Source organism: Spermophilus citellus (assembly GCF_964194105.1).
Source record: "Spermophilus citellus genome assembly, chromosome: X".
Classification (NCBI taxonomy): domain Eukaryota; kingdom Metazoa; phylum Chordata; class Mammalia; order Rodentia; family Sciuridae; genus Spermophilus; species Spermophilus citellus.
Genome location: NC_138190.1, coordinates 79178380 through 79250468, shown reverse-complemented (window position 1 = coordinate 79250468; position 72089 = coordinate 79178380). Strand labels below are relative to the sequence as shown.

Here is a 72089-nt window from a genome sequence, read left to right as displayed (position 1 = left end):
TCTAGCTGCGAATTCTTTTAACTTTTGTTTATCGTGAAAGGTTTTAATTTCATCTTCCATCCTGAAGCTTAATTTCGCCGGATACACGATTCTTGGTTGGAGCCCATTTTCTTTCAGTGTTTGAAATATGTTATTCCAGGATCTTCTAGCTTTCAGAGTCTGTGTTGAGAGATCAGCTGTTATCCTGATTGGTTTGCCCCTAAATGTAATCTGCTTTCTTTCTCTTGTAGCTTTTAAAATTCTCTCCTTATTCTGTATGTTGGGCATCTTCATTATAATGTGTCTAGGTGTGGATCTCTTATGATTTTGCACTTTTGGCGTCCTGTAGGCTTCTAGGATATGGGATTCTGTTTCATTCTTCAAGTCTGGGAAGTTTTCTCGTATTATTTCATTGAATAGATTGTTCATTCCTCTGGTTTGGAGCTCTGTGCCCTCCTGTATCCCAATGACTCTTAAGTTTGGCCTTTTAATGTTATCCCATATCTCTTGGATGTTCTGCTCATGGTTTCTTAGCAGTCTTGCTGAACTGTCTATGTTCTTCTCAAGTTGAAATACTTTGTCTTCATTGTCTGATGTTCTATCTTCTAAGTGATCTATTCTGCTGGTAGTATTGTCAATTGAGGTTTTAAGTTGGTTTATTGCTTCCTGCATTTCTAGGATTTCTATTTGTTTGTTCTTTATTACTTCTAGCTCCCTGTGAAATTGATTTTTTACTTCCTGGATTTGTTTCTGTAGTTCCTTGTCAATGTGATCTTTCATTGTCTGATTTTGCTGTCTCATGTCTTCCTTGAGAGTCCAGATCATCTGAAGCATGTATATCCTGAACTCTTTATCTGACATTCCATCTGTTGCAGCTATTACCTCTTCTAGGGTTGAGTTGACCTGCATTGCTTGTGGTCCTTTCTTTCCTTGTCTTTTCATGTTGCTTGCGTTTCTTTCTGCTTCGTGAAACTGTTGTGTTTTTGAAATTTTTCCCCCTGTTTATTTTTGTTGCTCTTGTATATTTGGGATATCTCTCTTGTAGGGCGGGTAGTGGCTGTGATCCTCCTCTAATCAGGGTGATCTATATACTACGCTGGTTGGTCGTAGGTCTGCCCGCCCTGCGGGCACGGGTGGCTGCTCTACTCTGGCCCCACTCCAATTGCGGTGACGTTCCTACCATGTCCTCGGATCGTTGGTCCTGATCTGGACGTGGGCAGCAGCTCTTCTCCACCCCTACTCCAATTGATGTGACGTGTCTACCACGCTGGTCGGCCTCCATGCCTGTTCCGCCGGTGGGTCTCAGATCTGCCCACCCTGCGGGCCTGGGCTGCAGTTCTGCTCAACCCCCACTCCCAGTGGGGGTACCTAACTGCCTCTCCAACGGGTCTCTGGGCTCCTTCCGGATGCTGGCAGCGGCTCTGTTCAACCCCCACTCCAACCAGTGTGACGTGACTGCCTCGATGCTACTCGTCCACTACACTGGCCGGCTGCCGAGCCTGTCCTGCCAGTGGGACGCAGGACTGCCTACCTTGCAGACGGCAGCTCTTCACGGCCTCTACTCCAAGTGGGTTGACTTGGCTACCCTGCCGTCGGGTCGCTGGTCCTGTTCCAGGCGTGGGCGGCTACTCTCCTCGGCCCCAGCTGCAGTTGGGGTGTCGCGATACCACACCAGCGGGACCCTTAGCCTGCTCTGGGCACAGGAGGCAGCTCCACTCTGCCCTCCAGGCCCCCGCAGTATCCAGCAGGACCCGGACCAAGAAGCAGTCCCTGTAGGATCCCCAACCCTGAGCCAGAGCCGCTTCGGGAGCCAGAAGCCGGTCTCTCCGATCCCCGCCACTTTCTGCTAGGAGCAGGCTCCTCAGGGCAACCGCCATGGGTTCCCCAAACCCAGGCCAGAGCCGCCCCGGGAGCCCAAGCCTGGCCGCACCAGACTCTCCCTGCTAGGTGCCCAAGCCTGGCCGCACCAAACTCTCCCTGCTCGGTGTACGCTCCCCTTGGAGCAGAGTCTAAGATGCACTTCCCGCGGGCTCTCCAGCTCCGGGTCAAAACTGTTCCAGGAGACAGAGTCCCGCTGCCCCTCGTCGCAAGTTTCACTTGTGGCTGGCCTCAGCTCGCAGTCCCCGCAGGCTCCGCGGCCCTGGGCTCAAGCAGCCACGAGGGCCAGAACCCAGCCTCTCTGATCCCTGCCACACTCTGCTCGGAGCAGGGTCCACAGAGGTACCCCAGCCTCAGGCCCAGGCGGCCCCCGCCCGGGCCTGGCAGCTCCAACCTCTCCCAGCTCAGTGTTCGCTCAGACAGGGGCAGGGTCAAAGACACAGTCGCCGCGGGTTCCGTAGCCCCGGGCCAAGAAGGATCTCCCGCCCTGGGCCAAAGCAACCCGGGGAACTAGAATCTGGCCGCTCAAAGCCCGGCGCCCGCCTTGCCAGGGGTGAGGCCTGAAGAGTATTCTCCTCAGAGTTTCCAATCCCGAGCCTGAGCGATCTGTCTGTGCGACGCAGGCAAATACCAGCCTGGAATCACCTGTTCTGTAGTTGAATGAGCTGAGATCAGTAGAAAACAGGGATGATTGCGTCAGCTCTCCATGATGGCGGCTACAGTTCTCCTGCGTGTTCCGACCGGTGTCGGGAAACGAACTGGACCGATTCTCTCCTGTATTTCAAAGCTGGAATTCAGCACTCAGCGCGGCTAGTGTGCCACTGGCAGGAGCCTGCAGAATCCGCTTCGCTGTAATCCCTCTCTGGTAACTCGCGGCTAATTAACTCGGGCGCGTCCCAGACTCCATCCACGGGGCGGTCCGCCGACCAAGTACTGCTTCGCTCCGTGCGGAGAAATCGCCCGCTACCAAGCCCCTGCAGCCGAATTCCGCGCGCTGGAATTTTGACCTCTAGATTCTGGAGCACTTCAATTTCACTGGGGATTCCCACCAAGGTAGCCTTCAGCCATTTCACCTCATGTTTCTCCCACACAGTGGCGCAGCGTACTGGTGTGCTGCACTCCCTTGGCCGCCATCTTCTGGTCTCCTGAATTAAAATTTTTTTTAAAAAACAACAACAACAGCAACAACAACAACAACAACAAAATTTAATAAATGCAGTCTTAGAGTTCGATTCACTATTCTTCCAGTAGGCGGAGCTGTGCCCACCGGGCTAAGCTTCTCCTCTCAGTAGGTGGGAGCCTGTCACTGTGCAGCAGTTCTTCCTCCCGGACTGGGCAGGTTTCCAATCCTGAGTGCCTAGGGCCTTCTCTTCTGTCTAGTCACTTCCCCACTTTTCCTCGAGCTAGGCCCCGCTCACCGGTGATGCTCACCACAATACTGGCTACACGCCAGGTCTGCTGCTCCTGTGAGCCCTGTATTCATGAACGCCTGGGCACACTCTCCCTGTTTGCCATTCCCTCGGACCCTAAGTTTGTAGAGCTTGGGGCTGAGAACCCCCAGCGAATTTGCTTGCCCTCTGGTAGCCACGCCCCTGGAAGCTGGTGCAAGAGACCTCAGTTGTCAGCACTGGTGGGAGCGGTAGCCGGGAGTTCCGCGCCGCAGGTCCCGTGCCACTCCTGATTCCCCCGTGCGGGCCCGGGCTGTTCGAAGAGCCATGCGGGTGGGGCCCATTTGCCGTGTGGGCAGGGCCTTTTGCAGAGCCCGGCGGGCGGGAGTTGTTCACTCAAGCATGGGGGAGGGGTGGTCGTTTGCACCGCCGAACCAGCGGGGGGGGGGGTGGTCGTTTGCAGCACCAAACCGCCAGAGCCAGTTCAGAGAGCCAGGCCGGCGGGGGCCCAGGCAGGCAGCGGCCGTTCCAGGCAGGCAGCGGCCGTTCCAGGCAGGCAGCGGCCGTTCGTACGTGCGCTGCAAGCGTGGGCAGCGGCAGTTCGACGGCGGCCGACGGGATTGTGCCCCTGCTCCGCGTTGCTGAGATTCACTCATCTGGGACAAACTGACCCCTCCAATAGACTTACTAATTCCCGGCAGGTCTCCTTTCAGTGGAATTTTGCTAGAAGTTTCGCATGTAGGTGTATTAATGGGTCTCTCTGATCCCGTTACTGCGGAGGCATTGAAAGTACTGCCTCCTTGCCGGCCGCCATGTTGGGTCTCCAATGCTAGTATTTTTTACACAACCTTAGAGTTATTCATAAAGTCATATTTAGAAATAATTCAGCTCCCTTTAGTGGTGAGGAAAATATTGTCTTAAAAGAGCTATCTTTTTAAAAAAGAAAGATCAGTTCCCCTTTTTAAAAGTTTAATCAAAAACAGAAACCTTACAAAAAGCAAACCTTACAAAGTGAAAATACAAGTTCTCTAAACAAACATTTTTCAAAAGAAGAAATACAAATGGCCAATAAATGTATGAAGAAAATATTCAAAATCTCTAGCTGTCTCAGGGAAACACACATCAAAACTACACTGAGATTTCATCTCCAGTCAGAATGGCAGTTATTAATAATTAAAATAATGTTTACAAATATGTAGAGGAAAATGTACACCAATATTGTTGGTGGGACTGCAAATTATTGCAACCACTCTAGAAAGCAGTATGGAAAGTCCTCCAAAAAACTAGGAATTGAACCACTATATGACCCAGCTCTTCCCCGCCTCAGTATACATCCCAAAGATCTAAAATCAGCATGCTGTAGTTATGCAGCTGTATTCATGTTTATAGCAGCACAATTCACAATAGCCAAGCTATTAAACCAACCTAGGTGCCCAGCAACAGATGAATGAATAAAGAAAATTATATATATATATATATATATATATATATATATATATATATATATATTCATTCCTGTATTACCTAGCCATAAAGAAATTATGGCATTTGTTGGTAAACAGATGGAACTGGATACAATAGCACAATAGCACTAAGTGAAATAAGCCAGACTCAGAAACACAAAGGTTGAATGTTTACTCTGATATAGGAAAGCTAAATCAAAATAAGAAACAAAAACAGGGGTGAATCCCATGAAAATAGAGGAGATATTATTAGAGTAGTAAATGGTGGTGGAAAGACTACCGTGGGAAGTCAAGCCCTGTGGCCCAGATCCACCCACACCAACTTGCACAAGACCCAGATCTAGGTTGCAGTAGCATTCATTGAGGGACACCAGCAGGGTCTGAAAACCCAACATTAAGGAGAGATACAGACAATCTGCACAGGTGCTACAAGACTATAGGGAAGAAACTATAATACCTCAGATCCACACTGCAAGAAAATAAGACACATAGACAACATAAAAAATAAGGGAGGAATGTACCCCCAAACAAACCAGGTTACTGTAATAACAGAACACATGAACAGCGAAGTTGATGAAATGTCAGAGAAGCAGTACAGAAGGTTCATAATTAAAATGATCTGTTAATTAAAGAATGACCTAAATGAGCAAATAAAGGCAAACATTGATCACTTCAACAATGAGATAAGAGAGCAAATACAGGTGCAAAAGATTACTTCGAGAGAGAGAGAGACACTGAAAAAAAAAAGAAAGAAATCCTTGAAATGAAGGATACAATAAATCAAATAAAAGCTCAATAGAAAGCATAACCAACAGACTAGATCACTTGGAAGAAAGAACAGTAGATAATGAAGATAAAGTATACCACCAGGAAAATAAAGTGGATAACACAGTGAAGATAGTTAGAAACCATGAACAGAACACCCAAGAATTATGGGACAGCATCAAAACACCAAATCTAAGAGTTATTGGGATAGAGGAAGGCACAGAGTTTCAAACCAAAAGAATTCACAATCTCTTCAATCAGATAATATCAAAAAATTTCCCAAGCATGAAGAATGAATTGTAAAACCAAATACAAGAGGCATACAGGACACCAAAAGTACAGAATTACAACAGATCCACATCAAGGCACATTCCTTAAAAGAAGAAAAAGTCTACAAGTAAATGACTTAAAATTACATCTCAAAGCCCTAGAAAAAGAAGAACAAATCAACACCAAAAGCAGAAGACAGGAAATAATTAAAATCAGAGATGAAATTGAAATAAAAGAAACAATTGAAAAAATTGACAGAACAAAAAGTTGGTTCTTTGAAAAAATAAATAAAATTGATATACCCTTAGGCATGCTAACAAAGATAAGGATAAAGAAAACTTAAAACATTAAAATACATGATGATAAAAGAAATATCACAACAGACACTATAGAAATACAGAAGATAATTTGAAATTATTTTGAAAACTTATATGCCAAAAAAATTAGAAAATATTGAAGGCATCGACAAATTTCTAGAGTCATATAATTTGCCCAAATTCAATCAGGATGATACTCACAATTTAAAGAGATCAATTTCAAGTGATGAAATATCAGATGCCATCAAAAGTCTACCACCAAGAAAAGCCCAGGACAGGATGGATACACAGCCAAGTTCTCAAGACCTTTAAAGAAGAACTAATATCAATACTCCCCAATTTATTTTAGAAAATAGAAAAAGAGGCAGCACTTCCAAACTCATTCTATGAGGCCAATATCACCCTGATTCCAAAATCAGGCAAAGACACATCAAAAAGAGAAAACTTCAGACCAATATCTCTAATGAATATAGATGCAAAAATTCTCAATAAAATTCTGGCAAATTGAATACAATAACATATCGAAAAGATTGTCCAATATGATCAAGTGGGATTTATCCCAGGGATGCAAGATTTGTCCAACATATGGAAATCAATAAATGTAAATCATCATATCAATAGACTTCAAGATAATAATAATATGATCATCTCAATAGACAGAGAAAAAACATTTAAAAAAATACAGCACCCCTTTATGTTCAAAAAACTAGAAAGACTAGGGATAACAGGAACATATCTCAACATCATAAAGGCTATCTATGCTAAGCCCCAGGACAACATCATTCTAAATGGAGAAAAATCAAAGGCATTCCCTCTAAAAACTGAGAATGCCTTCTTTCACCACTTATATTTAACATAGTTCTTGAAGCACTGGACAGAGCATTTAGACAGACAAAGGAAATTAAATGGATACACATAGGAAAAGAAGAACTCAAATTGACACTACTTGCTGATGATATGATTCTATTCCTGGAAGACCCTAAAAGTTCCACCAGAAAACTTCTAGAACTAGTAAATGAATTCAGTAAAGTAGTGGGATATAAAATCAACACCCCCTTTCTGTATATCAGTGACAAATCCTCAGAAAGGGAAATGAGGAAAACTACCCCATTTTCAATAGTCTAAAAAAAATCAAGCTTGGGAATCAACTTAATGAAAGAGGTGAAAGATCTATATAATCAAAATTACAGAAGCCTAAATAAAGAAGTCAAAGAAGACCTTAGGAGATGGAAAGATCTACCTTGCTCTTGGATAGGCAGAATTAATATTATCAAATGACCATACTTCCAAAAGTACTACACAAATTTAATGCAATTCCAATCAAAATTCCAATGACATTCCTTGTAGAAATAGAAAAAGCAATCATGAAATTTATCTGGAAAAATAAGAGACCCAGAATAGCTAAAGCAATCCTTAGCAGAAATAGTGAAGCAGGTGGCATCACTATACCAGACCTTAAACTATACTTCAGAGCAATAGTAACAAAAACAGCATGGTATTGGCATCAAAACAGACTGGTAGACCAATGGTACAGAATAGAGGACACAGAGACTAACCCACAAATTATCTTATATTAGACAAAGGTGCCAAAAAACATGCACTGAAGAAAAGATAGTCTCTTCAACAAACGGTGCTGAGAAAACTGGAAATCTATTTGCATAAAATGAAATTAAACCCCTATCTCTCACCATGCACAAAGCTCAACTCAAAATGGATCAAGGACTTAGGAATAAAACCAGAGCCCCTGCATCTAATAGAAGAAAAAGTAGGCCCTAATCTCCATCATGTAGGATTAGGCCCCAAAGTCCTCAAAAAGACTCCTGTGGAGCAAGAATTAAAATCAAGAATTAATAAAAGGGATGGACTCAAACTAAAAAGTTTCTTCTTGGCAAAAGAAACAATCTGTGAGGTGAATAGAGAGCATCTTTGGAGTAAATCTTTACCCCTCACACATCAGATAGAGCATTAATCTCTAGGGTATATGAAGAACTCAAAAAGCAAAACACCAAAAAAATCAAATAATCCAATCAATAAATGGGCATGTACCTGAACAGACACCTCTCAGAAGATGATATACAAGCAATCAAGAAATATATGACAAAATGTTCATTATCACTAGTAATTAGAGAAATGCAATTCAAAACTACTCTAAGATACCATCTCACTTCAGTCAGAATGGCAGCTATTATGAAGATAAATAATAATTAGTGTTGGTGAGAATTTGGGGAAAAAGGTACACTCATACACTGCTGGTGGGACTGCAAATTGGTGCAGCCAATATGGAAAGCAGTATGGAGATTTCTTGGAAAATTGGGAATTGAACCACCATTTGACCCAGCTATCCCTCTCCTCGGTCTATACCCAAGACTTCAAAACAGCATACTCAGGGATACAGCCACATCAATGTTTATACCAGCATAATTCACAATTGATAAACTGTGGAAGCAATCTAGATGCCCTTCAGTAGATGAATGGATAAAATGAGGCATATATACACAATGGAATGTTACTCAGCAATTAAAGGGAATAAAATCATGGCATTTGCAGGTAAATGTATGGCGTTAGACAAGATAATGCTAAGTGAAGTTAACCAATCCCAAATAACCAAATGCCAAATGTTTTCTTTGATATAAGGAGGCTGATTCCTAGTGGGATAGGGAGAGGGAGAATGGGAGGAATAGACTAACTCTAGATAGGGCAGAGGGGTTGGAGAGGAAGGGAGGGGCATGGGTTATTAATGATGGTGAAATGTGATGATCATTATTATCCAAAGTACAGGTATGAAGACACAAATTGGTGTGAATATACTTTGTATACAACCAGAGATATGAAAAATTGTGCTGTATATGTGTAATAAGAATTGTAATGCATTTTTCTGTCATATATAAATAAAAGCAACAAACAAAAATGGTGGTGGAGGCAGTAGGGATGGGAAAAGGGAAGATGATTGGAATGAATCTGACCTAGCCTTCCTATGTACATATATGAATACAACCCAGATCCCAGTGAATCTCACCTTCATGTATATCTACAAGAACTTAATTTTAAAAACTATAAATAAATAGAAGAAGGATCAGTAGAGGGAAGGGAACAGGAAGAGGGAGGAGGGAAGGGGAGGTACTGGTGACTGAATTAGAGAAAATTACATTTCATGCTTATATAATTAATGTGAAAATGAACCCTAACATTATGTAAAACTAAAACAAGCTAATGAAAAATGATAAAATAAAACAACAACATCAAAATATATAAGTTATCATTTGCTTATTCTAGAACCAAGTAGATATCTTGCTTCAAGAAATGGCAGATGAAGTTGGGTAAGAAGTTATTCAGATGCTTTTAGATAATCTTGATTTAATATCTAGAAATTCTAAAATTCTTTAATATAAATGAAAATGTTTTGTGTTTACCACCATCGGTAAGAATTAGGTATTTTTCCTTTAGAGTAATGTTTCATGGGCCTTTTGGTTTCTTGCCATGCTCATAGAAATGCAACTTTCTTCATATCATCCAGTATTTCTTAAAAATTTTTGAAGACATACTCATTTAGTGTGTGATGATAGAAAAAAGGAAGGAGATCAAAGGAGGTTGCATGGTTCTTCAAGGATTTTGCAAAAAATTTTGTGATCAGGCTAGTAAGTCATTAGTCCAGTTTGAGTCCGGCAAAGTTAACAAACAGTATGTGTAAAATCTCCTTGGGATTCAAAAGACAGCATCATTGCAGATGGTTACTACTGGAAATGGGAAATCTGATGTGGGCTGATTATTTCAGGCCTTTCATATTTGAGGGAAATTATTTGACTATAATACATATGCTACAAGTATCAGGTCATATTTATTTCAAAATCACAGTTGCAAAGAATAAATATATTTTTCTAAGATAAAAGATTAACACTGAGTGATGTTAATATTTTAGAATTTCTCTTCAAAAGTAGATAAGTAGATTAAAATGAAGTTTATGTACTCTTGTTGAGAGCCACAGCCAAAGGGGCCCCAGCAAACTTCCAGCTGCCAGCAAACTTCCAGCTGCCAGCTGATGATTGGCTCACAGCAGCCCCAGCAACATCTAGCTGATTGGCTCCTCTGTGGTGATGTTCATTGGGCTGTTTCCCTGCCCTTCAGACTGCCAGCTGATGATTGGCTCACAGGCCCCAGCAACATCTAGCTGATTGCCTCCTCCACGGAGCTGCTCATTGGGGGACTTCTTTGGCTCCGCCCACACGACCCAGCCAATCAGCCTCAAGAGCAGGAGGATTGTGGGAGGTGGTGAGGGTTGTGTGGGGGTGAGAGGCTTGTGGTGGTGGCAGTTGGGCTCTGAGGGTTTTTTCCTGAGGAGCTGTTTTGTTTGGCATTTGTAGCTCTAAAAATAAAGTTAGTTTCTTTTGACAAGTGGCTCCTGAATTGTGCCCAGCCAGACAGCGGCATTCTCTATTTTTATGGGAAGAGAAGATTCAAAGATACCTAGAAAATAGAATTGATGAATACTAATGTCTAAGGTAATATCTGATTAAAATGTAATTATGTTTAACAACTCTTTCAATCACTAATGTATCATTAGTAAAGTAGAACCAAAGTTAATAAATTTAAAGTATGGTTTGTAAGATTTGAGAATAGGGATGAAGTTTAGACTTTGTGCTTTTTTGCTTTGTTAGTATCCTGATGCTACCCACATGCCAACACAGAGAAATAACATGAAAGGTGATTAAAAAAAAAAGGCATTGTGTGTCAGAAGTCTCCATCTCTAGACCTAAGAACTTGATTATCTTTCTACTAAAGACTAAATGAGAGGCTTGAGCTTGACAATAAAGCAAGGGAGGTCATATAAAATGAATGTTACCACATTACAGCCTCACTGACTCTCAGCGATAAGTTAAAATCAGAAGGCAACATTTTGTAAAGCTTTAAAAGCAGGATTCCTCAACCTCAACAGTGTTGACATTTTAGGCTGAATAATCCTGAGGATTATCCCGTGCATTGTAGCACGTTTAATAGCATCCTGGACTCTATCCATACTACTTGCACCATTTCCTTCAGTTTTGACACTCAAAACTGTCTTTAGACATTGCCATGGAAGAGTGAGGGCCAAAGTTTAGAGATTAGTTGTGTCAATAATGAATGTTGAATAGAGCCAACAGTAATAGGTGAAACTGTTGATGTAGAAACACCATCCTTAAATATTCACTGTTTGAGTTTATGATTATTGCATCAAAAATTTAATATAGTATATATTTACCTTTCCAAAAAATATCTGTCTATAGCATCTCATAATGACTATCAAAACTAAAAAGAACCTATAATTTTAGCAGCACAATTCACAATAGCTAAACTCTGGAGCCAACCTAGATGCCCTTCAGTGGATGAATGGATAAAAAAATGTGGCATATATACACAATGGAATTTTACTCAGCAATAAAAGAGAATAAAATCATGGCATTTGCAGGTAAATGGATGGTGCTGGAGAAGATAATGCTAAGTGAAGTTAGCCAATCCCCACCCCCCAAAAAAAACCCAAAAAAACAAATGCTGAATGTTTTCTCTGATATAAGGATGCTGACTCATATTGGGGTAGGGAGGGGGAGCATGGGAGGAATAGATGAATTCTAGAGAGGGAAGTGGGGTGGGAGGGAAAGGGAGGGGGAAGGGGACTAGCAAGGATGATAAAATGTGATAGACATCATTATCCAAAGTACATGTATGAAGACATGAATTGGTGTCAACATACTTTATATACAATCAGAGATATGAAAAATTGTGCTGTATATGTGTAATAAGAATTGTAATGCATTCCACTGTCATTTACTTTCTAAAAAATCAATTAAAAATAGAAATAAAATAATAGCATGGTACTTGCATATAAAAAGTTCCTATATTTCCTATAGTGTTTTCAAACTAGAGTTGGCATACACTGGTTTAGAGAAAGCAGAAATGATAGCTTGTGTCCTAGAGGAATAAATCAATGGAGATCAAAATAATGGGCCTTAGAGGCAAAGACATCTAGTTTCAAATACTATCTATATCACTATAGTGATCTGAGACAAATGTCCTTAACTTTCTGAACTTTGATTGTACAACAGGATGCAACTAATGATTCCTATTAAGCTTAGTCAGAATATAAACACTGAAATTGAAATTATTTCAAATATTAGATATAGCTCCTGAAACTAGCACATTTTATATTTTTATTTGTGTATTAATTTTTCTTCACTGTGAATGAGATATATAGATTGCTCTAGTAAGTCTGATACATCACATGGCTATATTTTGGTCTTTTATTTAGAAGATCAGACCATTTCTCAGTATTTATTAGCTTCTCTATCATAAGAATACCATCCACATGGATCACTGTTAGGGCTTAACAAAAATACTTTAAAATTAGTAAATTCATTTACCCTTAAGTGAACATTCAGAAGATATCTAAGCTCTACTTACATTTATAAAATTGAAACTTTTATTTTTGTTTAAATTAAGATAAAATGTAATATGCAGTATTCAAGTTTGCAATACTTATTTTACTATTTATTTTGAAAATACATATAACATGTATTTACTTTTAAATTAAATTTTAGCCTTGCTCTCAATATGGAACTACCACAAGTTCAGACCAGTTCTGTCAGCATAAGTGTTGCTTCAATAAAACAGGTAGATGTTGAATTGTATTTTGATTGGGATGTCCTTGATATATATTTAAGTAAATAACTTGGGAAATACATTTTATGTAAATTAAACATGCTTACATTTGTATGTAAATGAATGCATATTGACATTTTCTTCTTTTATAAAGAGTATTTTCTATTATATTATTACATTATTGTAAATTGTCAAAATGTAAGTAGCTTTTAGCTTTATAAAGATGAGTATTTTCTATTTGCATATATGTTTCATTTACAGATTGTTGTTGTTTCCCTTCATAGCTTCTGCTTTTTTCTGTTTCTTTTAAAATGTTTCAAAAATTATACTCCTAGTGTTGATTTATATGCAAACTTTTAAGATAAGATTTTTTATAAATGAAGCAAAGAACTAGTTTAATTTTTAAAAAGACATTAGACTGGATTCATTACCCTTACATATTGGCATTGTACCCATCCTTTATTAAATCCTATTTAAAACATGAGAGATTTAAAATATCAGTGATTTGTATTTGTTACAGTCTTGATAATTTGTAATTTATTTTTCTCCAGGATGAACTATCAAAGAGGCTTGTTTGTCTTCATGATCAAGTGTAATTTAAAGAACTGTACTATATTCTTCATTTGTTTCTGAAACCTTTTTGTGTGCACGTAGAGATAAGTTGCACTCCCTTACACTAAAACACTGTTATGCCAGAATGTTTATACAGTATTTGTATATAATGCTTTCTTTTACCTTTCTGTACTTTCTAGTACATTAAGAAATGTGAAGAGGTTTCCACGTTGGCAATTTTATAATTCTGTATATTCTGTGTAAAAGTGTAAGGGACATTTTTTTAGATGTATTTATCAAAGTCGTATAATTTTATTGTACATTAAATATCTTACTCAAATGTTAGATCCAAAATCTATCACCTTCTGATTAAAGTCCTTTTTGCAGAATAAAGTATAGGATGCTATATTTTGATTCGTTTTTAATTTAAAGTAAGTTTTAGTCTCTGATGATGTGATTCATAAAAATAAAATCAGGGAAAGCATGTTTACTTAATACATTTACATGTCCCAAAATACCTCATTTAGTGTCACACAATGGAAAATCCATTTTCTCTTTTATGTTTTTTTTAAATCTAAGTAGAAATGTAATTGACTTTTAATCTGTGTTAATCAGCTCTTAAATATAAATAATTAGATTTTTACCCTTTAATGACTACTATTTGAATTCCTTAAATTTAATAAAAGTATATTTTTAGATAATTTTCTTATACAATTATAAAAATTCTGTAACACTAACAAAGAAGTGTTTTCCTCATTTTAAAGTGTTCTTTATGTTAAATGTAAGACTCCAGAAGAATCTAAATTTTCGTAGTTTCAAATGAAATTCTAAAACACATTTTTAATGATTCTCCTATTAATACTCAATGCTTGTTATGCTGTATTTTAAAAGGAGGTCAATTTGTGTGGTATTAATGCCATTTACATTTTTTCATATGATTGGTTTCCCAAAATCTGAGCTTGTCTTTTTAACCCAACCAAGCAAAATAACAAAATGAACCAACCCAAGTTTTGGGGTTTTTTTTAAAGTACTATAAGTTCTGCTTAAAATGTTTTCATTCTTTTCTCTTAAAACACCCTTTAATAACTGGAAGAAATTAAGTGAAAATAGATAAGTTAAAATGTTTTGTTTAGTCATGCAAAAAACTTTTAGGTCAGTGAGAGTTGAGAGCATAACATATGGTGTGGGGGACACCAAAGTCATAAGGTTGTAAAGAACAGATTCTGGTAGGCCAGGATCATTGGGAGAAAGCATTTGATGACCAACTGTACTACTTGTTACTCCCCAGGAATATAATTTTATTTTTCCCAACAAATTAGCACATACCTGTAATTCTCTGATATAATGTCAAATGTAAAGTGACTAAATTATATTAGCAAGACTACTACTATTCTAGGTTGAATAGTATTTTTTCCTTATTGCAAGATTTATTCTGTGAAAGAACTCCTATATTTCATGAAGTTCTGTTAAGAGCTGATCTGTTTAGAAAATCTTTCAGTTCTAAGTCATGACTGCATTCAAAGTGCAATTTTAGAGACATTCTTCACTTAGTATTCACTATTTATGGTGTTTCCTACCATGAATGAGAGTATACATGAGTGAAGAATATATTCACTGGTTAATGAAATGAGAAATTACTCATGCTGAATCTAAGTAAAACCCATTTAAATTCCTTGGTACTTGTTTGTGACCTTACTTTGTGAATCTTCTATTTTGTTTATAATTAATGCTTTGTCCTTTCTACTTAGAGTATAAGTTTGTATTGGAATGCTCTCATGCACAATGAGCATGGAAAATACCCTAAATATCCTGTCTTGTGTATTGTCTGACCCCTAATCCTGTATATCATTATCATGTCCAGTGCTGCCTCTTTTATTATGGTGTGTTAATATATCTTTTGGTGGTACTGGGATTGAACTCAGGTAAACTTGACCACAGAGCTACATCCCCAGTTCTATTTTGTATTTTATTTAGGGAGAGGGTCTCACTGAGTTGCTTAGCACCTTGCTTTTGCAGAGGTTGGCTTTGAACTGCCATCCTCCTGCCTTGGCCTGTGGTGCCTCTGAGATTATAGGTGTGAGCCACTGCACCTGGCTATAGTGTGTCAATATTTTTATGGCATGGGGTCTGTATGCTTTGTCCATTATCTCTATTGTAGAGTATCCACATCCCATTTCAGGCCCAGAAAGCATAAGTTTGTCTCCACTGTTCCAGCTTTTTCTTTTAATATCCATTGACCTACTTTTTTTTTTTTTGGGGGGGGGTACCAGGATTGAACTCAGGGGCACTAGACCACTGAGTCACATCTCTAGCCCTATTTTGTATTTTATTAGAGACAGGGTCTCACTGAGTTGCTTAGCTCCTCACTAAATTGCTGAGGCTGGCTTTGAACTCATGATCCTCTTGCCTCTGCCTCCTGAGCTGCTGCAATTACAGGCATGCTCATGTGTCAGTGTTCATGCTATTCCAAAAACAGAGTAACACTTGCTGAGTGCTTACTGTATGTATACCAGACATGTCACAGACATAAATTTCACAAAAATTTTTAATGAAGGTACCATTCTTAAATTTTTTTTACAGAAGAGAAAACTGAATTTAGAGAAATTAAACAACGTGGCTGTGATAAAGAATTAGTAAATGGCCTAGTCCCTACTGGAACCTTGGCTTTTAATCACTAGATGTATTGCTTCTTATTTGGAGACCTTAAGAAGTGAACAGGGCTTATGATAAGCACTGAAGTATAATAAGAGGCATAATTGCAAGGATTATAAGAATTTTTTAATTAGGAAATTGGAATGGTTCTATATATATAAGCTGATTCCTGTCTGTAGCATCCCTCTTTTTAGTAGTGATATAATCATTTTAGAAACACTGTTAACCACAAGTGTTATCTATCTCATTTCCTAAATTAACCCCCAAAGCAACAATGGAATGACTTTTGTTGCTTACCTTTTACAGGATGGTCATTTGATATTTCTCCTGGAGCAAGTTGTGCTAGAGCAGTCTGACCAACTAGAAGTCACTGCTCTTCTGAGGATAGCAGGCTGTTAATTAAGGCCTTTGGGGTTGAACATGCAAGTTTCATTGTCTTAAGCCTTCTTCAGATGAACAAGCTCTACTCATTTAATTTGTACTGGGAGGTAGGGGCTGAGCTGTTAATACTATAGTAAATATAAGACTACTGAAATCTTCTTCTCCTCACCTGTGGGATGAATCAAAGTGAAGCAATCCTGCATCATTTTACATCCTTGGAATAGTTGATATGAACTGAGCAGTAAGTTCCTACTTACTGCCAGTAACTGAGCTGATGTAGTACAGGATCTCATTGTCCTAGAGGGTCTCTAAAACTTGAAATCTTCCATTGAAATCTCATTTGGAGCTAGGCAACAGGCCACTCAGGATTCTCCAATAGCCTTCTAAGTACAGAATCCCCCCACCAAAGAGTTGCTGTTTCTTCTCTGGCTCTTAGACTATACCTTCTGGAAAGAAAATGAAGCTGTTGCAGCTGTCAGCTTCACCTTGAGCTTCTTTGTTTCCTATGAATTCTCAGAAAAATTGAGCTAACTGTGAATGTCTGGGCCTCCTGCCCTCTCATAGAACAGATGGGGATATTAACACCCGTAAAAGAACATGCCTGTTAACTATGCTCTGTCCACATCAAATCAGTGGGCTTTTATGGCTCTAAGATATGAGGAATAATAATAATATTATATTTAATTTGACTGCATCTAAATAGCACATTTTAGCAATTCAATATAACTTTCTCAGAGTGTAAGAATTTATTAATCCTCAATCTATTTCTCATATGGCACTATTATATGGCACTATTATTTTACCATTATTATCATTATTTAGTAATTCAAAAAGCTTGAATTTCTCCAGTGCCTACTACTTTATTGTATGCTTTCAGATGTGTCATGAAAATTCATTTTTGAAAGTGTAAAGAGGGAATCAAGGCAGGATATTGTTAACATTTTTTTACAGATGGCCATCGAGAAGTGAAGCTATTGAGTGATCTCTCCAAGGTCAAAGCCAATCATCAAGGAAGTAAGCTTCTAAGAGTCACCCCATTTTCTCTGTTCTCTTAGAGAATTTTGTCACCCTTTTCCCACACTACCTACAACCAAATTTTCTTATCAATTCTCAGAGATGGAAATAGTATGATGTAAAGAATGGTTCTAACACCACCACCATAACCATCATGTCACACATCAAAAATAAAGCAAATTGGCTGGGCGTGGTGGCACATGCCTGTAATCCCAGAGGCTCAGGAGGCTGAGGCAGGAGGATCTCGAGTTCAAAGCCAGTCTCAGAAAAAGCGAGGCACTAAGCAACTCAGGGAGACCCTGTATCTAAATAAAATACAAAATAGGGCTGGGGATGTGGCTCAGTGGTCAAGTGCCCCTGAGTTCAATCCCCAGTACCCCCCAAATAAACAAACAAATAAGTAAATAAATAAAACAAATTAAACATTATTTGCCACCAGCCCCCATGTCTACCTTTCCTCTATTTTATGTTTCATTCCTTTAGGTTGTTTATTTCCATAAAAATTCCTTGCAGTAAAGACCTCATTAAGTAGTAAACATTCAGTGTGTATTTATCCATACAAATTCAACAAGTCCACTGCATTTCCATAGCCAGGTACAGGAGAAATAAAAATTAAGTGGATTCTGACTGGGCTAGCATGGATAAGGCCAACTGCCCAGAAATCATGCTGATTGGAGTTGGAAGGACAGGGCTGGGTGGGAGGAGTATACTGCAAACAAGCTTTCCAACCAAGCCTATCTTAGCCTTCCTAAAAGTGAGGACCTCAGCAGCTCTCAGGGATGGACACAAATCTGCCTATTTTGGCCCATTTGTAATTACTTAGCTAGTTAGACTGGGGAATATCTTAATTTTTCTAACTCTTTTCAGTGGGAAATAATCAGATCCCAACCATCCTAATGTGTTTTACAAGCCTTATCATCCATTTAGACATGAATTCATCCCATCTTTGAACATGTGCCACTTTAATGGCATCTTTTTCAAATTGGAGGAGAGTATGAAGGAGGGAGGGAAATGGACAACTCTCATGAAATAGTACTGGAAAAAATTCCCTGAAACTGCCTCTACTCTGTAAATGAATCCAATTCACAACAGTCTCTGATCTGTCTCCTTCTTTGAAAAATACCCCCAAAGAAGCTGACAAGCATTGACCTTAAAACTAAATGACATATTTAGTTTCCTATAAGGATATCTCCTGACCCAAAATCTCTCTCTATTATTATCAACTGTAGTATCTTAAGCACCATCATTATAACATCCTTGGGGCATTTTAAAGTATCAATACTCTTTCAGAGGGGAACCTGAAACTATTAAAGCTGATAATGAGTTACAATGTTACTCAAAGTATAATGCCCAAACCAGCAGCAGCATAAGGATCACCTGGGAACTAGTTACAAATACACATTGTTGGTCCCATCAGAGACCTAAATAATAAGTGGAGAGAGGCAATCTATATTTTAACAATCCTACAGGGGATTCTGTGATTCTGTTGCATGCTAAAATTTGAGAACATTGTCTTAGTAAGATTTGGTTTATTAGATACTTTTTATACTGCATAGTAGCTTCTCGTAGCTATTTTTACACTTAATAGGCCAAATATTAGCCCTTTTCAAGTTTTATCTCATTTAATTCCAAGATAACCCCACAAAGTATTATTTTATATATTTTTAAGATGTAGAAACTATGTCTAAGACTGTTATTTACAAAATGTTATTAAGCCTAGGTAAGGAAGTGGTGAAGCCTATAGTAGATCTTAGGCCTTATGACTAGATCCATGATTTCCTATCCTGGATTAACAGTAACATCAAGTGGGAGTTTGTAGAAATCTCAAGGTCGAAATTATACTCCAGACCAATTACATCAGAATTTCTGAAGGTGGATCCCTTGCTAAATTTTAAAAGCTCTCCAGATGATGTCAATGTATAGCCAAAACTAAGAACAATCTTTGTTTTGTGAACCTTGGCTGCACATTAGAATCAGCACCTGGGAAGCTTAAGAAGTCTAAGTTACATCACTTCAATTTAATGCTCTGAGGTGAAGTTATTTAAAAATCCCACCTGGCCAGTGAGGATTGAAACTCTGATACTCTGCTCTAAAACCTCTTTACTACTTCCTCGAACTTGAGAGAATAAAACCCATAGAAATACATGTATGAAGACATGAATTGGTGTGAATATATAGTGTATAAAACCAGAGATATGAAAAATTGTGCTCTATATATGTAATAAGAATTGTAATGCATTCTGCTGTCATATAGAAATTTTTAAAAAATAAGTCTTGCTTGATTGATGCAGGGAACCTGGAGGAGATGAAGATGTCAGAAGGCAATGAAGATAAATTATATTCACAGTTTTGCCAAGGGTTTGCCTGCCCAAAGCAGGTTTATACCTTTCCTAATTCTTGGTGTTTTTCCTCCTATCCTTAACTACTATACCCAAAGGCAAAATTCCATTTGAGTTCTTATGAAAAGCATTATATGACATACTTGTTAAATGCAAGGCTCTAAAACTTAGGCACTATCACCAAGGTGATCATGGACAAACCAGTGAACCTCTTTGTGTCTTAGTGTCTTCATCTATAAAGTGTAAATTATATTACCTATCATAAATGTCCTCAGAGGCTTATTGTGAAGACTAAAGGAGATGATCCATGTAACATACTTAGCACATTGACAATGAGTAAATGATCAGTAGACTTAGTTTCTGAACCTCAGTTTTTTTTTTATCTATCAACTGGGAATAAATATACCCACTCTATCACAGAAGGACACTACTAGTATCAAAGAACATTATATAATTGAAAGTTGCCTCATAAACTGAAGTGGGACATATATCTATAAAAGGGTATGAGTTCTCATACTTTTGAAGGTAGAAATAGAGTTATTGTCAGAAAGGGCTAATGTAATATCTAAAGAATCATTGAAGCATGTGGCTAGAAAGGCCTTCAGAAACCTTTTGTCTAACACCTTCATTGTTAATGGTACAAATTGAAGCCAGAATGGAAATGGACATCTTCTAGGTCACCAGAAATTACTGGCACAGCAAACAGCACATCCCAGGATTATTGATTCTCTGTCCTAGTCTTTTGCCACCATCTCACATCCTCTGCCTTTTCTGTCCCCAAATACCTTGTTCACCCAAGATTCCCAGCTCTTTCTGTTCTGAACTGTAAACACAAAGGCTGAGCTTTCATGCACTATTAAACAGCTAGACTGCTGCATTTTTAGAGGCCATAGAATTAATGTAATCAATTAAGATTCCCCCTCACAGACTGTGTACAGCACATACTGAGTCAGGAACTTAAGGATCCTTCTGAAGTGAGGAGTCAGGGTGGCATATTTCTAACAGTCTGTACTTTTGGACATCTCTCAGCTGGTACACACTTCTCTTGACTCCCTAACACACTAAATGCAACACTTGCAGGCTGAGAGTAAGACTTAGCTCTCCTGTTTATCTTGCTTCTAAACAAAGCATGGCATTTTTTGTTTCTGGTAAAATTGTAGTTTTAAAAATTCATTCTATGGAGATTAAGAATGAGCTGAGGGGAAAATGATATATTTTTTCCCCTAAAGTTAAGGCTGCCTTATGCCAAACAGGGCAGACAAATTGACTGCACATTCAGTTATGTGTGGTCACTTTAAAGTTACACTTATAAGAAAAATATCTCCTTGATTTTCAAGGTACCATGCCTGAAATTCCACCATTGTCTTTTTGTTAGCAATACATAATTTCATACGTGAGATAAATAATTCTAAAAGAGCAAAAATCAAATCAACCTGCATCCCCTTTCTCCTTTCTTGCGCCCACATTAAAAAATAACAAATAGTAAATGAATAATGAAAAAGTCAGCATCCTTCAAGATTTCCTTTAAAATTCATCATGAGAAACCTTAGTTTGCCCTCCATCAGTATTACACATTAGTTCCAGTCTGTTAGAAAAGACTGAGATGAACTGATATGACCTGAAAGTTGATAATATCCATGACACTTACACTAACTTTTCTTTCTAGAATTTAACAAATAAAATCACTTTGAATACCCCAAAAGGACTGCCCTATCATTTTCTGCAGGCAATCCCTGTTTCTAAGATGAAATGTTAATAACCTATAAGAGTCTAGGGAAACCTTTGATTTGGGAAGCAATTATTGAGATTTACTATATTTAGGCCAAAAAAGGGCTAAATTATTTAATAAGGAAAAAGGGAGTGTATAAAGCTGCTAGAAATTCTATCTCAAAGTGTCTTAAGATATGTATTACTTGTAATTACAACAAGTGAATCTTAAAACCTCAAGTGTTTAGTTTTATTTTTTAGGAACTTGACTTAGATTTTTTTAAAAAAATATCTTTCATGTCCACTTATCTTCTTGAATAGTTATAAATTTTTTTGACATCCTAATCTGCTATCACTAAGTAATTCGGGATCACTTTTGATTGATAGTTCTCCTTATGACATATGCTTCCCGGCCTCTTTTTATGACTGTTAATTTTGCATTAGATATCTTACATGAATTTTGATTTTTTGGATGTTGGATATTTTTATACTACTATGAATATCCTAGGCCACAGTCGAGTTTCTTGGAAAGAGTTTTATCTTTCCAATTCTTCAATGCAAGATTTTTTTTAGGAAGGGTAAGGGCAGCATTTAATCTGGAGTCTAGACTCAGTGTTTATCATTCTCTATCACTGATGCAAGCCTCTTCAAAGTACCTTATCAAATATGAATTATGAGGTTTTTCAGTCTGAGAGAAATAGGCACTAATTCTAGCACTGTGTGAGCATTATTTTTTTGTAAAGCTATCAGATAGATTGCTCTTCAGTAGTTTCCTTATATGCATGCACTGATCACTACTCTGTGGAGTACTCAAAGGGGACACTCTGCATCTCCCCAGAGTTCTATCTCTATAGCTATCACCTCTTTAATATTTTATCTTATGAACTTTAGCCTTTGTTTTTCTCGTTGCCTTCTCAGCTCCCTTTCTTTAATACAGGGTCTTTGCTCTTCCTCATATCTCTCTCCTCATTGTATGGCTTGGCAACTCTTAAGAAAGTAATTTCCACTATTAAGGGTCATGGTATATGTTTCTCATTTCTCAGGGATCACATTCTTTGTTATGCAATAAATATCCAGCATTTCTATTTTGCCATATTTAAGAACTGGATCTATTTAGATTTTTTGTTGTTATTGATAAAGCTAGTGTGAGTAAGGTTTCTATCAATTTCAGATAAAATGTTCTGATTTATTTCTATGCCATTATTGTCCTTATGGACTCCTGGTCAGGGAGACAAGTTATTTCACCAATAATTATAATACACGGTGCAAAGTTTTCAGTAGTAAGCACACAAATAGATGATTTTACAGGGTAGGAGAAATTGTAATAAAATATAGAACTACCATTTATGATACAATTATGCTAAGTATACATATCATCTCATTTATATATCATCTCACTTAATGCCCATACAAACCTGATTGAGTAGATATTTATTCATATTTACCTGATGAAGAAACTGAACTTCAGAGAAATAAGGTAGCGCCCTTAAGATCATGCAGTTAAAAAATGATGGAAGAAAAGTTATAAAGTGTCTCACTTTGGTGTTTCTAAAATTTCATTATACTTGGGTGTGGCTTTGCGAAATCTGAGAGGGCTTTGTGAAGACAATGGACCTTGGAGGAAGGACTTTGGAGGAAAGGGAGGATCTTCCAGTTAGCATGAAGGCCAAGAACAATAGGAGATACCTGGCTTTGGAGAGCAAGCTTCTTGAATTGCATGATCGGCATCCACTCCAGATCCTCCATGGCTGATAGATTTTTTGTTCATTTATTCTTTCCATTCTAGTCTCTCCACATCAACTTGGTTTCTTGATCACTTCATTATGGTTTTTGTATTGATTTTCATCCAGGCAGTGGAAAGGCCCACACCACTGATTGACTAAGGACTTGACACAGAAAGCAGATGCTACCTTTTACTAACTTCTTTACATGTGTTAGTCTATTGCTATTTTTTGGCTTTCACTGTTGTTTTTTCATAATATTTCTAACAACTATCAAACTGACATTTACCTTGAATTCTGTTCTAAGAACATCAGTTTCATTTTTCATTAAAAAGCACTTACACCAGAGTATGGTGATGTACAAATAATCCCAGTAATTTAGAAGGCTAAGGCAGGATGATTTCAAGTTCAAGGCCAGCCTCAGCAATTTGGTGAGGCCCTAAACAACTTAGCAAGACCCTGTCCCCCCCCCACACACACACACACAAAAATAAAAAAACATAAAAAGGGCTGGGGATGTAAAGCTCAGTGGTAAAGCACCCATATGTTCAGTTGCCAGTAACCCCCCACAAATGGAAGTACTTACATATTGCTGTCCATACTTGGCAGTCATCATTTTACAAATATTAGTTTATTTAATTCTCATCATAATCTTATGAAATAAGGATATATTATATTCTCATTTTGTAGGCAAGGAAAATGGCCACAGACATGTCAATAATTGCTCAATATTAAATAGTTAGGAAAGTGTGGAACTGGAATTTGTACCTAGGCAATCTTGGCTTCACAGTTTACATGTTTAATCATTATACAGCAGAAGGTGCTAATCTGCTATCTATATCCTCTTGAATAAGGATACTTATGTTACCAGGCTAAAGTTTTCCCCTTCTTTAGCTTAGAAGCAATCCCAGAGATACTTCATAGTCATTCCCAATATAGCTAGAAGTTAGAGATGTATGCTGGCAGTCTATCCCCCAAATCTCATCCATTCTAATCTTTGGGATAGGATCTATAGAGTGTTGACCTTTGGAGACTTAAAATATTAGGAGGCAAAGTTAATATCTAAATATTCCTATTACTCATTTTCCTTTTTAGTCAGTTACATTTATAGGATATTTGAAGCAGTGATAAATACTAGCCCCCTTTGGATATCAGTGCATTATGCAAACACATTGGACATCTGCTAGCATTGTTTAGGTCCTTCCCTCCCAATGACAGGACTTAGTGTGTGCGTCTCACAAAAGGGGGAAAAACATGGAAGGAATTGAAAAGGCATTTATGTACATTGGATTTGAAGCATTCATTTATTTTTGTTGATCCAATTAGGAATCTCCATTTTTCATTTGCTTTTATATGAAATTAATTTGTTCTGTTCCATCATTGTTACCTTTAAAATTAAGCTTTTAACAATAATGGTTTTATTTGATATCTTTATCAGCAGTTATTCCTTTCCTCACTGTAGAAACTCACTCTGGCTTGAAGGACAAAAGAAGAAAGAAAGGAAAACAAAACCAGAAACAGTTGTACAGGGCATCTACTGTGGAGATTATTTTAAACGAGGGTTAACTGAGACAAACTGAAGACTCTGAAGTTCATAAAATTCTTACAATATTATCTCCCCACTGCATAATAATACTATTCCTTCCCTCTATTTAGGTAATTTTAAAAGTCCACCTTCCCTGCAATTTGAATATTTGAAAATGAATTTTTGTACATAGGATAATAGAATTGCATCAATGTTAAATGTACAGAATTTAATAATTGTACCATTGTCTTTATTCTGTACTTGTTCTTTGGAAATAAACACTGAAATATTTAGAGGTGAAGGGTCATTATTTTTGCAACTTACTCTCAAATGCTTCAGAATGTAAAACAAAGGAGAGATATAATTAAATTTTAAAAGACTTTTTTAAAAATCTGAAAGAGAAAAAAATAGTGTCAGGATTTCAGCTGACTGTAGAAACAAGACATTTTTTTTTTTTTGTCCCACAGCCATATAGCTAGAAACAATGCCGGAAAAGAAATTTGTGGCTTCTGCTTCTGATTCTGTCTTCTAAAAGTGGGTGTGATGGCATATAAACATAATAAATTTCTTTGTGGAAAATAAATCCTAAAATTGACATGAAAATATTATTGGTGTCTTTATTTTTTAACAAAAACTTTGTTGGCAGAATACCTCAGATGAAGGCTGTGATAAATGTCTCAAGGAAGTAAATGCAATTTTCTCCTTAAACTAGTTCATACTGTATCTTACTACTTGTGTATTCCTCAGATGCCATATAATGCCAGACAGAAACTATCAAAACACAGTGTGTCTGATTTAAGGAGCTCAGTGAATGACAACTTATTTGTTTGATGTTTCTCTTTTGTTTTTTAAATTTTTTAGGTGTTAATATACTTTTATTATGTTCATTCATTTGTATGAAGTGCTGAGAATCAAACCTAGTGCCTCACACATGTAAGGCAAGCACTATACCACTGAGCCACAACCCTAGTCCCTCCCTTTTCTTTTAAGAACCATTCCATTCACCCTCACATAAAATGCATATACTATTTCAACAATGTCCAATAAAGGAGCATTGAGAATTGTTTAATTTGGAAAGTTTTCCAAGTACAGTATTATTTGCAAATCCAATTCAACAAATTGCAAATGTATATCACCTTAATTCTTATAAATAAATTTAGGAATAAGGAAAATACACATTTATAAAATGCTTTTTTTTTTTTTTTTTTTTTTTGAGAACAGGGCATTGAACTCAGGGGCACTCGACCACTGAGCCACATCCCCAGCCCTATTTTGTATTTTATTTAGAGACAAGGTCTCACTGAGTTGCCTAGCATCTCACCATTGCTGAGTCTGGCTTTGAACCCAAGGTCCTCCTGTCAGACACACTGTTTAGTCCATAATTTGATAATAATGCATATTCATTAAATTATTTTCAGGGTTTCTTCTTGCTTTAAATAGGAAGTAACTCAGTATTTTCTCCCTTTTATCATATTACCATGTACCTCTCAGATGCACACATTAAATAATTTTCCTTCTGGCTGGAAAAAAAGAAAATTGAGAAAGTGAAGGAAAAGTGTAACAACTTGGAAATATCCTCCCTTTATTCTTGGGGTTGGTTGGTGGTTAAGCAAGGACTGGATGGTCTAGAAACTTCAAGACAGCTGGTAACTATATTGAACACTGGAGGGTTTCTCACACTTGTTGTGTGTTAATTGAATTCTCTTTGACAGTGAACAGCAAAGCTGGGAGGTGACTTAAATCAAACCAAAGACAGAGTTCCTGCAAATCAATTACAATCTCATTGTTGATGAACAGAAACACATCTTGCAGGTCTATGGGGATAGGCAGTGGTTTGGACTGACAACAACAAATGGGAAATGGAGGAGAGTATTCACAGTTCCTAGGGTGACTGACCTTTGCTACACCACATGAAAGCCAAACAAGACGAAAACAGGAGCTGAAAGAATTGGACAGTAAATCATAGAGTTGGATTACACACTACTGATATAGGATGCTTCCAAATGATGATTAATGTTGAGTAGTAGATTAAAGTAAGACACAAAAAAGTAGAAGGACAGTCATGAAATCTGTCTAGCACAGATCTATGAAGGCCAACATCTGCTTGCTTTCATTCCATTGATGTAGGGGGGAAGTGAGGGGAAGAAAATGATCATATACTTTCTATTCCTATCCCTCAAGATAATTGATCATTCAAAAGTTTTTTTCTCTGGCTGGCTATTTCCTATGTGAATTACTTATTACCACCCCATGACCTCAGCCTCCAAAAATTAAAAAAAGAAGGAAGGAAAAAAGATCGTGTTGTGACCTTTGTTTCATTGCAATATGATTCCATGTGCCAGAGAGGAAAACCATGTAACAAGGCCCAGATGCTATCAATAGAACAATTGAATATACCAAATAGTGTCTAGAATAATGCTTAAGAATTTTCAGGCTGTGCTTTAAATGACAAAAGTCAGGAAACACAAGTATGGGATGAACAGTTGGAGAGTAAAAAGAACAAAGAAAACAAAATGAAAAAAGGTGACAAAAAGCAGAAAAAAATAAGTAGACCATGGAAAATTTTAATTATTGGTTTCTGCTTCTGCTACTCAATTTTATCTACTGTGTGTTACAAATGTTTTTTGTACTGGACAATCTTATTTTTCCATACTGCTGAGAGATACTTTCATATGTATAATGTACCGGCAATTTCTCAAAGACTTAAAACTGATAAAGAAATAGATATAAAAGTTAATATTAAATTTATCACCTATGTTTTGTTGAAAGGGCAACTGAGAAAGCCATTGTAGAGAATGACAGCTACATATAAGAGACAAATAGAGCAAGCTGAAGAACCAGAAATCTATGAGAATTCAAATCTCAATTCTTTAGTGTTAATTTAGTTATGAGAAAAAAACATTAGCCAAGAGACTTGCAGATAGCCTGCTCCAGTACTAAATGTATCACTTCATATAAGTGACTGAACCTTTTGCAAGGGTAATACAGTATGTATAATAATCTGTCTATTACAATTGTGTAGAACCTCCAAATATTACAAATCTTTAAGCCATACAATTGTTAGTGCTATTATAATGATGATTTTTTTTTAAACTGCAGTGGTAAGTCTCCCTTTGTAGAGGCAGGAAGCTCCCCACAATGGACTCAACAGAACTTGCTATGTGCCAAGAACTGTGCTAAGCCCCTGTGTGTATCAAGTCATTTAGTCACTACAACTTTTATTTCTAGTTTTAAAAAAAACTTGACATATTATATTTGTATATATTTATGAGGTACAATGTGATGTTTTGATTTATACACACATTGGCTAGTGATCAAAGAGGAAAAAAAATAGAAATATTGTTCGCTCCATTTCACAGATAAGAAAATAGTCTCAATGATTTGCCCAAGCTCATACAGCTAGGAAATGATAAAGCTGGAATTTGAATATGGGACCTATCATGATTACTCCAAAATTGCTGCTTCCAAATTCAGATAAACCCAAGTTTGATCAGGTTCTTTGAATGAGTGCAGTATATAAACTTTTGCCTAAGGAAAATGGTTCCCATTTGAGGATTTCACTTTCAAACATTCCTATTGGTATTAATGAATGTGATAAACTCATTTATGCTGGAGTGTTATTTCTTCCAGGAATCTGTGGCAATGCCTACCCCATATAATGAAGTAATGATAGTGATATTACTTGTAGCATTGAAGGAAGTAGAAGAATTTTTGTGGCAGGGCCTCCTTTACACCTTACCTATGGACAATGTCTTCTTTTGTCTACATTTACAAAAATTCTTAGCTCTCCAGAATACTAACAAGAATGCTTCCCTAGATTTCTAGGGAGCACCAAACCCACCTGGATTTGCATTCAGTCCTGGCTTTTATTAGCTGTACAGCCTTAGGACAATATTTAATTTTATTGACCTTTGTTCTACCCATCTGCAAAAAAAATTTATTATAGTTACTTCAAAGAGTTATTGGAAGGATTAAATGAGACATGTATGTCAAAATGCCTGTTTTGTAATATTGCTCAATACCAATAATAACCACAATATCTAACAATTTTATAATATGTACTATGTTTGAAAAATTGTTATAAGTACTTACTCTCATTAACTTATATAATGACCCTGAATCAGATACTACTATTGTGCCCACTTTATAGATGAGGAAAATTAAGCACTGAAGAATTGGTGTGCCCAAGGTCACATCTGTGAATTAACAAAGCTAGAATTTAAACAAGGAGAATGACTGATTGTTGCTGCCTCCAACAACTTTTCATAAGAAAAGTCCATGAAAAAGGAAAAGAAACAAAAGTTTTGAGTTACAATAGCACAGTTGGACTCAGGACTTCTAAAGCTACATAGTTTTGAAAGAATAGTGGATACGTTTGGGGGTATTTCTTTTAAAAGGAGCAACAACAATAATAATGTTACTGATAGCTAACACTTAGCCATTGCTACGTACTGTATCCTATATTACCTTTAATCAACTCTGACCTATAAGTAATCAGTACATATTAATATTTGCTATCATGATTATAGTTTTCACAATCTAAGAGTAAGAATACAACACACACATGGATTACTAGATTTAAAAAAAAGTAGAAATGCAAAGGGACAAGAAACATTAATAGAAAGTGATCCTGGAGTTCAGAAGCAAGAGAGGACACTTTAAGGGTAGCAATTTGTATGTTGTTGACAATCAAAACAGGTTTTGAAGAGATGGCAGTTTACAAGACAAAATTTGAAAAAGGATATAGATTGCAAAATGTAGAGCAGGAAGGGGAATTAAATTTTTAATAGGAAGTACACATATGTTGAGATAAATAGAATGGGGACTTATACATAATTTGTTTTGTTTAGAAAGAGTTCTGTAGATGATGAAATGAGCAAATTAGGATGAGGTCAGATTTGAGAGGTGGGAGACATAAAATTCAGACACATTATTCTGAACCTCATTCTGTGGCAAAAAGGGAGTCAATAGAGACTTTACAAATGTTTTTGGTATCCACAAAAATTCAAATTCAGAAAAATTAAAATAGCAACCAATGTGACAGGTTAGAAGAGAAGGTAATAAAGGCAGGGAATCTAGTTAGGTAGTTATTGTTATAGCCAGCTCGCAGAAAGAGAGCCTTTAATTTTCTGTGTCAAGGGAGAAGTTCAACAAATATTTGTCCAAAATGCACTTAACTTCTCACTATACACCAAATGCTTAGTGAGTTAAGCAGAATCCCTCTCCTGGAGAGGTTTAATAAATTATAATTTAAAAGGTATAGTTTAAAAATCACTTAGATGCACGTTCAATTAAAAAGTAACTTTGGCAAACAGCAGTTTCATATTTTTTTCAGGAATGCAGTCAAAGAGTGAAATAATCACCTCACTGAGATAGAATAATCAAGCAGGTTCATACACAGTCACAGCCTGTACTTAAATCTTACAACCAGTAGATGGCGATTATAAGCTTTTGCCTAGGCAAGGAAAAGTTTTCCACTCTTCCATGATAGAGAAAAGGAGAAAGAGGGATAAGAGAGAAGAGGAAAGGGGGGAAACTGAGACAGTGAGTGAAGGGAAGAAGGGAAAGATTGTGGAAGAGAGTGAGGGATAGAAGAGTGACAGATGCTGGATTTGCAGCTCAAAACACTCCATGAGACTTGCATAGTTCAGAACTGTATAGCAGTTAAGTTTGCAGCCATCCTTGTTGGTGAGGAAGAAATTCCTATTGGTTTCCAGGCAGATACGGAAATAAAAGATAATTTTCCTGTTCCATAATCCCTTCAAATTAGCTTAGTAAAAGTAAGGTATATCTGTGTTTGAAAGATGCTGCATAGTCATTTTGACCTTGTATTACAAAAAAAATGTGATTGAATAATCACTTAACTATTCTGATCCTTTGGTGTGTCTTTCTAGCACAGCTGAAAATCCTTCAAGAAGAAGAATAGAATTGCAACAGAATATCCCCAATAAATTACTGGAGGTGTACACCAAAAGTAGAACAAAAAAAGAAATTATAGTCAAGCTGACCTTTTGAGATGTGGATAGACTGTCTTCAAAGGGAGAATCAGGCATGAAAAACCCCAATTTATATGTTGGCTGTGGTACATTAATGTATTGTGAATTATAGGACTAAAAGTGAGTAAAGGAAGGATAAAGTAGAAGATAATCCTGCCTCTTTCTTTGAGAATATGAATCTATTCTATGTTCTTTTGGTGCAGTCAGAGTATTTTGAGGTAGCCATTTGATCTATTCTACTAAAAAGGGATAGGAAAATCTTGAGTTCAGAGCAATTGAGGGCAATTTGCCCAAATATTTTTAGACTGAAACTCCCAAATTCAGAAGTCTGACATGAGTCTCATCAGGCTAAAATCAAGAGCTGCCTTCCCTTCTGGACATTATAGGGGGAATTCTGTTTCTTGCCTTCATCATCTAGAGACTACCTTCATTTCTTGGCCCATGGCCCCCTTCTCTTACCTTCAAGGCCACAAATCCTGCATCTGTCTGACCATTCTACCTTAGTCATCTCCTGACCACAGTCCCCAAATTTCTCCCAATTTTAAGGATGCATGGGATATATCTGGACCTACACAGATAATCAAGGATAATCTCACCATATCAAGGTCCACACCATTAATCAAAACTATAACAAAGTCCTTTTGCCACATGGGATAGCATATTCACACATTATATAAATTATGACAGAGAGAGAGAGAGAGAGAGAGAGAGAGAGAGAGCAGTTGAGAGAGAGAGAATACCATATTAACATAATAAATGCCCAACTCTTAGGGCTGGGGATGTGGCTCAAGCAGTAACGTGCTCGCCTGGCATGCGCGGGGCCTGGGTTCAATCCTCACCACCACATAAAAAAAATAAAGATGTTCTGTCCACCAAAAACTACAAAATAAGTATTAAAGGGGCTGGGGATGTGGCTCAAGCGGTAGCGCGCTCGCCTGGCATGCGTGCGTCCCAGGTTCGATCCTCAGCACCACATACCAACAAAGATGTTGTGTCCACCGAGAACTAAAAAATAAAAATATTAAAAATTCTCTCTCTCTCTCTCTCTCTCTCTCCTCTCTCACTCTCTTTAAAAAAATAAGTATTAAAAAATTCTCTCTCTCTCTCTTTAAAAAATTATAAATGCCCAACTCTTACTGTTTAGGAGTCTAGGATTATTCACCTAAACTTCTCTGAGATGGTTATATTATGCCAATCAGTCAGTAAGACAAATACTTTGAATGTTTAATTAGAACACTATTTTTGATAGAATGAATTTGGCTGTGACAGTGAAAGTTTAAGGTTGAATAAAATGTAAATAAAAAGTATACTTGTCTTATCTCTATACCAAGTGGGATGAAAATAATATCTGTTCATCTCTTGCCAGGTGTCAGGCATTATTCTAAGAATGTTACATGGATTCTTGCTTGGTCCTCCAAGCAACCTCATGCCCATTTTATAGATGAGGAAAATTAAACAAAGACAAGTTATTTGCCCAAGGTCACTCACTTATAATTAGTAGAATCCAGAACCCACCTAACTGAATCTGGAACTCGAGTGTATAATTACTGTACTCCAATGTTTCTATGTTTGTTGGTTTTCATGAAGAACTCAAGAAAAATATATAAACATTTCTAAGTACCAAATAAACACATAGCCCAGATTAGTTCTCTGATTATTGAAGGTCAGAACTTCTTATGTTTTACCTTCAAAGAAGAGTTGATCTCAAAGCATATGAGTGTTACCCCTTTACAGGTTGGGGTTGAAATGACCTTGAAATTTCCCTTGTATTCAGAAGTCCATTTCTTCATTACAATTTAGGTAGCTTCTGCCTGTCTGGGATGATTGGAGGTAGGAAAAGTCTTTAAACTAATTCTCTCCAGTTTTTCTTGCTAATTTGAATATCCACATCTACTCTAGAACATCTACTCTAGAATGAAGCATATAAGGCACATGATGTGTTTGCTGGAATAAACATCAATATAAAGTACTTGATAATTTTTAGCACTTGAATTAGAGCTAAGTTTGAGACTAAAGGAAGTATACACACAGTATCTATCTTCAAGAGAGTAAAGATAAATTGTTTGGACCTTTATTTGTCAAGCTTAGCTTACTTTTTCTGGATACTATGACTTCCAATTCTGAGTACAAGGTGAATGGGTGATGACTTAGGAACCAATCTTGGCTTCCCAAAAATATTGTTTAAAGAGAAGTAATATAAAAATATCCAATTAATTAATTTTCTTTAACAAGATAAAATTATTATAGTGCAACAACTCTGGAAAGCAATTTGGAGATTCTTTAGAAAACTTGAAATGGAGCCATCATTTGACCCAAGTATCCTGCTCCTTGGTTTATACCCAAAGGACTTAATATCAGTATACTAGAGTGATGCAGTCACATCAATGCTTATAGCAGCACAATTCACAATAGATAAACTATGTAACCAACCTAGATACCCTTCAATAGATGAACAGATAAAGAAAATGTGGTATGTATACACAATGGAATATTACTCAGCTTCAAAAAGAATGAAATTATAGCATTTACAGGTAAATGGATGGAGCTAGAGAATATCATGCTAAGTGAAATGAGCCTATCCACAGAAACCAAAGGCCAAATGTTTTTTTAATGATATGCAGATGCTGATCCATAATTGGGTTTTATATGTTTATTTATAATTTGGTTATTCCTTTCTTTAAAATGTTTATAATGTAGAAAATTTCTAACTTGAATGTTTTTCTTTTTATTATTAATTTTGTAGAACTCTTTAAACATTTTAGAAACTAGTCCTCTTTCTATTTTTGCAAATATTATATATTCTATCATTTGTCACATTTTTTTACATTTTTTTATTGGTTGTTCACAACATTACAAAGCTCTTGACATATCATACTTCATACATTAGATTGAAGTGGGTTATGAACCCCCAATTTTACCCCAAATGCAGATTGCAGAATCACGTCGGTTACACATCCACAATTTTACATAATGCCCTATTAGTAATTGTTGTATTCTGCTACCTTTCCTATCCCCTACTATCCCGCCTCCCTTCCCCTCCCTTCTTCTCTCCCTACCCCATCTACTGTAATTCATTTCTCTCCTTGTTTATTTTCCCATTACCCTCACAACTTCTTATATGTAATTTTGTGTAGCTATGAGGGTCTCCCTTCATTTCCATGCAATTTTCCTCCTTCTCTCCCTTTCCCTCCCATCTCATGTCACTGATTAATGTTACTCTTTTCTTCCTACTCTTCCTCCCTGCTCTGTTCAAATTTGCTCTCATTATATCAAAGAAGACATTTGGTATTTGTTTTTTAGGGATTGGCTAGCTTCACTAAGCATAATCTGCTCTAGTGCTGTCCATTTCCCTGCAAATTCTATGATTTTGTCATTTTTTATTGCTGCATAGTACTCCATTGTGTATAGATGCCACATATTTTTTATCCATTCATCTATTGAGGGGCATCTGGGTTGGTTCCACATTCTAGCTATTGTGAATTGTGCTGCTATGAACATCGATGTGGCAGTATCCCTGTAGCATGCTCTTTTAAGGTCTTCAGAGAATAGTCCCAGAAGGGCAATAGCAGGGTCAAATGGTGGTTCCATTCCCAGCATTCCCAGGAATCTCCAAACTGCTTTCCAAATTGGCTGCACCAATTTGCAGTCCCACCAGCAATGTACAAGTGTACCCTTTTCTCCACATCCTCGCCAGCACTTGTTGTTGTTTGACTTCATAGTGGCTGCCAATCTTACTGGAGTGAGATGGTATCTTAGGGTGGTTTTGATTTGCATTTCTCTGACTGCTAGAGATGGTGAGCATTTTTTCATGTGCTTGTTGATTGATTGTATATCCTCCTCTGAGAAGTGTCTGTTCAGGTCCTTGGCCCATTTGTTGATTGGGTTATTTGTTATCTTATTGTCTAATTTTTTGAGTACTTTATATACTCTGGATATTAGGGCTCTATCTGAAGTGTGAGGAGTAAAAATTTGTTCCCAGGATGTAGGCTCCCTATTTACCTCTCTTATTGTTTCTCTTGCTGAGAAAAAAAAACTTTTAAGTTTAATTAAGTCCCATTTGTTGATTCTTGTTGTTAACTCTTGTGCTATGGGTGTCCTATTAAGGAATTTGGAGCCCGACCCCACAATATGTAGATCGGAGCCAACTTTTTCTTCTATCAGACACAGAGTCTCTGGTTTGATATCAAGCTCCTTGATCCATTTTGAGTTAACTTTTGTGCATGGCGAGAGAAAGGGGTTCAGTTTCATTTTGTTGCATATGGATTTCCAGTTTTCCCAACACCATTTGTTGAAGATGCTATCCTTCCTCCATTGCATGCTTTTAGCCCCTTTATCAAATATAAGATAGTTGTAACTTTGTGGATTGGTTACTGTGTCCTCTATTCTGTACCATTGGTCCACCCGCCTGTTTTGGTACCAGTACCATGCTGTTTTTGTCACTATTGCTCTGTAATATAGTTTTAAATCTGGTATCGCTATACCACCAGATTCACACTTCCTGTTTAGAATTGCTTTTGCTATTCTGGGTCTTTTGTTTTTCCATATGAATTTCATGATTGCTTTATCAATTTCTACAAGAAATGCCGTTGGGATTTTGATTGGCATTGCATTAAACCTATAGAGAACTTTTGGTAATATCGCCATTTTGATGATGTTAGTTCTGCCTATCCATGAACAGGGTATATTTTTCCATCTTCTAAGATCTTCATCTACTTCTCTCTTTAGGGTTCTGTAGTTTTCCTTGTATAAATCTTTCACCTCTTTTGTTAGGTTGATTCCCAAGTATTTTATTTTTTTTGAGGATATTGTGAATGGAGTGTTTTTCCTCATTTCCATTTCAGAAGTTTTGTCGCTGATATACAGAAATGCCTTTGATTTATGCGTGTTGATTTTATATCCTGCCACTTTGCTGAATTAATTTATTAGTTCTAGTAGTTTCTTTGTAGACCCTTTTGGGTCTTCTAGGTATAGAATCATGTCATCTGCAAATAGTGATAATTTAAGTTGTTCTTTTCCAATTTTTATGCCTTTAATTTCTTTCGTCTGTCTAATTGCTCTGGCCAGTGTTTCGAGAACTATATTGAATAGAAGTGGAGATAGAGGGCATCCCTGTCTTGTTCCAGATTTTAGAGGGAATGCCTTCAACTTTTGTCCATTCAGAATGATGCTAGCCTGAGGCTTAGCATAGATAGCTTTTACAATGTCAAGGTAAGTTCCTGTTATCCCTAGTTTTTCTAATGTTTTGAACATAAAGGGATGCTGTACTTTGTCAAATGCTTTCTCTGCATCTATCAAGATGATCATATGGTTCTTATCTTTAAGTCTATTGATGTGGTGAATAACATTTATTGATTTCCGTATGTTGAACCATCCTTGCATCCCAGGGATGAATCCTACTTGATCATGGTGCACAATTTTTTGGATGTATTTTTGTATTTGATTCGCCAGAATTTTATTGAGGATTTTTGCATCTAGGTTCATTAGAGATATTGGTCTGTAGTTTTCTTTCTTTGAGGTGTCTTTGTCTGGTTTCGGAATCAGGATGATGTTGGCCTCATAGAATGAATTTGGAAGAGCTCCCTCTTTTTCTTTTTTACATTTTTAAAATTTTGTTTTAATTAGTTATACATGACAGCATAATGCATTTCAACTCACTGAACACAAATGGAACACAACTTTTCACTTTGCTGGCTGAACACAAGGCAGAGTCAAAACATTCATGGAATCACACATGTGCTTAGGGTAATAATGTCTGACTCATTCCACCATCTTCCTATTTCCTCACTCCCCCATGCCCAATCCAAATTTCCTCCATTTTTCCCCCATCATGCATATATCAGAGAAAACATTTGGACTTTGTTTTGGGGGATTGGCTTGTTTGCTTACCGTGATATTCTCCAACTCCATACTTTTACCTGCAAAAGGTAAAATTTTATTTAATTTTATTCTTCTTTATAAAATTTTATAAAATTTTATTTAATTTTATGTAATTTTATTCTTCTTTAAGGCTGAGTAACATTACATTTTGTATATATACCACATTTTCTTTATTCATTCATCTGATGAAGGGCACCCTAGGTTTGTTCCATAGTTTAACTTTGTGAATTAAGCTGCTATAAACATTGATGTGGCTGCATCACTGTAATATGCTGATTTTAAGTCCATTGGGATAGCTGGTCAAATGGTAGTTCCATTCCAAGTTTTCTGAGTGATCTCCATACTGCTTTCCAGAGTGGTTGCACCAATTTTAAGTCCCATCAGGGATGTATGAGTGTACCTTTTCTCCCACATCCTCACCAACAGTTATTGTTGCTTATTTTTGATGATTGACCAGAGACCCTGTGCCTGATAGACCAAAAAGTAGGTCCAAATCTTCATCATGTAGGCTTAGGACCTGACTTCCTTAAAAAGACTCCTAAAGCCCAAGAAATAAAATTAACAATCAATAAGTGTGATCGATTCAAACTAAAAAGGTTCTTCTCAGCAAAGGCAACAACCAATAATGTGAAGACAGAGCCTACCGAATGGGAGAAAATCTTTACCATGCTCACATCAGATAGAGCACTAGTCTCCAGGATATATAAAGAAATATATAAAATTTAACACTATAAAAAAGATAACCCAATCGATAAATGGGTTCAGGAACTGAGCAGACACTTCACAGAAGATATACAATTGATCAACAATTATATTAAAAAATGCTCAACATCTCTAGAAATTGGAGAAATGCAAATCAAAACTACTTTCAGATTTCATCTTACTCTAGTCAGAATGGCAACTATTATTTGTCTTTTAACTTAAAAGTATATTTTTGTCTCAGAATTTTTCAATAATGATGTGTCAAATTCACTATATTTTCTAATTTATGAGTGATTGTTTATTTTTAAGTCATTTTGGGACCATGTCAACATTACACAAATATAAATACACACATAGACATAACATATGCATGCATACACACAAATATATGGAAAACTAAAGATTTTTTTACTGATTTTTTAAGAAAAATGACAATGGAATGCATTGCAATTCTTATTACACATATACAGCACAATTTTTCATATCTCTGGTTGTATACAAAGTATGTTGACACCAATTCGTGTCTTCATACATGTACTTTGGATAATGATGTCTATCACATTTCACCATTATTGCTAATCCCCTGCCCCTTCCTTTCCCTCCCTCCCCTCTTCCCTATCTAGAATTCATCTAATCCTCTCATGCTCCACCTCCCTACCCGACTATGAGTCAGCCTCCTTGAAGATAATGCTAAGCGAATTTAGCCAATCTCAAAAAAACAAAAACAAAAACAAATGCTGAATGTTTTCTCTGATATAAGGAGGCTGAAAAAAACCAAAGATTTGATAACTTTCATTTAGATATATCAGTAACCAGTTTTCATAAAGTAAGTCTGTTTATCCGGTTGCCTCCCCTGTGGCCATAAGCAATTCTTAACCCTAAATCTGCACTTCCAAATGTGTGACTCTTACTTAAACGATGGATTCCACTGTCACATATCGCTAAAAGGAACAAATTAAAAACATTTTTTAATGATAAAAAATTTATATCTCAAAGAGAATATAACCCAAACATTTGCCATTGATAAAGCCCAGTGAAATGAAAAAAAAATAAAGTGTTAAGGGTTGTTATACATATTTAAACTAATATCTTTCACTATTACAAGAACCAATCAGGAGCCAGGTGTGTTGGCACATACCTGTAGTCCCACAGACTTTGGAAGCTGAGGCAGAAGGATCTCAAATTTGAGGTCATAAGCAAATTAGTGAGACACTGTCTCAAAATAAAAAAAAAAATAAAAATAAAAAGGTTGGGGATTATAGTTCAGTGGTAGAGCACTCTTGGGTTCAATCTCCAGTAAGAAAAAATAAATATATAATCCATCAGCAGAGAAGGAGACACACATACAAATAGATAGCTGCACTACATTACCAGACAAATAGACAAAAGAAAATGTAATGCAATTACACTAAACTATATTGCACTTCCAGGCCAAATGAGAGAGAGACCAGATATCAAAAGTATGAGAACCCATTAGTTTGATTACAGCCTGGGAAATCAAAGAGACCTCTAGCCATAAATCACAAAACATTTTTCTTCATCCAAGTATCTACTATAAGATCTTACCCCAAAGATGCCCATTCAGTAATGCCCTTTTGCCCCTGCCTTTCTTTTATTAGAAAGTGGTTAAGATGAAGAGCCCTAGAATTTGAAAACTGGCTGCTCAGAATGCAATGGAGGAAGCAATAAGAGAATGTTCCTAGAAGGCCATCATCAAATGTGAAGGGGAGAAAGTGTTTGAGTCAGAAGGGTATACAAAGAAGAGAGACAAAAAAATAGGTGTGTATACAAATTACCCTTGCCAGAGTATTAAAATTAAATCAGAGCAGTGGTCGTCCCCTGTTGTTCTCCTAAGAGAAATAAGATCCTTAATGAAAGGGACAAAAAGCCTGGAAGGCAGAAGGAGAGAGGGATTCATAGAGAGAGGGATAGTTTTACAGTATGGAAACCAACTGCAGAGAAAGTGAAAGGAAAAAGCATGTCCCAAAGACCAGGGGTCATACAGGTTACAATAAAATTTCCCTTCAGCCATTGAGCAAGAGTGCTGAATAGAGTAAAAAAAAATGTCACAGTTAAGACAGGATATGTAGGTAAACATGATAATGGTGTATATCCATTACCTGGCCAAGATTCCAAAGTCAGAAAAATTCCAAGCACAGAATTAAAACATTGATGATCATGTCCCCATCAAGAGCCACAAGTTTGCAGTAGAGATGTATTTCTACCTCCCAGGAGAGATACTTGAAGAACTAGGGATCTATTCTCATGGTGGAAATGTCTTTCAGTGTCCTAGAAGCAAGAACCCCAGTGTAGGGCATCCTAGAAGTGTTTTTTGAGTAAGTATCTCATCTGGGGTTCCAAATAACTTAGCAGCTTTGACCCCAAATTGGGTCCCTTTTCCCTCTTGGAATTACAGAACCAATAGATAAGACCAAGCTCCAATTAAACAACCAAGGAGACTTTTATTCTTTACCAAGAATTAGGGGATGTGGTACAAAGACTCACAAATCAAATTCCTCCTTAATGCTTTCCTTTTGCTTATATTTTACTTTTTAGTTTGAAATAATTACAGTCTCACAGGAGGTTGCAAAAGTAGTACATATTTTCTTTTGTACTCTTCTTTCAGTTTTCCATGATGATATCGTAAATAGCTTTAGGTGGCTGTTCCTCCCTCTGAAGATAGCCCGCATTGTCCTTTGAATGTGTACTCCCTGCTATACTTCAAAAGAAATATCTCCCTTGAGATAGCCTGAATTCTCCTCTTCCTAAATAAATTTGCCTATGTATCTGAAAAAATACATAGCTATAGGTCCCTCTTCTGACACAGGATTAATATTCAGAATACATAAAAATCTCAAAGAGCTTAACATGGAAACAAAAGCCAAAATTCAGTGGATAAATGAACAAATGAACTAAACAGACACTAAAATAAAGTACAAATTTTCAATAATTATATTAAAAATGATTATGTAAAAAATGATTATATTAGCCATTATGAAAAAAGAAAATTAAAACTATATTGAGATTCCATTTCATCCCAGTCAGAATGGCAAACATCAAAGACACAAATAATAAATGCTGGCAAAGATATGGGGGTAAAGAAACTCTTATACATTGTTGGTGGGAAAGCAAATTAGTACAGTCGCTATGGAAATCAATATGAAAATTTCTGAAAATCTAAAACTAGAACTTCCACATAATCCAGTTATACTACTATTTGGTATGTATCTGGAAGAAGTAAAAAGAACATACTACACAGATACCTGCATACCCATGTTTATCACAGCACAGTTCACAATAGTCAAGTTATGGAATAAGACTAGATGTACTACAACAGATAAGTGAATATCAAAATTATGACACACACAAAAATATGCAGACAATGAAGTATTATTCAGCCATAAAAATTCTGTTTGAAGGAAAATCTATAGAGCCAGAGATCACCATTTTCAGTGAAATAAGACAGATTGAGAAAAACAAGTATTTTCTTATATATGGAAAAATAGAAAAACTAATTTAATAAAGATAACCTGAATGCAGAAGGGAGATTATTAGAGGAAGAAGAATGGGGTAGGAAGCATGGAAGGAGAAGGGGAAGCAATGAGAGGTGTAACCATCAAAATATGTTATATGCATGTTTAAATATAATACAATGAAATCTGTTGTTCTTTTATAATTAATATGCACTGATAAAAAACTGTAGTTTAATATCAAATCTAAGAAATTGACATTGTTGTGACACTATTTAAGAAACTATAAATCCTATTTAGTTTTCACCACCTTTTACATTTTCAGTTATTTCATGTTTTTCATTTGTGTGTGTGAAGAGTAGATCTGTGCCATTTTATTCTCTATGTAGATTCCAGTAACTGATATTGATATCACTATATATAGCTATCCCACTACCACAAAGATTTTCTTTGTGCCACCCCTTTATAGTTTCACCTCCCAATTCCTTGCCATCTGTTATGATTTAGATCTGGAATGTTCACCATAGACTCACATGCTAGGGCCTTAGTGACAATACAGCAATGTTCAGAGGTAGGGCTTTTGAGAAGTGGTTGGTCACAAGGGTTCTAACCTCATCGATGAATAAATTCATTGATGGATTCATAGCTGAATGAACTACTGGGAAATGGTAGAAATTATAGGAGGTGGGGCATTGTTGGAAGGAGTAAGTCCTTGAGGATATTTTGTTCCTGGACCCTCCATTGCCTTTTCTCTCTTTCCTGGCTGCTGTGAGGCAAGAAGGTTTCCTCTGCCATGTCCTTCTATCATGGTATTTGTGCCTTACCATATGCCTGAAAACATTGAAGCCTGCTGACAATGGACTGAAACTGGGAACCAAAATATAATTTTTGTCCTTTATGTTGTCACAGCCACAAAAAAGATGATTATCACACCATCCCTAAAACCTGTCAACTACAATATGCTTTCTATAAATATAATTTTATCATTTGCAAATTATTATCTAAGTGGAAACATAAAATAATTAACATTTTGAGATTTGCTTTTTCATTAGCCATAATATACTTGAAATCTATAAGATTGTTTCCTGTATCAATAGTTTGTTCCTTTTTATTGTTGCATGATATTCCACAGCATAGATTTAACAGTTATTTACCATTCACCTTCTGAAGGGCATCATTCACCAGTTTCAATTGGGCTTTATCCTGGAAAGTAAGGTTGATTCAGCATACAAAAATCAATATATGTTATTCATCCTATTAATAGCATGAAGGACAAAACATGTCCGTCTCAATAGATACAGAAATAGCATTTGACAAAATCCAAGAGTCTTTCATGATTAAAAAAAAACAACTTCTCAACAAATTAGATATTAGCACAGTAAAGGCTATATATATATATATATATATATATATATATATACTCCACAGCTAACATCATATTTAAATATGAGAAATTAAATTGTTCTACTCTAAGATCAGAAACAAGATTAGAATGCCTATGCTTATCACTCACTTCTGTTTAACATGGTTCTTGATGTCCTAGTCAAGCAGTTAGACAAGATAAGGAAATGGAAGACATCCAAATAGAAAAGATTAAATGAAAGTGGCTTTATTTGCTGATGATATGATCTATCTACCTATCTATCTATACAAAATTTACTGAACACTTTCCCTAAATAATCAATTCAATAAAGCTACATGAGCATAACCAAGAAGTAAATTTAACCAAGGAAGTTAAAGATCTGTATACTGAAAAGTATAAAATATTGATGAGAAAAAATTGAGATGATACAAATAAATAGAAAAATAATCTATTTTTCATGGATTAAAAAAATAATATTGCTAAAATGTCCATATTACCCAAAGCAATCTACAAATTTAGTGTAATCCATATGAAAATGCAGATATCATTATTCAGGGAAATATAAAAAAACAAGCTTGAAATTCATAATGATTCTAAAATGACCCTGAATAGTCAGATCAATCTTAACCAAAAGGAAAAGGCTGGATGCATCACACTATTGGTTTCAAAATATATTACAAAGCTATTATAATCAAAACAGCATAGTACTGGCATAAAAACAAACACATCAACAAGTGGAACAGATTAGGAAGCCCATAAATAATCCCACACATCCACATGCCAAATGAAATAAGCCAGAGTCAGAAAGTCAAAATTCCAAAGTTTTGTTTCATATACGAAAAGTTGAAAGGAAAAAGTAATATAAAAATGGGACCTTGTGAAAATATAAAGGTCAGTAGAATAGTAGGGGGGAATCCATGGGAAGGGAGGTAGGGAGGGAAAGAAGAAGAAATTGGGAATGAAGTAGACCAAATTTAACTATGTGTATGTATGAATATATGACAACACACTCTAATTTCATATATGACTATATTATACCAATAAAAAAATAAAGAAAGAAATTAAATACCAATTGTGTAGAGGGTATCAGGGAGAGAAAAGAAGGGAGGGTATCAAGGGGAAGGAAGAAGGGAGAGAAAGAGAAGTACTGAGTACTGAAATGGAGAAAACTATGTTATATATATTTATGAATATGTCAAAATGAACGCTACTGTTATGTAAAACTATAATGCTCTAATGAAAATAAATAAAAGTATGGTTTTACCCAGAAACATATACATAGACACAGACACAGACACACAAACACACACACCTGTGATCAATTGATTTCCACAAAGATGGTGAGTACATACAATTGAAAAAGGACAGTCTATACAATAAATTATGTTGGGAAAATTGGATATGCACATACAGAAGATATATGGGTATATGTATATCCCTATAAAGATAAACTGAAAATTACTTTAAAAAAACTTAAACATCAGTCCTGAATCTGTAGACCTGGTATAAGAAAGCATAGAAGAAAAGCTCCAAGATTTTGGTCTAAGGAGTGATTTATTGGATTTGATTCCCAAACACAGGCAACAAAAGCAATAGACAGACAAATAGGATTGGATCAAACTTAAAACCTTCTGCATACCAAAGGAAACAAATTATGGAATGAGGAGACAGTTTATAGATTGAGTGAAAATATTTGCAAATCCTGTATCAGATAATAGCCCAACATCCAAAATATATAAGAAACTCACACTATTTAATAACAAGAAAAAGGTAACCTAGGTAAATAATGAGCATATTACTTGAATCACCATTTTTTAAAAGATGACATACAAATAGCCAAAAGATATATATGAATAAATTTTCAATATCTATAATCATTAAAAGAATGGAAGTTAAAACAATGTGATATCACCATATCCATATTAGATTGGCTTTTATCAAAAGTTGAAAGATGACAAATGTTGGCAAGGATGTAGGAAAAAGAGAACCCTTGTACATTGTTGGTGGTATTGTAAATCAGTGTAGCCATTTTTTTTTAAGAGAGAGAGAGAGAGAGAGAGAGAGAGAGAGAGAGAGAGAGAGAGAATTTTATTTTTAATATTTATTTTTTAGTTCTCGGCGGACACAACATCTTTGTTGGTATGTGGTGCTGAGGATCGAACCTGGGCCGCACACACGCCAGGCGAGCGCGCTACCAGTTGAGCAACATCCCCAGCCCTCAGTGTAGCCATTTTATAAAACAGTATGGAGGTTCCTCAAAAAACTTAAAATAGAATTAATATGTGATCCAGAAATCTCACTACTGGGAAATTGAAATTGGTTTGTCAAAGAGATGTCTGTACCTTCACCTTCATTGCGATATTAGTCACAATTGTCAAGATATGGAAGTAACCTTGGTGTTTGCCAATAGATGAATGAATTCTAAAAATGTGGTATATATGCAAAATGGAATACTATACAACCTTTAGAAACAGAAAATTCTGTCATTTATGACAACATGGATGCACCTAACAGATATTATGTTAAGTGAAATAGGTCGACACAGGGAGACAAATGCTAGATGTTCTCACTTCTATGTAGAATCTAAAACAATCAAACTCATAGAAGTACAGAGTAGAATGGTGGTTTCCAGATGCTGGAAAGTGATGGATGGAAAATAGGGAACTGTTAGTCAGCTGGTACAGATTACAGATAGGAGGAATAAGTTCTACTGTTCTAATTGAACAGCATGGTGACTACCGTTAATCATAATATACTATATATTTCAAAATAATAAAAAGAAAGGTTTTAAAGCATTCTCACCACAAGAAAATGATAAATATTGGGGTTAGTAGAATTAATGAGTTAAAAAAAAGCACAAGGAAACTTCAGATAAATATCTGAGGAAATCTTGATGGCCAGGTAAACAATTGTGACTTATATGCTTCTGAAAAAGCAATGGGTTGGCAGGTGTGGCTCCATCTGTGCTGAGAAAGGGGAAGTTGCACAAGTTGTGCTCCTGGCTGGCAAGGAGATTAAGTGAATGGCCATGGCATCTGTTTCTTTTGTATTTTCTAAAGACTCCCCAAAAGGGCTAATTACTCTGAATTTAAAAGAAACAGAAAGAATGAGAGCTTGCCTGGGAACTAGTTGCCAGAAAAAGTGAAAAATATGGCTCTCATTTATGCAAATAATTGCTTCCAGATGAATTACCCATTAAAAATGAAAAAAAAAAAAGAATCTAAAAGTCTAAACAAAACAGAAACAGCACGACTGCTAGATATGTCCAATGAAGAGTTTCTAGGGTAATAAATTGAAATTCTTTACATAGGAGTATAAGATAATTGCTATTCTCAGCCTTAAGAATGTATGTAACTTAGCTGGAGATGTAGCTCAGTGGTAGAGCACTTGTCTAGCAGGTGTGAGGCTCCAATTTTATTTCTTAGTATTGAAAGAGTAAATACAAAATAATTTATTTCAGCATTAAAAGACTTTGAAAAGTGTTTTCCCAACTTTTTTTTTACTTTTAAATTACATTTAATCTTTTTAACCCAAGAAAAATTAAAAATAAAAAATCATTTCATTTTTCATTATATAAGACAAAGTAGTTATTTTAAAATAAAAATAAACATTTTATACTCTGTATACTTAGGTAGTATTTGTTAATTTAAAGAAAAACAATTAGAGTTTAAGGACATATACCTTTTTCCTTGAAATTTTAATTTCAAGGAAAAACATTAATAAATGTAAATAAGGTAAGTAAAATTATGATTTATAAATAAATATATTCAAACTAGCATATATTTCATTGAAAATTGAATATATATAAATGAATAGATTAGAAAATTAGAGGTTTCATCTTTCATTTTTTTCTTCTTATATTTTATCCTCATTCTTTTTTCAATAATAGAATTATCCTTTCAAAAATATCATGCATTTATTGAGATATTTTATTATTGGAGAAAGATACCACGTTGCATTTCTTTTCAAATTAAATGGACTGAATATCTGATGATATCTCTAGTGTATGGAAAATATCTCTGAAGTTTTCAACTATGCAAAATATTTCAATGGGTTTACTTACTTAGATTTTGAATAATAATAGTTAAATTCAGCCAAATGTCAGGTATTTATTATTCCTGAGTTTTATACTTTTTTAAATAGCTGATTAATTAATATAATTTTGTATTTTATTTAAAAATAATGAGTTATGGGAGATTTTAGGCTGCCATCACTAAATAAGAGGATATAGGAAGGAAAAACTAAATTAAATGTGAATTTTTGTCTTTTTTGTTTCTTACACTGATTCATTGATTTTTGAGATATTAGAGATATTTCAATATGCTGCATCAGGATTGTGTTGTTATGTTACTAGGGTTAGAATCAAGACCTTGTGAATGCTAGTCTAGGGCTCTAATACTGAGCCATTCCCTTTGCCTTTTAAAATTTTTAATTTTTCACAGTTTTCCTAAATTGTCCAGGTTGACCTCAAATTTATAATCCTCCTGCATCACCCTCCCAAGTAGCTGGGATTACAGGTATGTACAACCATGCCCTCCCTTTTGCATAAATTTTTTATCAGATGAATACAACTTGGATATCTTGTGACTAGTGTCATGAGACAAATTTCCAAATTTATTGTTTTATGCTTTTGATTTAATTTTTGTATGTTGTATCAGTGTTCCTAGTGTGTTCTGTTTTAACTCATAATTAATCACAGAAAAAACATTTAGATAATTGAAGAATGTGTGAAGATCAAAACCAACACTACAGGTAGAAGTAGTTAGCTGTAACAAATTGACAAATTGATTGCATCATGAATATGCTCATTTGGTCTCTTCTAACCAACACCAGCTTACTTCATATATATGTACACATTTTCAAATGATTTAATTTAAAACTGTAAATGTATTTAAATAATCATTTTATTTTTGTAATTTTAAATTAAAATTAATGTCCTTATATCCATAAGTATATACACATGCCCCTAAATTGTGATTTTGTAAATACTGCCCTAAAGAAAGACAAGAGCTCAGCAACACTGATAGGTCCACCCTGCTCTACAATAATATGTAAATGAACTTGACAAACTTTGAAAATTTGTACCATGGTTGTGATCATCCATGTCTCTGGCCTCAAAATGCACAGTTTATTCCATCAAAACTCTATTTTTTTCAACTTGTCACTACTCTACTGACTGCTTATAATAGTTTTCTATATCCTATAATTAAGACCGCATTACTGAGTTTGATATATAATATTACTCTTGTTTACTTATTAGCTACTGAGCCACATCCCTAGTTCTTTTTATTATTTTATTTAGAGACAGTGTATTGCTGAGTTGCTTAGGGCCTCTCTGAGTTGCTGAGGTAGGCTTCAAACTCGCATCCTCCTGTCTCAGCCTCCTAAGCTGCTAGGATTACAGGCATGAGCCACATCACCTAGAAAGATTATTCTTAAATTTATCCACTTACTAACCATTTAACTGTCCTCTCCTTTTCACAAACTCCTTAACTCCAGAAAGGCCAGAACTTTACCTTAATTCCTTTTATAATGTTATTTTCCTAACCTGTTAAGATTAACCATATGGAATTTCTGTTTTTTAATGTATTTTTTTTACTTTTATTAGATTTGTTGATGTGGAATATCTACTTTCATGTATAAAATATTATACGGCTCAATCTAATAGAATGCCTTTCATTTCCTAAATCTAAACCTTATCTATCTTTCAAGGCCAAGCCTATATCCCATTTTCATCAAGAAGCCTTCTCTCATGACTTCAGCTTATACTAACTTTTTTTTCAAGCACTCTAAGCATATTGATATCCCACAATGTTAAACATATACGTACAAATATATGTACCTATGTATATTATATAGGCATATTTCCTACCATATACTAGTATTAAACAGTGTGTGTTCCATCAAATTACCATTATATAAAGTACAATTAAATCCAGTGCAAACCTTCCTTTTTTGTATTAGCCCTCACATTGTCTTCTCAGATAAGTTTGAAAACTTTCCAGGGGGTCTAGCACTTTTACCTACATTTTTAAATTTTTTTTTTATTGGTTGTTCACAACATTACAAAGCTCTTGACATATCATATTTCATACATTAGATTGAAGTGGGTTATGAACCCCCAATTTTACCCCAAATGCAGATTGCAGAATCACGTCGGTTACACATCCACAATTTTACATAATGCCCTATTAGTAATTGTTGTATTCTGCTACCTTTCCTATCCCCTACTATCCCCACTCCCCTCCCCTCCCATCTTCTCTCTCTACCCCATCTACTGTAATTCATTTCTCTCCTTGTTTATTTTCCCATTCCCCTCACAACCTCTTATATGTAATTTTGTATAGCAATGAGGGTCTCCCTTCATTTCCATGCAATTTCCCTTTTCTCTCCCTTTCCCTCCCATCTCATGTCTCTGTTTAATGTTAATCTTTTCTTCCTGCTCTTCCTCCCTGCTCTGTTCATAGTTGCTCTCATTATATCAAAGAAGGCATTTGGTATTTGTTTTTTTTGGCTAGCTTCACTAAGCATAATCTGCTCTAGTGCCATCCATTTCCCTGCAAATTCTATGATTTTTTCATTTTTTTATTGCTGCATAGTACTCCATTGTGTATAGATGCCACATTTTTTTAATCCATTCATCTATTGAAGGGCATCTGGGTTGGTTCCACAGTCTAGCTATTGTGAATTGCGCTGCTATGAACATCGATGTGGCAGTATCCCTGTAGTACGCTCTTTTAAGGTCTTCAGGGAATAGTCCGAGAAGGGCAATAGCTGGGTCAAATGGTGGTTCCATTCCCAGCTTTCCAAGGAATCTCCAAACTGCTTTCCAAATTGGCCGCACCAATTTGCAGTCCCACCAGCAATGTACAAGTGTACCCTTTTCTCCACATCCTCGCCAGCACTTGTTGTTGTTTGACTTCATAGTGGCTGCCAATCTTACTGGAGTGAGATGGTATCTTAGGGTGGTTTTGATTTGCATTTCTCTGACTGCTAGAGATGGTGAGCATTTTTTCATGTACTTGTTGATTGACTGTATATCCTCCTCTGAGAAGTGAATCCCAACGGCATTTCTTGTAGAAATAGATAAAGCAATCATGAAATTCATATGGAAAAATAAAAGACCCAGAATAGCAAAAGCAATTCTAAGCAGGAAGTGTGAATCAGGCGGTATAGCGATACCAGATTTCAAACTATATTACAGAGCAATAGTGACAAAAACAGCATGGTACTGGTACCAAAACAGGCGGGTGGACCAATGGTACAGAATAGAGGACACAGAAACCAACCCACAAAACTACAACTTTCTTATATTTGATAAAGGGGCTAAAAGCATGCAATGGAGGAAGGATAGCGTCTTCAACAAATGGTGCTGGGAAAACTGGAAATCCATATGCAACAAAATGAAACTGAACCCCTTTCTCTCGCCATGCACAAAAGTTAACTCAAAATGGATCAAGGAGCTTGATATCAAATCAGAGACTCTGCGTCTGATAGAAGAAAAAGTTGGCTCCGATCTACATATTGTGGGGTCGGGCTCCAAATTCCTTAATAGGACACCCATAGCACAAGAGTTAATAACAAGAATCAACAAATGGGACTTACTTAAACTAAAAAGTTTTTTCTCAGCAAGAGAAACAATAAGAAAGGTAAATAGGGAGCCTACATCCTGGGAACAAATTTTTACTCCTCACACTTCAGATGGAGCCCTAATATCCAGAGTATACAAAGAACTCAAAAAATTAGACAATAAGATAACAAATAACCCAATCAACAAATGGGCCAAGCACCTGAACTTTTACCTACATTTAAGAGAGTTTCACTAGCAGGAAGAAGGTCAGAGATCAAAAACTCAAATGCCTTGAGGGGCTTAAGCAAGTAAAATAATCTATGAAGGCTGGATACAAGCTAAACTAGGAGTTGATAGAGAAGGGGAGGGGAGATGTGGTGAGCAGGATAAAGTACAGCTCACCTTAAAGGCATTCAATTTAGATCTTCTAAAACATGAATAAAAACAAAAAGCCTGGTAATCCAACTAAACCCTCAGCATAGACACTGCAAAGCATCAAGTATTTATGAGCCCAGGTTCTCCTAAGAGTCCACAAGAGTAATGAAGGGACTACTTTTCATCTAGTACCAAAGGGCACTACATTGTCCTCTGTGATTTAGTATCCCACTCTTTGATTCTCTACCGACCTTGGATCTAGAATTCTGTATTTATTTATTTATTTATTTGGGCATTATTTGTTCTTCATGGATACATGTTTTCTAATAGTTTGGTCTTATCTGATTCCCTGGAATCCTTTCTTCTGTTTTGTTCCCTGACAGTTCTAACACTGTCTGACAATTTCAGCTTTGCATGATTCTCTGAGACCAATATTCTGCCTTCCTGACCCTATATTCCAGACTCTTACCTCAATCTCCATTTTAAATCTCCCACAACTTCTGTCCCAGGTAGAACAATAAAATAAATAAAACCGGAAAAAAACAGAAGATATTATAACTGATACCACAGAAATACAAAGGATCACAAGAAACTGCTACAAACAACATATGTCAATAAATTGGATAACCTAGAAGAAATGGATAAATTCCTAGACACATACAATCTGCCAAGACTGAATCATGAAGAAATACAATATATGAACAGGTCAATAATGAGTAGGAATATTTAATCACTAATAAAAGTATTCTATTAAAGAAAAGCTAAATAACGCTATGTTTTCTTCTTGTAGTTTTATAGGTTCAAGTATATTATCCTTCATAACATTAGTCTAAACAATGATTTATTTGATATGACACCAAAAATGTAGACGAAAAAATGAAGATACAAAAGAAACAATCAACAAAGTGGAGAGGCAAACTAATTTTTTTTAGAGAGAGAGAGAGAGAGAGAGAGAGAGAGAGAGAGAGAGAGAAATTTAATATTCATTTTTCTAGTTTTTGGTGGACACAACATCTTTGTTTGTATGTGGTGCTCAGGATCGAACCTGGGCCACACGCATGCCAGGTGAGCACGCTACCGCTGGAGCCACATCCCCAGCCCCAAGACAAACTAAAATTTAAAGAAAGAATTTGCAAACCATAATCTGATAAAGTGTTAATTTCTAAAATATATAAGAAACTCACACAATTCAACCTCAAGTAATAATTTGATTTAAAAATGGGCAAGGGCCATAGAAATATACAATTGGTCAACTATATGAAAAAATGCTTAATATCACTAGTCTTCAGAGAAGTGCAAATGTTGAACTCATGATGAGATACTGCATGCCTGTGAGAATGGCTAGTACAAAGTGATTTAAAAAGAATCCTCAAGGATGTGAAGGAAAGTGAATTCTCTTAAGTGGTTGGTGGAAATATAGAATAGTATAAGCACTGTGGGAAACTACATGGAAGTTTCTCAAAAAATTAAAAATATGGCTGGCAATGTAGCATAGTAGAAGAAAAATTTGTAGCCTGCATGAGGCCCTGGGTTCAATAACCTAGTGCACATGTGTGTGCACACGTACGCATACACACACACACACACACACACACACACACAGAGTTTCCCATATAACCCAGCAATGCCACTACTGAAAATACACAAAAGGAAAATAATGTGGTGTGCCAAAAAGATATTTGAAGTCCTATATTAATTGCAACATTATTCACAATAGCCAAGTTATAAAATTGACTTAAGTGTACATCAAAAGGTGAGTCCATACAGAAATTGTGGTATATGTATGCACAATGGAGCATGATTCAGTTTTAAAAAAGAACAAATTTCCGTTATTTGCAAATATTGAATGGACTTGGAGGACTCTGTGTTATATGAAATAAGACATATAGAAAGGCGAATACCACATTATTTCACTTATATGTGTAAATTTAAAAGTTGAATTTGGAAAGGAGAAGCTATGAGATCAGAAGAGGGGTGCACTTCCTAACTGTTCCTCAGCTCAAGATTTAAAAAGTGGGAAGAGTATTCCTCAGTGAGGTGGATTACTAAGGTAATTCACTGAAATAAAAAAATGGACAGCTAGATAATCATAAGGACACAGAAAATTGGAAACTGAATAAATTATAAGAAATTATATATTAAAGACATGTCAGCTTGGCTGGAAGGGGTGTCAGTGCCACCAGCCTACTGCTGAGGGGAGGTGGAACAAGGAGAAAAGAAAGAAAGGAGAGGAGAGAGGAGAAAGAGGAAGTGCAGCAAATAATATGGACATGGAGGAACCTGTGGAATAGTTAACTGACCCAGAGATAGTGGGAGAAGTTGTTGAGAAAAAAGCAACTAAAATGTCTTGGCTAAGGAGCAGAGATTCTGAGCAAAATCAGAATTATAAGGGTGAGAACCATTTTTCATGCCCCCCCACCACAGTTAGCATAGGCTGGGGGTGGCAAACTAATAAAAGAAGCTGCCAGCCTGACCCAGAATTTGCCTACTTTTGGGTCAGGCACGTAGAGCAATGAAGTCTGGGGATTGCAAAGGTTGAGAGGTACCCTTGCTGCTAGCTTCCCATGTGAACATCTGATTGTGGTATAAATATTTACTATTATTATATATTCTTGTTGGATAGTTCCCTTTTCAGATAGGAAGTGAATTTCCTATCTTTTCTGATTAATATTGACTTGAAACCTATTTCTTCATTTTATGAGATTAGCCACTAGTTGCTTACAGCCTGGCCTTGAATTGTTAATCCTCCTGTCTCAGCCTCACATTATTATCATCTTCCCTCATATGGATTGAACAAAGCTCCAATAAAATTTTGACTGGATCTTTTGATTCAGAGATATGCTCTGGGCTCAAGACACATAGTTAAGGGAAAGCAGTCTATTAAAGAAACCAATAGATAAAATAGGAAGAAAGATCATTTCTGGCAGATGGGCAAATCGCAACATAGAAGTACAGCAAAAGTGAGGAAGCAAGGATATAAGACATCTCAAAAAAGTTTACAAAACAACAGAATCTTCAGCTATTTGATTGGATGAAATTCCAGGCAAGGAATTCAAAATGTTGATGGCTAAAATGACAAACAAACTAACAGAAGATCAAAGGAATAACTAAGAGATAAAAACACAAGAGACTAAAGGTAATCTCAATAAAGAAATAGATATTGTGAAAAAGAACCAAACAGATAACCTTGAAAAGAAAAAAAAAGAATCCTATTAAAAACTTAGTCAAAATCAAAATTAAACTAGTATATTAGAGAAATATATTAAATATATTCAGGCCTCAGAATCAAGATGTATTGTCTTGAAAATTCAATCTGCGATAAAGTATAGATGATAAAAGACCATGGTTAAGCTATTCAGAAATTCCAAGAAAACATTAATAAACCAAATCTAAGGATGATTGGCCGTGATAAAGGTACCAAGATACACAAGGGCATGCTTAAGCTTTTTGGTAAAAAAGTATGAGGAAAAAATTCAATGGGAATTTGGGAATGAGATGGAAATCAAAATACATGAGGCATTCAGAAACCCACATCAACAAGATTTTTTAAAAGACTGTCTCCAAGACTTATTATGAATCAATGTCTAATATCCATAACAAAAACAGACTTGTAAACACCTCAAGAGAAGAAGAGCAGGTCACATGTAGAAGTATGCCATTTAGAGTTAAGCTCATTTCTCATTATAGACTCTAAAAACCAGGAGGGCTTATAAAAATGTATACTATACCCAGAAAGAAAATTATTGTCATCCAAGGTGCTATATCCAGCAAAGCTATCCTTCACAAATTAAACAAGAAAAGCTTCCAAGATAAATATAAAACAAATAACTCATGACTACAAAGCCAGTATTAGAGAACTTATTTGTAAGGTAAGTAAAATTAACAACAGATTTTAGAGCCAATGAATGAACAGAACTCATTAGAAGTGCATGTAAGAAATTAAAAATCAGGAATGAATTAAACATTCAAAATAAATTAAAATGGAGAGAAGGAAGTAAGGATGGCAGGGAAAGGCAGAGGAAAAAGGGGAGAATTGTTAACTGAATTCCATTCATGAATGAGTTTGTCAGGATGAACCCAACTACTATCCATAACTAAAAATCTATAATAAAAATGAATATGGAAGGAAATAAAAATTATCCCTCTGTAATAAAATTAAATGTAAATGTCTATATTCTCCAATAAAGATATAGTCTGTCAGAGTGGGTTAAAAGGCAAGTTAGATCTAACTATATGTTGTATACAAGAGACTCAACTTACTGGCAAAGGCATCCACAGATTAAATGTAAAAGGATGGAAAAGAATATTTCTCACAAACAGATATCACAAACATGCAGTAGTGGCTAATCTCATATCTGACAAAATAGACTTCAAGTCAATATTAATCAGAAAAGAAAACGAATGTCACTTCATTATGGAAAAGGGAACAATCTAACAAGAAAGTATGATAATATTAAAGATTTATATCCCAAACTTTGGTGGTGTAGCTACTCAGAAATAACAAATGATCTCACCAAGAAATAGGCCATCCAGAAATAAATTTAGTAAACACTTTAGGCATTTGGTACGGGCAGTCCCCATTCCCCTACCCGTGGAACACTGGGGCCAGGGGAGGGGGCACTTCTCTCCTGGCATCTGAGGCAGGGTGGCAGTAACTTTCTTGGTGCAGTGCAGCTGGGGCAGGGTCAAAGGGAGGGGAAAGGGGTGGTATCAGGAGAGGGGAGCTGGAAAGGCGGAGGCACAGGTAGATAATGGAGCCTATGAGTGCCTGCAGAAGTGGGGTGGCACCGCTGCTGCCTTTCCTGCTGCAGGGGGAGATGCTGTGTCACTGCTGCCGCTGACCCCAGCCTGGCCACTGGGGGATTCAAAGCTGCCCCTAACTGAAACCACCTCCCCTAATCTGCTTCTCCTTGCCCCTCCCCCACTCCTACTTCCAGGTGGCAAGACAGGATTAGTGGTGAAATTGCAGAAATGTAAGCAAAGATGATCACCAGAGAGTGGAAAGATAGATATTGACTGAATGTGGGATTAGGTAGTGTCCTTCCACTTAAGTCTTAAAATTTTCCTTTTGTTTGGGTAGCAGAGATCATTCTCAGAAAGCTCTTTTTATCTATGTAGAAGAAGAGAATAAATTGGACACCTTGAAAGGTGAGTGTCACCTTTAATGAAGGAATTCCTGGACTCACCACCTCTAGGATGAGCACTGTGGTGTTGTGACCCTTGGGATTTTAAGTTCCCTAGAGATGCAAGATTTTCCTTTGGCAGCAGGAGGCACACACCCAAAGAATGTGGGAGCTACACGGGAAAAAGACCCACTTCCACAGCAGAGAAAAACAAAGAGGAAAAAGGCATGCAGGTGACCAATGCTAAGGGACACACCAAGAAAGCAGTGGACCACTGCTGCTGCCCCCAGCAGCTGCCCAAGAGGAACTCAGTAAGACCATCCCTTTTTGTGACTGCAAGCTCAGGATTTCAATCAATGCATTCCAGTAACCCTGAATTGAGGAACTCTCCATCAGAAAACCCACAGTGTAGCTACAAATCAAGCAGGACGTGATGGTTCATCCTCTTGCAGTGATGTCCTTATCTGGAAATCCCCAGCTGGATTCCAGAATCTCTAATCAGAGTAAACTGGGGGTACTCAGCCAACCAATCCCAGCCATCCCCCTATGACTCCAAGAGTGGTGGTCATACCCTGGCCCAGATGGGAGCATTAGGCTGAAGAATGGGGCTGGAAATGATGTCCAGGGCAAGGAGAAAACAACAAAGTATGTCCACCAACTCCTTTAATCAGAGAGAAACTGGGACTCCAAACATGCCAGATGACTCTGGCAAGACAGAATATAATTCTGCTGACTTTATAAAGTCCTAGGATTCCCAAAGAAAACATACTTCAAGACTCCATCAACTGCTACAGGCCCAGGTCTTCCACCCTTTCCCATGGCCAAAGTACTGCCCCAAAGACCACACCCACTCAGAAGATTACAGCCAAAGTGGTGTATGTGTTTTCGATTGAGATGTCCAATAAAGCTGAAGAAGCTGTATTGAAGGACCAGGGTGAAACAATTCTCTGAACACACCTAGAACATCACTAACAGCAAGACAGAGAGACGCACAGTCCCTCTGAATACACAGACATCCGCCTTTGATAGTTATTGGAAACCTCTCCCACAACTACCCCCAGCTCCAGCCAACCAGGAACAGAATTCTTCTCAGAACACCAGATGTTATGGTTTGGATGTGAGGTGTCCCTGAAAGGATCACATGTGAGACAATGCAAGAAGGTTCAGAGGATAAATGATTGGATTATAAGAGTCTCAACCCAAGCAGTGAATTAATCCCCTGATAGGGTAACTCAGTGGTAATTGAAGTGGTAGGGTGTAGATGGAGGAGGTGGGAACTGGGACATGACTTTGGGGTATATATTTGTATTTGTCAAGTGGATACCTCTCTCTCTGCTTCCTGATCATCATGTAAGCTGTTTCTCTCTGTCACACTCTTCCACCATGATTTCCTGCCTCACCTTAAGCCCTGAGGAATAGAGCCTGCTGTCTGTGGATTGAGACCTCTGAAACCATGAGCCCCCAAATAAATGTTTCCTCCTCTACAGTTGCTCTGGTTGGTCCTTTTAGTCACAGCAGCAAAATAGCTGACTAAAACACCCAACTACAGCTAACTCATTCTGGCATCAGCACCCAAGCCTGATGCACCCCTAAATACCCTGTACCATGACAGTTCTGTGGTAGAAAATAAACTGATTCCTTCTGTAGGCAGTTCTGCCATCTCCACTCCATTGCCCCCAGATGGTACCAGACCAAAATAGATGCCCAACAATGGAGCAGTGACCCCTAACTCTCAGGGGAGCAATAGCTCATCAGAAGATCCCAAAACCTCTCCATCTCTATCAGTGTCTAGCGGTGAGCTCCCGACATTGGGAGAAATCCCTGATAGCCTGTCTCAGGAGCAGCTGGAGCACTGTGGGCACTCCTTGCAAACTCTCAGAGATATGCAGCTTATACTTTTCTCTGACGGAAAGAATTCAATGGAGGACAAAATCGGGACCCCATCAGAATTCTGGCATATTAGATGGAACTCAGAAAAATACAGAAGAGCCAATACAGGCCATGATAGCTCAATCCCAAAGCCTAAGTAAGGACCTGGGCCCTTGACAGATGTGGTAGCTCCCTTTGGAACTCAAGGATATAGAGATATATCTTTTTCTCCAGATGAAATTGTTCCACCTTTTATCAACTCCCAGTCTGAGCCTATAGGACCTGACACCCTGAATACATGACCCCTGAGCAGATAATGTGGCTGAAACTGCAGCAGAAGTTTTATGAAGACAGGAGGAGGAATCAGGAACAAGTGGTGTACAGAAGTGCTCCTTCCAGGACATGATGGTCCATCAGCATGGGCTGTGGGGAGTGGTTCAAGGGCCACCACCTTCAAAACAAATGACTCCTAGTGAAGGCTGGCTGCCTGGGTTTACAGAACCATTCTCTCTTTTTTATTTGTTATTTTTAGTTATATATGAGAGTAGAATGTATATGACATATCATACATACATGGAGTGTAACTTCCCATTCTTGTGGTTGTACATGATGTGGAGTTATCATGTATTCATATATGAGCACAGGAGACATTTTCTGATGATATCAATATTTCACATTCTCAGCCCCTGAAGGACATGGTTCCCCATCACAACATACCAGGAAGCCAAATATATCTCCCTATATTTGCAGGAATGATAAACTATGAAATAAAAGGGCCAAATGTGCCCAGTCCCTCACCTAGATCAGGCCTTTTTGAAGTCAGTTGGTCAGATAATAGGCCAAAAATTCCAGATGGTTGAAACCTTCCTTCTGGCCAAGGAGCCTTCAGCAGTCCTGGATTAGGGGAACACTTCCCTAACCCCCAAGGATTGCCTGAAGAAATATTTCAATAGTACCTTACAGAGAAACAACTGGTTCTCCCTGAGGGATAAGCATGAAAGGCATCAGGCCCAGCATGGAAATGAACAAGATGATCCCAGGCTCCCAGTGCTACATGAAGCATAGGAACAATCCCATTTTTCCTTGACTACCAGTTGAGTGTCCACTGAGTTCTTCCAGGGGTGACTTTCCAAAAGGAATGCCTTGACAGATAGGCCCTGGTCAGGAACTTGAATTTGAGATGGTTCCTAGTGAGGTAAAGGGAGATTTCGATCGAAATTTCAGCATGGGATCCAACACTCAGATGATACTTCAGAAGATTAGAGAGGATAGGGCAGGCCCTGAGAAGATGATGAAATTACACACAGGTAGTTCAGACATGCTGCCTGCACAGCAGAAGATGGTATCCCTGTCATTTGGTGAGAACTCTCAACAGGAGTATGGCATGGACCCCAAGCCATTCCTTCCCATGTCTCAGAGTCCAGGCAGCAATAGTGCCTTGCAGAATATCAGAGAATCAATTGGGCCCAACCAATGAACTAACAGCCAGCTCAGTCACATGCCACCACTCCTCTTAACCCTTCTAGTAATGCCACTAACCTCAACATAGCTCCTCCACTTTAGCGTGACCTGGGATGGAAGCCCTTGGATATATCTGTGGCAACTTCCAGGTATATTTCACAAGGAATTAATATCTAAAGTCTCCCGTCATGCACCAAGTTCAGTCCCTGATGCTGGGCTTGTCCTCGAGGAACCTCAAGACCTCCCAGACTCCATCACAGCAGGCAGGCATGCTGGTGAGCTCAGCTGCTGCTGCTTCCATTAAGTCCTCCCCTGTCTTGGGGTCTGCTGCTGCATCACCAGTTCACCTCAAGTCTTCATCAGTTCCTGCCCTATCATCTGGATGGACCTCCTCTCCCAAACCTCCCCTTCAGAGTGCTGGGATTTCTACAAACTGTAAATCTCCCCTCACCCTGGCCTCCCCAGCCATGCTGGGAAGTATACAGTCAGGTGCCCCCCCCCACCTCCTACAGCCAGCTAGCTTGCCTATGTGAATATCCCTGGAAGTTGTCCCTCTAGTATACCTTACACTATGCCTCCAGAGCCGATCCTTTCCCAGAACCCACTGTCAATTTTCATGTCTCGAATGCCCAAGTTTGCCCAGTTTGACCTCATTATACCATGATGCCAACAAGACTGTGGCCAATTCTAATGATGACTTCCCTCCAGCTCATTCTTCCAACCTACCATCAATGAATAATATGCCAGGAATGGGCATTCATACACAGAATCCTTAAATTTCAGGTCCAATCCCCATGGTTCTGATGCCAGCTCTTAGCCAAATGGGAAAGACTCAGTCACTTTCTCACTCCAATAAGATGCCCTCTCTGAATGCCATGGGACACAACATACCTCCTCATGGTGTCTCAATGGGGCCTGGCTTGATGTCACCCAATCCTATCATGGGGCATGGGTCCCAGGAGCCTCTGATGGTACCTCAAGTATGGATGGGTTTCCCCCAGAGCTTCCCTCCAGTACAGTCTCCTTTATAGCAAGTCCTGTTACCTCACAATGGCCAGATTGAGGGATAATGAAACTTCCCAGGACAGATGGCTTCCCAGGAGATGGCCCCCTTGGCCACCCCAGAAACCTGCCCCAAAGTTCAGCAGACACAGCACTTTGTAATCTTGGCTGCCTAGGGATCCTGACTCCTTCACTGTCTTGGGAAACAGCACACCTTCGGTGGTGTTTACAAACCCAGATCTGCAGGAGGTCATCGGACCTGTAGCCACTGGAATACCTGATAGATCACTATCCTGCATTACTCCATCTCAGAAACCTAGCCAGACACTATTTTCCTTGAGAGGAAGTCCCAGGCTGTAAACAGCCTCAGGGTCATGGACCTGGCATTGCCCACATGCAGAGGATGATGGGCTATCAGGAGCCCAAATGGGACTAAAATTACCTGGCATGGGAGGTCCAGGGCCAATAGAAACTCCAGACATCCCTCTTGCTACAGCTCCATCCACGTCAGGCCACCACCTACTTTATCTTTAAAGAATAGAAGACATTTTTCAATTGTATATCTTTAAAGTGATTTGTATCTATTTCAACTCAATAATAAAAGATGAATAATGTAATTAAAAAATAGGCTAAGTATATGAATGGACATTTCTCCAAAAAACATATGCAAGTGGCCACTAAACAATGAAAAGGATGCTCAAGAATATTAGTCACCAGCAAAATTCACATCAAAAGCAAAGGATATAAAACTTCACATACATTAGGACTGAGGCAATTTAAATCAAGGTAATGTGATAGAGAAAATGTGGATAATAAATAAGAACCTTATGTTCTGCTAGTAAAAATATAGAATTGTACAATTCCTATAGAAAATAGTCTGATAGTTACTCAGCAGGTTAAACAGAGATGTCATATGACTCAACAATTGCAGAGTCAGTATAAAAATGAGAGGATTGAAACATAAATTTTAAAAAACAAAACACATGTCAATACAAAAACTTGTACAGGAATGTTGATGGCAGCACTATAGAAAATGGAGAAATTTAAATGCTCATATACTGATACATGGATAAAAATGCCTAACCACACAAGAGAATTTTTAGTGATAAAAAGGAATAAAATACTAATATGTTTTCTAACATGGATGAACCTTGGGAAAATTATGCCAAGTAAATAAAGCCACTACAATAGCATATATATATATTATATGACACCATTTATACAAGATTTCCATAACAGACACATTTTTACAGACAAAAAGAATGTCAGTGGTTGCCTAGGAAGAGAGGAATTAGTCTAATATTAAACAGCTACAGAGTTTCTATCTGGCATTATTAAGAATATTCCAAAATTGTGTTGATGGTTGTACAACTCTATATACACTAAAAATGCTTTTTTAAAATGAGAAAATAGCATGGCATGTGAATGATATCTCAATAAATATATTTAAAAATATATACAGAAAAGTCTTGTTAACCCTTCATCATTTTCCCCCAAATGGTAATATTTTACATAACTATAGTATAATATTAAAAGCAAGAAATTGAAGTTGGTACAAGCATTAGACCTAAATTAGATTTCATCAGTTTTATATACATTTATTAGTGCACATTTTATCTTTTTTTTTTCAATTTTATCCCATGCACAGATTTGTATATCCACCCCCACAAACAAAATACTCAAAATCATCATAAAGGAATACCCTGGCGCTATCCCACTTCATATCCTCATCTCTAGCTGTAGTTGCTTTTGCCACAACAACTTCAGAATACCCAACTTCACAAACAAGTGACAGTCTAAGGAATATTACCAGGATCTAATGTTGTAATTGTACTTATCTCCTAGTTGTAGTGCAATGAGTATGTTACAGCTGTTGATTTTCCTCAAAATCTTAAAATAACTGTCCCATCTCTGTGAATTTGTTGAGATGCCCAAATGTCTTTTATTGCAGTTTTATTTTTAAAATTTAAAGTATCTTGTGAGGTATCTATGAAAGCTAGCAAGTCCTTGTTTTGCTGCCAGACACTGACTCCATGGACCTACCTCTACTTACCCAAACCTTGACTTTGAAGAATAACTTCTCATATATGATACCAAGGACAAATGTGAACCTTTCCATAACTCATGTAATATGCAGTATGCAAGAAGGTAAGAGCACCTTCATTCTACCTGGTTTGAACATTGCAGTACTTGCCCTGCAAAGAGAAGGAAGTGGTGATGTCACCACTCTGGAAATCAATATAAACTCAGGGCTTAAGGTATAGATCTTTGAACCATGTTACTTTGCTGTGTGGGATACCCAGCTATGACAATTTTATCTAAATAAACTGCATTCTAATTGCTTTGTGATAACTAGAATATCTTAGATCATTATTTTTCTTCTTTTCTCCCAAGATTAACACTAAATAATCTAGGACTTGAGCTGCTATATTAGTTTCAATCTGTTTCTAAAATTGAATATCTGTGATGCTCTTACTGGTATTGTGTCTTAAAACAGTATCAAACAAATGACTTCATTCATGTCCTTTTCCTTTATATTATTCTATAAATCTTTTCTCAACCTTTGGTAGTAGAAATTAACCAGTGTAGGAATTAGGGGATCCAAATTCTAGACTCAGTTTGCCATTAACTTGCTGTGTGCTCTTAGTTAATCAACTTACCTTTTCTAAACCCCAAATTGTTTATTTACAAAATGTGGAATTATTTTCTAATTTTCCTTCGTTTAATATCAGGAGGCTCTGTGATTTTCTGCTTTGGAGTAATGTCTTGTATGCAAATCAATTTCTTCACACTTCTTCCTGTAAATCCTTTTATCTATGAGCTAATTTGAAGGAACAAAATGCTATATTTTCTTATTATTATTCACAGTGTGATTCTCATAGCATAAATGGGGAGCAAGAAATAATGCGTTGCTACCAGTGGAAATATGAAAGCAATACACTATGAGAGCACAGGTACATATAGAAACAGTTGAATTATTTAGAATAATTTCCTGACATTCCCTAATTCTCTCTTGACCATTACTTCAATAAGTAATTTTTTTGTAAAATTAATGTAGGGAGTCTTCATCTTTCTTCAAGTTAAAAAAAGACTGAAATTGTGTGGAAATTGGAGATTTAAAAAAACATTTTGAAATCCTAATTTGAATAAATTATACTTTATGCATATATAATATGTCAAAATATACTCCACTGTCATGTATATATAAATAAATAAATAAATAAATAAATAAATAAATAAATACATAAATAAATAAATGAATGAAAAAGGGCTAGGGATGTTGCTCAGTGGTTAAGCACACCTGGGTTTTGAGTTCCATACCAAAAAAACAAAACAAGTTAAGGCAATATGAAGCCTAATTTGACTAGAGAGTTAAATTGAGATCATGCCTGACACTTTGACAGATGAATTAGAAAATCAGAAAGCTGATTTTAGAAATAAATTAGAAACAATTAGAAAATCAGAAAGTTTTTTCAAATTGGGAAAAAAATTTAGAGGCCTCTCACATCACTTGACATGAATTAAGCCAATGATTATAATTTAGCACATGGAACTTTTCCCCTGGCATTTAATTGAATAATTACTTATTAGAGAAGGTGAGTAACGAATTACTCAAATGACAGTGTCAGATTTTTATTTGTGCTTGTTTATTCCACCATGCGGCCAGCGCAATGGTTTCATTAATGAGGTTCTTGGCATAAAAGTTAGCTAGCAGAGATCAAAATAAAACACACAGACTCAGTTACCTTTTTCTATGACCAGGTCTGAGACGGCTCCCCTCTCTGGCTCCCACCTCGAACCACCTGTAGGGCAGCAAGGATTACTCAGGGCTAGCAGGAGAGAGAGAGAGAGAGAGAGAGCGCACACGCCAGGGAGTAGCCTTTTATTGGGGAACAAGAAATTCAGGGGAGAATTCCATCCAATGAAGGTTGAGGGGGGGCCGCACTCCAAGGTCAGGGTCAGTGATTGGGCCCCCGGGGTCAGTGGTCAGTCACACCCCCACACGGACGGGTTCTCATCAGGAGAGGGCAGGGAAAGCTCCGACACAGCCAGAGCGCCTCAGACCCAAACCGGGAGTCGCCCAGTCACGTGTGAGAATGGCTCCCCACAGTTTATTGTCTGTTTGGATTAACACGCTGACAATTATGCAGCTTAATATTTTAAATTAAATCTGTCTGGTATAGATGCTGAAATCTCTCAAATAATGATTTTCATTATAGATTACTTTGTTTACATTTAATATTTCTGTTGCTGAAGTGTAGTTCACTTTGATATAAAAAGGAAGAAACTCTCTTCTCTGTAAGTACACAATATGTGGAAAGTAGAAGAAATACTAAATTCCAAAGAATGTTTCACTCTCTCTTTATCTCCAAAATAATGACAAATGACAGCCTGCAAAAATTATATCCAATTGTTGATGTCTGGGGAACAGATGATAAATGTTTAAGAAGAATAGGCTATTGGTGAATCATGACTGACAGCAGAGGTCAGAATGTGGAGAGCATGTGTTGAACTCCTTCAGATCCTGGGGAGTTGCTGACAGCTCACTCTGCAGTTCACTTCCTTCTCACCCCAGCAGCAATTTGGGATGAATACTGAGTTTTTCCCAAACTTGGAAGATGAAGCCCTATTGAAAGCTTGTTTTATTTGCTAAATTAAAAATTTTCTAGTCTGAGTGGATCAATACTGTAACTTTAAATTAAAGGGCTTGGACAATGTTGAATAACTTTTATTTAAAAATATTGTTATACAAAATTACATATAAGAGGAAGTGAGGGGAAAGGGAAAAAAAGGGAGAGAAATGAATTACAGTAAATGGGGTAGAGAGAGAAGATGGGAGGGGAGGGGATGGGGGATAGTAGAGGATATGAAAGGTAGCAGAATACAACAGTTACTAATATGGCATTATGTAAAAACGTGGATGTGTAACCGATGTGATTCTGCAGTCTGTATACGGGGTAAAAATGGTAGTTCATAACACACTTGAATCAAATGTATGAAATATGATATGTCAAGAGCTTTGTAATGTTATGAACAACCAATAATAAAAAAAATATTGTATTCATCTGATAAATGTGATCCAGCTCTGACAATAGATTGTGTATAGTCCCAATTCGAAGAATGTATCAAAAGCCTATTGTTAACAGGCTTAGTTAAAAATATTCAGGAATATTTTTTTTCTCAGCTTGGGGTTACCAATAAAAAAAATGTAAAAATACACAAAAACTTTGCTGCCATGGGACTAGTACCTAATAGGCACTTGATAGATGTAATGAGATAATTTTGGAAAACAGATTTTAACTACACACACACACACACACACACACTTACATATTCTTCCTTCTCTCTCTCTCTCTCTCTCTCTCTCTCTCTCTCTCTCTCTCTCTCTTCTTTCTTTCTTTCTTTCTCTTTCTTTCTTGTACTTGGAATTGAACTCATTGGATTTAACCACTAAGCCACATACCAATCCTTTTCATTTTTTTTATTTTAAGACATGTTCTCAGTAGGTTCCTTACAGCCTCATTAAATTGCTGAGGCTGGCTTTGAAACTGTGATCCTCCTGCCTCAGCCTCTGGAGCCACTGGGAATACAGACGTGCACCACCATGCCTGGCACATTCTTCTTTTAAAAAGTTAAAATTTCACATGTATTTCTAAGTCACTCTTGTGACTACCATCCCTAAATTATGTCTTTCTTTTTATCTTTAAAGGTGATTTATAAATTTGCTATGTATCTTTTCAGAACTTTTTCTATGAAATTTACAAACATATAAATGTAGCCCATAAAACAGAATCCTTAGATTAAATTATATAAAATTGGCATTTTATTAGCTAAAAGATTGAACATTTCATTTGATTTCACCTAGTATTAGGTGTGTGGATATTTTAAAATGCTTTTTAAGAATTTTAACCCCATATACTTCCTCCTATCTTAACTCTTATTTTTAATAGCTCAGTTTTTTGAACATCTTTACATTCAGTCCAGAAAGCAAGAATTCTGCATATCAGTTTATTTATCTGAGTGATATTACTCAACAAATCATTAAATGACAAAAGAGGCTTAGGTCGTGAATGAATTGAGATTTGTGTGTTAAGGTGAATAGACCGTTAAGGTTGGAATCAGAAATTTCAAAATTTCAATCTGGAAATAGTTAAATATTCTATTCAATAAAAATTTCTGGGCAAAAAATTCCTCATTGTTGAAAGAACTTATAATTCTTATCCTTTCTAAGTTTCAGAATATTGAAATTATATTGATCCATTTACCAAATATTTATTGATTTTTTAAAAAAATGATTTCACAGTATACATACTTTTTATATCATATATGTCTATATGAAACATATGTATACCATACATATACAATTAAACTTTTCTTCATTGACCATTTGAGATTTTTCTATTTAAATGCCTATTAAACTATTTAGTCAGTGAAACTGCTACATAGAATTACTTTATATTTTTAAGCCACTTAGTGAACATTACTGCAGTAATGTAAACATAATACCTACTTAAAATTAATAATTTATATATAAAATTTAAGAAATGAAGTAGAGTATATAGGGCTTCTTTAATTATATTCTTTGCACAACTTATAAGTTCAACTTATTTTTTCTTGCTTGTAATTCATATGTATAATATTTTATATCTACTTTGTTTTTAATCTCTCATAGGAATTATAATAATTGTTTTTGTTAAGTATCTATTCTTATTTAGTTTTACACAGCAAAGGTCTGTAAATGGTAAATTCTCTTGTCTTTTTCTGTTTGAAAATATAGTGATTTAATCTCCCTCTGGAAACAGTTCAAATTCTCCCTTAAATGAGTCTGTGTTCTGAAATATTCTGTGTTTCACACTTGACTAATAGATTATTTGGTTATGGATTTCCAGATTGGTTATTTTTCCTTAGTGATTTAATCATAATATCCTTTGGTTTGCTAGATTCAATTATTGCTAATGATAAATATACTATCTGTCTAACTGTAGATAAACGGTATTTTTCTGATTTCTTTCAACATTTCTCTTTGTTTTATTCTTCGGTAGGTCTATACCACAATATTTTCAGGTTTATATTCATTTATATTTATTCTACTTTAAAAAATCTTCTTTTGTTGTGTTTTCAATTTAAAGATATATGTCTTTCTTCAGATTTGGAGAAATTATCAATGAGTCCTTCTATTCTCTCCTTCTTTAGCCCACTTTACATCGGGTATGTCTTATCCTGCTTGGTCTGTTATATCATGTCATATTCTGGTTGTCTCAAACAACAGACACTATTTTTGATGGTTTTGGAAGCCTGGAAGTCTGAAACCCAGGTGCCTGCAGGGTAAGGTTTGGGCAATGGATCTCTTTCTGCCTTATAGACTGCTGCCTTCTTATTGTGTGCTCACATGGCCTTTCCTCTTTATGTTCTCTCTCTCATTACCTTCCTCTCCTATCTTATTAGAGAACTAATATCATCATCAGTGTTACAATCCTTATGACATAATTTAAACCTATTCATCTCCTAATGTCCTCACCTCCCCATCACATGGGAGATTACTGTTTCAACATATGAATTTTGTGAGTACACAAATATTCAGTCCACAACATGTATGTTAAACTTTCTCTATATTCTTCACATTTCAAATTATTTCTTATTTTCCATCTTTATTTTTCTGTATTGCTGTGTGTTTTTCATAATCTCTGACTTTCAAGTCACTAATGCTTTCTCTATGTCAAACTATTTATTTCATTGAGTTTCTAATTTTAATGACCGACTTATAAGATTTCTATTTGAGCTTGATTATTTTTCAAATACAACCTATTTTTATAGCATTCTCCAATCCATTGTGGTCTACATTCCTTCTTAAATTCTTTTATAAATTTTAAACTACTTATTTCAGAGACTCTTTCATAACATTCAGTTGTCTTAATTTTTTTCATTATTTTTTATGTGTGTGTGTGTGCACATATCTCTAACTGTGAATAGTTTACCCATGTAATAAAACTAATAAATATAAAACTCATATTTTTCTGTTTATTTTCTTCCATTAGTTGTCCAGTGAGCCCTGGATTGTTGAAGAGTCACAAAAGAATGCCTTTCTATTTGTTTTCCCCATGGTTTCACTAGTCTTTGATCAGGTTTCATACTAATGCCCTGACTCTGGTTTCCAAAAGTATGAAGATAATTTAAATTTAATCACATATCCACTATTTGTACAGCCTCAGGTTTTATTTTTTAAAGAATATTCTTTTTTCTTCTTATATTAGTGGGCACATGATAGCTCATAGATTCGATGAACATTATGGGTGGAGTTTTCCTAGTTTCATTTACATGAATATGGCAGTTATTTAGTGTTTCAGTTTTATGCAGATGGCTTTAATTCAACTGCTCACACAAATTAAGGCCACTTTGTACTTCTATACTTTAGCCTCCTAGGCTACCATACAACTCATAGTATGCATCCATCCCTCGGTTTTGAGATTTCTATTAATTTCTGACATCTGAAGACTTCTTTTTTTTCTTTAGGCTAATATCATGTTAATTTTTTAATGACAAAATCATATTGAACATTTGTACTTTTGAGGAGTGAATACCTTATAAGTAGTGAACATCTACCTAGGATGATGTACTCTCAGTTGTTGACTCAAATTAATGCATTTGTCACAGTTTTTGTTTTCTTCAATGTAAATAAGATTTCATCAGAAGGAATTGATATCATTGCAATGGCAAAATAGAAGCTTTCTACCATCATTACCCATATAAGCATTGATTTGGACAAATATACACAGATAAGATTACCTTTGTGGGAGTCCATCAGAGAAGTTCCACTATACCATTGGATAATAAACTGAGAATAAATGTGTTGAAGAGGGTAACTAGAACAATTTCATTTTACTTGCAATATAGCTTTTTGAAGTCAGTATAGCTGAGTGCTATGAGAGGATTTTGACCAATAATTTCTCCAGCCAGAGAAAGTGAGTATGTAGTGAGTTAATACCTGACTCCCTCAATCATACAGGTTGCTAACCCCAGATGCCCACTTTTTCCCCACTTCTTTTTATCTTCATCCAAGAATATTGAAGCCCTCAGCATATCTTAGTGGTTGGGAGAATGTGTAATAATAATGGGAGGCCACAGAAACCTACTAACAGCTCTGCTCAATCATAAAGGTTGCTCTTGTCTACACTTCCATGTTCATTACAATATTATTTATTTACCTAAGATATAGAAGCAACCCAACTGTGCAAGTGTCCATCAATGGGTGAATAAAAAAAGAAATTACATAAACATATATATACATAAAATATAAAAGAAATTAAATATGTATACATGCACACATAATGGAATATTATTTAGTTTTTTTTAAAGAAGGGAATACTGTCATTTGCAAAAACATGCATGAACCCGGTAGATGCCATGCTAAGCAAAATAAACCACACACAGAAAGACAAATACTTACATGCTAAATTTAAAAAACTGAATGTCATAGAAAGTAGGGAGTAGAAGAACATCTATGGAATTAGGGGAAACAGAGAGGTGTTGTCCAAAGGGTCAAAACTAGTTATTAAAAGATTAATAACTTTTAGAGAATTAATTATAGCACAGTAATCATAAAAAAGCACTTTATATTTAAACTTGCTAAGAGAATATATCTCAAGTATTCTCACCATAAAAAAGATAATTATGTGAGATGGTGAACATGCTAATTATTCTGTGGAAATCATTTCACAATATACACATTGTGAAATAGCAAATTGTATTACATATATAATGCTTATTTGTTAATTATACCTTATAAAGGTATGATGATTTTGTACTCCCCTGATTAATACCCTCTGTAGACTTCCCATAATACCTAGGAAAATCTATTTATCATGACATCCAAGGCTTCAAATTATTTAGAATATGCTTGTTTTTCTTCCCTCATTTTTACTACTATATTCATTAGTCTGATTTAGCCAAACGTAATAATAATTTTGTACCAAGAACATGTATTTTTCTATATATTCTTTTCCTTTTGTCTCAAACATTATGATTGTTAATCTTCACATGGCTTGCAGTGTTGCTCCAATTAAGACCTAGTTTGCACATGTCTTTCCTGACCATGTGGTCTTAATTAATGTTAGCCCTGTCACATTCTGTCACACATTAATTTATTCTCCTTATTTAATTTATTACTACTTTATATTTTCCTTTTTATTATATGGTAGTTCATCTTTTCCCACTTAGAATGTAAAGTCTAAGGAGCAAGAACCTTGCCTGCCATATTCACTGCTTTTGTTCCCTGTTCCTAGAATGGTGCATGACACAAGTTAGTCCCTCAATGATTAAATGGATGAATTTAATTTCAATAGTCTGAAAGAGAGAAAAGATAAGAATTTTAATCAAAATTTGCAGTCTCACCAGAAATGTATGAATGTACCTTTTCCCCACATCCTCACCAATATTTACTGTTGCCTGTATTCTTGATGATTGCTATTCTAACTGGAGTGAGATAAAATCCTACAGTAGTTTTGATTTGCATTTCTCTAATTGCTAGAGATATTGAACACTTTTTCATATATTTGTTGACCATTTGTATTTCTTCTTCTGTGAGGTGTCTGTTCAGTTCCTTAGCCAATTTATTCATTGGATTATTTGCTTTTTGATGTTAATTTTTTTGAGTTCCTTATATATCCTAGAGTTTAATGGTTTATCAGAAGTGCATGTGGTAAAGATTTTCTCCCAATCTCTAGGCTCTTTCCTCAAGTTATTGTTTCCTTTGCTAAGAAGAAGCTTTTTAATTTGAATCTATCCCATTAATTGATTCGTGATTTTACTTCTTGGGCTTTAGGAGTCTTGTTAAGCAAGTTAGATCCTAGGCTGACTTGGTGAAGATTTGGGCCTATTTTTTCTTCTATTAGCTGCAAGCTCTCTGTTCTAGTGCCTAAGTCTTTGCACCACTTTGAGTTGATTTTTGTGCAGGTGAGAGATAGAGGTTTAATTTTATTTTGTTACATACGAATTTCCAGTTTTGCCAGCACCATTTGTTGAATAGGCTATCTGTTCTCCAGTAAATGTTTTTGGCACCCTTGTCTAGTATGAGATAACTGTATTTATGTGGATTTGTCTCTGTGTCCTCTATTCTGTACCATTGTTCTACAAATCTATTTTGGTGTCAATACCATGCCATTTTGTTACTATAGCTCTATAGCATAGATTAAGGTCTGGTATTGTGATGCTTCCTGCTTACTTTTCTTGCTTAGGATTGTTTTAGCTATTATGGGTCTCTTATTTTTCTAAATAAATTTCATGACTGCTTTTTCTATTTCTATGAAGAATGTTATTAGGATTTTAATAGGTATTGCATTAAATTTGTATAACACTTTTGGTAGTAAGACCATTTTGACAACATTAATTCTGTCTATCCAGAAGCATGGGAGATCTTTCCATCTTCTGAGGTTTCCTTCAATTTCTTTCTTTAGTGTTCTGCAGTTTTCATTGTAGAGGTCTTTCGCCTCTTTTCTAAGATTGATTCCCAAATGTTTTCTCTAATATGTGGATGCTAATTCACAATAAAGCAGGTGGTACTAGGAAATAATAGCATTACTTTAGATTAGGTATTGGGAAGTAATGGGAGGGAAGGGGAGGGCATAGGGGAATAGGAAAGATAGTAGAATGAAGCAGATATTATTACTGTATGTATATATGTGACTGCATGCCCAATATGATTCTGCAACATGTACACTCAGAAAAATGAGAAATTACATCTCATCTATGTAAGATATATCAAAGTGCATAAATACATTCTACTGTCATGTATAACTAATTAAAACAAATTAAAAATTTAAAAATAATAAAATGCCAATAATTCATAACAGATAAAGAATTCTAAAAGCTGCATAAAAATATCAAATTACTTATAAAGGCAAATCCATCAGAATAAGAGCATATTCCTGCCAGAAATTCCAAAGGTCTGTAGGGCATTGAGTGATATATATCCAGCCCTGAAAGTAAACAACTGATAGCTTTGTGTTACTCAGCTTTTGAACGCTGTGACTAAAATACTTAATAAGAACAACTTAGAGGAGGAAATTTTTATTTTGGCTCATAGTTTTAGAAGTATCAGTCAATGGTCAGCTGAAATCATTGCTCTGGGCCAGAAATTAGGCAGAACATCATGGCAAAAGTGCATGACAGAGAAAAACTGCTCATCTCAGGTGGCCAGGAACCAGAGAAACTCCTAAGAACTAATAACAAAGCATATGATATATATATATATATATATATATATATATATATATATATATATATATATATAATTCCCAAGGCAGACCCCCAATGACCCAGTTTATCTACCAACACCTCACATGCTTACAGTTATCACCCATTCAAATTACTAGTCCATCAAGAGTATTGATTCACTGATTAGGTTACAGATCTTATAATCTAATCATTTTACCTCCCACATTAACATGATAGTATTTGTGCGACACCTCATATCCAAACCATAACAATGTAGATTTTTATGTCTTTATATCCTTCAGAATCACAGAATTAATGGAGAAATAAAAAGCATTTCAAGATAAACATAAAGTAGTTCATGACCATTAAGCCAGAATTGCGTAGGATACTGAAAGGCAGAATACACAAAGAAAAGAAAGATAAAAATAACAAAAAGAGCATGGGAAAGAATAAACCATATTAGAAAAGTATATAAGCATGTGTGGATTAGGCA

The 72089-nt window shown here is 36.3% G+C and overlaps 2 pseudogenes across 2 annotated transcripts; both read left to right on the top strand.

The window, feature by feature from the left end:
• Positions 1 to 55174: 55174 nt before the first annotated feature.
• LOC308639461 lies at positions 55175 to 55369 on the top strand (annotated as a pseudogene). Its single transcript has one exon. The product of its transcript is annotated as an uncharacterized misc_RNA (transcript).
• Positions 55370 to 55410: 41 nt separating this feature from the next.
• Positions 55411 to 59920, top strand: LOC308639460 (B-cell CLL/lymphoma 9 protein-like; annotated as a pseudogene). The gene is made up of 3 exons: positions 55411 to 56178; positions 56624 to 57421; positions 57568 to 59920. The product of its transcript is annotated as a B-cell CLL/lymphoma 9 protein-like (transcript).
• Positions 59921 to 72089: the final 12169 nt, after the last annotated feature.